At 42.7% G+C, this 72,089-nt stretch overlaps 1 protein-coding gene and 1 long non-coding RNA gene across 3 annotated transcripts; both read left to right on the top strand.

Moving 5' to 3' along the window:
- Nucleotides 1–19,487: 19,487 nt before the first annotated feature.
- On the top strand, nucleotides 19,488–45,958 carry ENTPD4 (ectonucleoside triphosphate diphosphohydrolase 4). Of its 2 annotated transcripts, none has more exons than XM_077766638.1 (12): nucleotides 19,488–19,586; nucleotides 21,042–21,239; nucleotides 21,762–21,967; nucleotides 24,657–24,807; nucleotides 25,324–25,427; nucleotides 33,809–33,868; nucleotides 34,150–34,280; nucleotides 35,922–36,088; nucleotides 39,502–39,826; nucleotides 41,796–41,881; nucleotides 42,686–42,847; nucleotides 43,966–45,958. In XM_077766638.1, exons 1-12 carry the CDS (start codon nucleotides 19,579–19,581, stop codon nucleotides 44,183–44,185), a joined length of 1,818 nt encoding a protein of 605 aa, XP_077622764.1. In that variant the 5' UTR covers nucleotides 19,488–19,578; the 3' UTR covers nucleotides 44,186–45,958. The 2 variants fall into 2 exon arrangements, with proteins under 2 accessions (XP_077622764.1, XP_077622763.1); XM_077766637.1 differs by having other exon boundaries at nucleotides 34,150–34,304.
- Nucleotides 45,959–53,323: 7,365 nt separating this feature from the next.
- LOC144233603 (uncharacterized) lies at nucleotides 53,324–55,060 on the top strand. The gene is made up of 2 exons (XR_013335712.1): nucleotides 53,324–53,847; nucleotides 54,827–55,060. It is a non-coding gene; the product is annotated as an uncharacterized LOC144233603 (long non-coding RNA).
- Nucleotides 55,061–72,089: the final 17,029 nt, after the last annotated feature.

Below are 72,089 nucleotides of genomic sequence, written 5' to 3'. Positions count from 1 at the left end.
TAAGGAAATCTTTAATAAATTGCTATTCTGTGCTATTGTGGAACCATTAAAGAGTGCAATTAGTCATGCTATGGAAACAGGGGAATGTTCTCATGACCTTAAATGGAAGCAGCATAGTATAAAATAGTAGTCATCTAATAATTACGTATTGACCACATGCTATATATCAGGGATTCCACCAAGAACTGAACAATTAAGTGGAGGCTAAGGAGATAATATTTGTGGCCCTTATCAACTGAGATATGCCATGATTGCAAAGATGTGACATGATCAATACATGGGGAAGGAAATGTGCCAGAAAATGAAGCAAGTGTTATGTTAGGGCATGACAAATATTCTACTTAACCTTCTCAAATTATCTTTCAGTTATAATCATTATATTAAAGGACAGGACAGGAGGAAACATAAACTTCTGGACCTATGTCCCAATGCAAAGCAGGAGTGACAATGGGCAACTTGCTGAGGAAGTTGGGTCTGGAAACACCTTTAAAAATACAAGAAACAAGAAGCTGGCAGGTCAGAAGACCATGTTTCTTTCTATTGGGGACGCAACACACAGGGAGGCTGCATTTGAGCCTGTCCTGTGTACTTGGGAAACTTACGCCACACCAGGCACGGCCCTGAGGGACAGAAGCACCTATCTCTACCTGTCTTCCCGGCAGTGAGAGGTTAGCTATGAAAGCAGATGTCTACCTAGCAAGCACATACACTGGGCCTACCTCAGTTTCCCAGGGCAAACAAGGAAAGTCAGGGCTTTTTCATTTTTCATTTCTTTTTTAAAAAATGTTTTTAATGTTTATTTTTGAGAGGGAAACAGGGTGTGAGTGGGGGAGGGACAGAAAGAAAGGAGGAGACAGCAGGCTCCAGGATCCAAACTCTTGGCATGGAGCCCCATGCAGGGCTCGAACCCATGAACTACAAGATCATGACCTGAGCCGAAGTAAGATGCCTAACCAACTGAGCCACCCAGGTGCCTCAAGGCTTGTTAATTTCCAAACTGCCTTCTAGGGGCGCCTGGGTGGCCCAGTCAGTGAAGTGTCCGACTCCTGATTTGGGTTAAAGCCATGATCTCACGGTTCATGAGATCAAGCCCCTCATCAGGCTCTTTACTGATGGCTCAGAGCCTGCTTGGGATTCTCTCTCCCTTTCCCTCTGTCCCTACCCCCGCTCTCACTCTCTTTGTCCACCCCACCCCCCAATAAATAAATACAAATAAATAAACAAAATGTCTTTTAAGGCTGCGTCTGTGGGAGCTCTGCCAGGCTCTAGGGCAAGTGAGATGGGACCCTAAGTAGGCACAGCCCTGACCATTAGCTTATAATCCGAAGACACTGTTGACAGTGCAGATAAGAAGATCATTTAGGTGACCAAACAACTACAGAGCTCGTGACAAAAGTGAAAGAACGTTGTCAGCAATGAACATTAATTGCACAACCTGGATGTGTAGGGTAGGGTGTGGTTAGGAAAGGCATTTATAGAGACCTCATCTTCTGATTTACCTTCTCCTGCCAAGCCCCAAGTTGCTTTTAAGTAAAATTCACGGCAGATTTTTATCAACTCATCCTACACGCCAGGCACTGTGCTTGGCACTTCCCTTGGATTGTTTCATGAATTCCTCATAGCAACCCAAATAGGCGGTAATATGATCTCCATGTTACCTTTGAGAAAATAGGGGCTTAAACAAGTAACTTGCCCAAGGTTGCATAACTAATAAATGGTCCGGGGCTTGGACCCATGCTTCACCACGGTAACTGGGGCTCTGTGTCTGTTTAATTCGATGTGTTCTTCCAAATCTAGTAAATAAGACAGCCTCCTCTGCCCTCCCCAGTGTCCTACCTCCAACCAGTCACCCAACCTCCTGTGCTTCGTGTCTCTCTGGGCTGCAATTGCTGCCCAGCTGAACTCCCTGACTCCCGTTTCCTCCTGTCAGGCTCTTGTTTGAGACACTCTTATGTTCTAGTCCTTCTCTGCTTCATGTTAGCCTGTCCAGCCATCTGCTGGTCCTTTATACTGTACCTTGGGGTGTAGCATGCAAACTTGAACCTGCATCAAAATCACCTGAAGAGAGCTTATTATACAACAGCCATTCATGGGCCACATCCTCAGAGTTTCTGAGGCAGTAGGTATAGGGTGGGGCAGTGAATCTGCATTTCTACCAGGATTACAGAGGCTAATGCCCTCACTTCCATTGTCTCACTTTGAGACCCCCTATTCTGGGAAGCCCACATTCTGTCCTCTGTTGCTGATCTCCTTAAACAAAGGTTTCCCAGTGGCCTCTATAAGGAACCCTGGCTTTCCTTGGAAGGCACTTCACCCAGGGTATTTTTCTCCAGATCTGTAACCACAAGATGAGGAGGCAGGGTTCCCATTGACACTTCCGACACCCTCATCTCACAATTTCTTGATTTCTTCCAACTCTGGGAATCACTTGCACGCCAGCTGCTCGTGGCAAGCATGGCTCTGTCATAAACAGGAAAAGATTTCCAGCCACCCATCTAGGTAACCCCACTAGCCTTTTTGCTCCTTCTTGACTCCTTCGTTCTAAGAGACACAGAACTAGGATTAGGTCTATCGTGTATTCAAGCCTCCTGGGGGCACCTTGGTGGCTCAGTCGGTTAAGTATCCAACTTCGGCTCAGGTCATGATCACACGGTTTGTGGGCTCGAGCCCTGCATCAGGTTCTGTGCTGACAGCTCAGAGCCTGGAGCCTGTTTCAGATTCTGTGTCTCCCTTTCTCTCTGCCCCTCCCCAACTCGTGCTCTGTCTCTTTCTGTCTCAAAAATAAGTAAAACAAAAAAAATTTTGTAAAAAAGCCTCCTGACTTCAGATCGAGCGTCACCACTGCACAGTTGATTTTGTAATCATCTCTGGTTGATTCACTTATTACAGCCCTGCTGGCTCCTATTTTAACCTCTGCCAGTCCCCTCCAGCCCCTCCCTGCTCCATACCTTCCTCTCTGGGTTTATGACCCTGCCATCAAAACAGCTGACAAAATGGAGATCGGCTATGAGTGTCTTTCTTAATTGCTTCAAAGTAGCTCTGCCTCTCATTCATCTTCCCTCCTCCCCTCTGTTTCAAAAGGAGTCTTCAAAACCACAGGGAGATACCACCTCACACACATCCTGATACCACATCAAGATGGCTACTATCAAAATTAAAAAAAAAAAAAGAAACAGAAAATAACAAGTGTTGGTGAGGATGTGGAGCAAACGGGATGCTTGTGCACCTCTGGTGGGAATGCAAATTGGTGCAGCCCTTATGGAAAACAGTATGGTGGATCCTCAAAAAATTAAAAATAGAATTACTGTATGATCTGGCAACCCAGCTTCTGAGTATATATGCAAAAAAAAAAAAAAGAAACTAGTCTCAAAGTGATATCTGTACACTCATGTTCATGTTCATTGAAGCATTATTCACAACAGCTAACATGTGGAAGCAACTCAAGTATCCCATCAATGGATGAATGGATAAACTAAATGCCTATATATACACAAGGGATATTATTCAGCCTTAAGAAAGGCAGGAAATTTTGACACATGCCACAACATGGATGAACTTTGAGGACATTTTGCTAAGTGAAATAAACCAATCACAAAAGAAAAATATGGTACGACTCCACTTCTATGAAACATCTAGCGTCGTTGAATTCACAGAAACAGGAAGTAGAATGGTTGTTTCCAGGGCTGATGGGAAGTGGGCTTAGGGAGTTGTTTTTTAAGGGGTGTAGAGTTTCCGTCTTGCAAAACAAAAATGTTATGCAGATTGGTTACACAACAACACAAAGATATTTAACCCTTCTGAACTGTACACTGAAAAGTGGTATAGATGGCAACTTTTATGTTGTACATATTTTATCACAGTAATTTTGAAAAAAGAAGTCTTTCCTCTTCTTCACAGTAATTATTCCCTTTGTGTCCTCACCCCTATCTCATGCCACTTTTTCCAGGAGGCTATTCCTTCTGTTTCCTCCCTTCTAGAATGGACACAAACATTTGTAGGACTGGCAGTAAAAGTACATGCGTATATTCAGAGATGCGGAAGATCACGCACTAGTAAATAGAATGCTTTATCATCCAAACTTGAAAAATATATCTTTGTGGCAAAAAAATGAGAAAGTACATAAAAATGTGCTTTCTATTACACCCAAAGTAAACTAACAAGACCCTGGCTCTGTCCTCAGGCCACGCTCTCGCCATCCCACCAGCTATTTCTGTGCGGAAGGGCAGCCCAGGCCAGCACACACTCGGGCCACAGCAAAGGTTCCACGGCTCAACACCAGCCTGCACCCCCTGGCAGTTTGCTGCTTCCAGCAAGCTATGGGTTCCTACAGTGGTCACAGAGCTGCACAGGTTTATGGAATCACACCCATGGGCCCGGCACTTAGACAAGCTCTGAGTTTAAGGTTCTGCCATCACTGTCTTAAAATTCTTCATAATTTTTTAACAAAGAGCCTGGCATTTTCAGTTAGCAGTGAGTCTGCATATTATATAGCCAGTCCTACGTAGCCACACTCCTGGGCGAACTCCAAACCTCAGCCTTGGGATGGGGGCACAAGGGGGTGTTGGGAGGGGGGACATTTCCCAAGTCCTCAATTCCTTTCTGTCCACTCCTTCCATCAAGCCTAGAGGTAGTAGATGTTTTTGGCTGCACTTTCTTCTTCTAGACCATTTTATGAAATCTTTCTCTCTCTCTTTTTTAATTTTTTTTAGTAGTTAAGCATATTCTACTAGATAACAATTCTTTATATCAAAATTTTCCTGTTGAAATAACATATATAGTTTCTGGTACACCTGGTTGGTTGCAGTTGGTTAAGCATGTGACTCTAGATTTCAGCTCAGGTCATGATCTCACAGTTCATGGGATCAAGCCCCACATCAGGCTCTGTGTTGATAGTGAGGAGCCTATTGAGAGATTCTCAATCTCTTCTTCTGCCCCTCCCCCACTCATGTGTGTGTGCAGGCTCTGTCTCTCTCTCTCAAAATGAATAAATAAACATTTTTTTAAAAAAAGCACATATGGTTTCTGTCTTCTGACTGAAATGGGGAGACAAACAGTAAACTAACAAAAGATGAAAATATATGGTATTTCAGGCAGTGATAGGAGCTACAGACAAAGAGGAAAGCAGAGATGGGCATAGAGTGTGTTGCCAAAGGGCTACAGCATGCAAATCACATGGAGGGCAGAGAAAGTATCACAGAGAAAGATGCCGTACTGAGAATACACAACTGACGTTTCATCCCCAGTTCCTATTGAAATGACGAGATGATGTAAAAATAGGGTTTGACCTGTGTCATTCAAGTGGAAAATTCCCCATCCAAGTACAAAAACTGAAGAATTTCCTGCTAGGCACCACAAGGCAGTTCAGAATATTGTGAAGAAAGATAAAGCTTATCTCTGGATCACCCACTGCTTTCTCTCCCTTTTCTGTCCCGTCACTTCAGAGACTTTGAAGGGTGGAAAGCAGAGAAGTGACTTACTTGCCAAGCTCTGTCTATAAGGAAAGTAATATCATTCCTTTACTCATTCATTCGCTAGTCACTTAGCAAACATGTTCGGGTCACCCGCTATGTGCCTAGCACTGTCCTAAACACTCTGGGAGGTATGAATGAGAAGACACGATACCTGACGTCAAAGGGATTGCAGTCGAGTGGGAGAGGGTACTGGAACTAAGACACGTATGCAAATAGGTATGATTCAAAGCTAAGAAGGATAATGAGCAAGCTGGATAACAAACTATGAATTCCAAAGATTCTGACAGATGGAACTTTTAGCCTGACTTGAACAAGATGAAATACCCAAGTCCATTCAAGTCAATATTATTGAGCAGTTACTCTAAAAAATACAGCGTGGACTTGAAGTGGGGATGAATTTGGAGACCAGGCAAAAGTAGAATCATTGCAGCAGGAGACGGGTGAAATCTATTTCTGCTGTGGAAGGCAGGGTAGCTAGAGCCTTGGCTCTGCAGGGCATGGGAGAAACACATCATGGACACACAAAATGTACTTGTTGAATTGAACTCATATATGCTCCAGTCTCAGAATACCCGCAGGAATAAGCTAATAGCAAAGACCAATAGCAGTTATAGCAAGTGATGGTGCTGAGTGATAAAGGAGAGAGACTTTCTTGCCTGGAGGTCAGGACAATAACACAGCTTCAAAGGAGCAAACTGAAGGATGAATAGATTTTTTCCCTAGGAAAAAAAGGAAAGAGGTAATCATTCCAGTCATGAGAAATGTGTGTAAAGTCACAGAGGCATGAAAATAAAGAACACTCTGGGAACAACCAAGCAGTTAAGCATGTTAGAACCAGGGGATATGTGGAGACGTGTTAAGACTTGGGGCTTAAAAACCTGGAGGGGCCTCAGTCATGACCTTGCCTTATGCTCAGGAGGTAGGCATGAGGCCAACCTGCCAATGACATCCAATCACTCACTGATTCCCAGAGCTGATCCACTATGAATTTCAACTGTAACCTTGAGGTGATAAGGACCAAATGAAGGATGCTGGGGAGAGTGCTATGTTAGCTGGAGTGAGGAAGGAACACAGAAGTGGCGAGACTCAAGGGGCCCGATAAATAACCCGCCTCTCCCTGCCCAAGTCTGAAGGTTTGTGAAATGGAACAAAAACCATATGGAAACCAAAATATCATCCTTTCTTGCAGATGAAGTTGATATTGAAGAATGTGGCTTATATTTGTCAGAATAGAATGATTCATGTGTCAATCACAATGGTCAGGGAACTAAATTGCTCTGCCAAACTACGCCAGAGTCATATGTTCTGACTCTAATGGACTGAGTGGGAGACAGGGATATTCTTTCACAAATTTGAGGTTTACCAAAAACAGAAGAACGGGTCCTGAGCAGCAACCAAGTCTACCCCCTACTTGTGTGTGTGTGTGCATGTGTATGTGTAATGACTCATTTCCCACATGATCCCTTTAGGGTACAGCAGATCATGCTGCTGTGAGAAAAAGTTGAAGGAAACTCTGAATTTTGATGTTGCCTTGAACAAGTCACTTGCTCTTTCTGGATCTCAAGCGCTTCCTCGCCATAGCAAAACACCATAAAATAAGGGTTCTCTTGGCCCATTCCCTGCCTTAGGAACGCTGAGCTTATAAATGAGGTCATGTCTGTCAAATGTTACGATCTCCTTGAAGAAAAACTCTGTACAAGTATATAGAATTATTAGCCAAGTTGCTCAACAACTAGTCTGTGCATGAATGCATTCCGAGGCAAATAGCACCAGGGGAGAACAATAGGACCCATCCTTTCCAAGGCCCACTTGATTCCTTTGTTTCCATGACACCCACAACAGCTCACAGTTACCTGCTCTGAACATCCACAGTGCTGGGAGGGATAGTTTAGCCAATTTGGTTAAAACATTTAAAGATCAAAGCCAGCAGGATTCCAAGCAATTGCCATGTGAGAGGATTTTTTTTCAAGAAGATAATTTAAAAGAAATCCTGTTTGGGTTTAAAGACTGATGGTTAAATACTGAGCCATTCATCAAGGTTCCCATGTGCACAGTTTGAAAGCAATCCAGAGTTCAATGAAAAAAGGAAAGGGCTCTTTTATGTTTGAGTTCATAAGGAGGAGGAGGGAGAATCAGAGGACCTTGTTTCTAGTCTTCTCTTTTGCCTCTTAGAAATTATGGATTTGAGACTGAGAAGGACCTTAGGGGCCAGCCTACCACCTCCCGTCTACCTTTTTAAAATAACGTATAGCTGGTGAGAACCAATGAGGTAAACGAAATTTCCTGAATGTGCACAGTCAATTGGCAACAAAGCAAGCAAGGACTAGGGCTCAAGTGCCTACCTCCCAGTTTGGTATTCTTCACATTCAATTATCCCATCTCCCAGGTTTAGAAGCTTGTGCAAGCCACATTGCCTCTGGGAGCCCAGCTGTCTCATCTATAAAATGTAAACAGATCCTAAACTGATAAAAGTAAGGCAGCTGGGAGACAGGACCTCTGGAGGGCCCTCCTAGTTTTTAACCAACCAGTCCACAAGTCTCTTTAAAGACCTATCAGCAAGTAATGGAGTATCCAGCCCAAACGAAATCAGGAGGTAGATCCAGTAGCTGGTGTTAGTTCAGTGGTTTCATGACGCCATGACCGACCCACGCAACTCTTCCTATTTAATCATGTTTCGTATGGCCTTCTTATCCTTATTACTGTTGCCTCATGGTTGCAAGGTGGCTTCTGCAGTCCAGATTTCACACTCTTTTTCAAACTTTCATTTAAATACCTTTAAAATACCAAACAAGTAATGAGATACTTTGTTCTCACAGCCATGTTAGCTACAGTTCTTCTATGTAGTTCCCTATCAAACTGAAGAAGGAAGGTCATTTCCTTTACAGATGATGAGAGCTTTTTGGTTTAATTCATGAATGAGTGCTCAATGCTGTCAAATATTTTTTATATATTGATTAAGATCATGCAATCCTACACATTGTCTTCTTTATACTATTTATATAGTGGATCACATCGATTGAGTTTAAAATGTTGAACCAACCTTGCATTTCTTAAAGAAATTCCACTTGGTTAAGCTGTCTTACTCTTTCTAGATATTGCTGGCTTTGATTTGCCAATGTTCTGTTAGAATTTTTGCATCTGTGTTCATAAAAGATAATGATGTGTAACTTTCTTTTTTATTTCTTGGTAGCAAGATCATTTTGACCCTCCTCCTCTATTTCTCTGACTTTATGTAAGATTGGTATAATTGCTTTCTTTCCTTCTTTCTTTCTTTCTTTCTTTCTTTCTCCCTCCCTCCCTCCTTTCTTTCTCTTCCTTCCTTCCTTCCTTTCTCTTTCTTTCTTTCTTTCTTTCTTTCTTTCTTTCTTTCTTTCTTTCTTTCTTTCCTTCTTTCTTTCTTTCCTTCTTTCTTTCTAAGCTTCAGGCCCAGAGCAGAGCCCAATGTGGGACCTGAATTCATGACCCTGAGATCAAGAACTGAGCTGAGATCAAGAGTCCAACACTCAACTGACTGAGCCACCCAGGCATCCTGATATAATTTCTCTCTTAAAAAGTTGATAAAATTTGCTTTTCTTGCCCTAATTCCTTTTTTTTTAAAGATTTATTTTTGAGAGAAAGCACAAGTGGGGAAGGGGCAGAGAGAGAGGCGGTAGAAGACCAGAAGCTGGCTCTGTGCTGAGAGCAGCAAGATCAATGTGGGGTACACTCACAAGCTGTGATATCATGATCTGAGCCAAAGTTGGATGCTCAACCAAATGAACCACCCAGGTGTCCCTTCTTACCCTAACTTCTTGAGATGAAGCCTTAGATAACAGATACCAAATATTTTTTCATTACTAAAATAAACTTTTCAAGGTGTAAATTTCTCAGAGGGTGCTACTTCAGCTGTACTCCATGAGTTTTGATGTATTTTCAGTATCATTCTATTTGAAGTGTTTTCTAATGAACTAGAACCGTGCCTGGAGTAAAGTACTCAGTATTATCGCCTACTAGCTTAGTTTTTTCTTTTGTTAATAAGTGAGAATAAATTGATGGATCACTCTGACAGTTGTGTTTCTTCTTCCTTCTGAGACTCTTTGCTGGTTCCACTGGATGACTTCTTCATATAGACCCAGAACTCATCCTTCTTCTAGTTGATTCCAATTCACCTTGCAGGCATAACCTCAGACACCACTTCTTTGAAGTGGTCTCCCCTGACAAACTAGACTGGGATGGTCATCTCATGTACTGGCTAAATGGTGTCCCCCCAAAGTTCACATCCACCCAGAATCTGTGAATGTGACCTTATTTGGAAATAGAATCTCTGCAAATGTAATTAAGAAGACATCATATTGGATTATGCTGGGCCCTAAATTCATTATGACCAGTATCCTTAAAGGCAGAGGGATATTTGGACGCATGGGAGAACACCACGTAATGTGTTCCAAGTTGTTGTTTCCAAGTTTGTACTTGACAAAAGTAATAGTGTAGATTTTTCCAGGGCTCTCATTTTAAAAAACACTTTAAAGTGGCTAGGCTGGCTAATCACTTCCTATCCTTGGACAGCAGTGTCTTCACCTGTTTAAAAAAAAAAAAAAAAAAGAGGAAAAGGGGAACAGAAGCTGTGATTCTCAATGTCTCTTCCAGTTCTGTGACTTCAAGATAGTTTTTTGTCAAGCTAGAGAGAATGGCCTTGAGCTAAATACAAGGTCATGGGGTCAATCTCAGGAAATGGTGTTCACCCTACTATTTCTCCTCAGAACCATTGTGTATGGAGTGTGGGGGGGGGTGTTCCATCTCTCAAGAACAGGCTCTACTACCTAACTTTTGGCAAGGATGAAATCCTGGACCTTGAGAGAACCACTGGATGAATGTGAGCCTTAGTTTTCCCACCTGTAAAACAAGGATAGCTATTTACTTCACTTAGCGGAATACTCTCTAGCTCCACCCACGTTGTTGCAAGTGGCAAGATTTCATTCTTCTTTTGTAGCTGAGTAATATTCCATTGTATATATACCACATCTTCCTTATCCATTTATCAGTCAATGGACACTTGGGCCATTTCTGGAGTTTGGCTATTATAGATAACGCTGCTATAAACACTGGGGTACATGTATCCCTTTGAATTAGAATTTTTGTATTCTTTGTGTAAATAGCTGGTATTGCGATTGCTGGATCAGGGTGGTTCTATTTTTAACTTCTTGAGGAACATCCACAGTGTTTCCGGAGTGGCTGCACTGTTTACATTCCCACCAACAATACACGAGGGTTCCTTTTTCTCCACATCCCACCGACACCTGTTGTTTCTTGTGTTGTTGATTTTAGCCATTCTGACAGGTGTGAGGTGGCATCTCATTGTGGTTTTGATTTGTATTTCCCTGATGGTGAATGATGTTGAGCATCTTTTCATATGTCTGTTGACCACCTGGATGTCTTCTTTGGAAAACATGTCTATTCATGTCTTATGCCCATTTTTGAACTGGATTATTCATTTTTGGAGTATCAAGCTTTATAAGTTCTTTATAGACTTTGGATACTAACCCTTTATCAGCTATGTATTTTCAAGTAGCTTCTCCCATTCCATAGGTTGTCTTTTAGTTTTATTATTTCCTTAGCTGCAGAAACTTTTTCTTTTGATAAAGTCCCAATAGATTACTTTTGCTTTTATTTTCCTTGCCACAGGAGACATATCTAGTGAGAAGTTGCCATGGCTGATGTCAAAGATGTTATGTCCTGTCTTCTCTCCTGGGATTTTAATAGTTGAATCACTAAACGGTACACCAGAAGCTAGTATTACACTGTATCTTAACTAACTAGAATTTATATAAAAAACTTAAACACAAAAACCAGTATAACTACTGATAAAGTGGTAAACATATCAAGAGTTGAGCAAGAATGGCTAGTTTTTGTTAGATTTTTCAAATGTTACTACTTTCCATGATCTTCGGCGGCACCAAGGAAAGATAACCTGGTATCACAAGCACGTTGCAGCTTACTGACTACCAGACTGGCTCCGACCGACCAGCGGTAGCCAAGCCACACTACCGTTACTTCTGTGACATCACTGTCACTTTCTGTATTCTCTGAGTGGAGCTGCCCGCTGGTCTTCACCCTGAGAACCGCTCTGCACTCCACGCNGCGCCGCCGCCGCCACCCGGGCCGCGCGGCCACATCCGGGCGCCCCAGCTGTCAGCCCCCGTGACCCCGGGCGGCAGGTGCTGTCCCCCAGCCCCTGGTAAGAGAAGCCTGGCAGTCGGGCTGTCGCGCCGGCTCCGGTGACCACGCTGGATTTTCCTTCCCTCTCTGACACGTAGTGTGGGCGGATCTGGCCCCCAGTGGCGAGGGACCTGGCCAGGGAGAGGGGATGCTGCACCGACTGGTTCTTGCTGGTCGCCTTTCCCAATATTGGTACTTTTCAGCCTCGGTTTTGCTTTGCTCTGCTTTTACTTTTATGCTTTAGATTGCTCCTTGGAAAAATGGAACGAATTGGGCAATAAAGTGATAGTGAGAGCAGTGTTTCTCAAAGTTGAGTAATGCGTGACCACCTTTTAAAGGGACAGTTCTCATTCTCTACACTATGTCCCGGAACTCACAGGGGAACCCAGACCCCAGTTAGGGAACACTGGTGCTTTCAGAGAACATTAATCACTGTTAGCAAAGAGAAGAGATGCTTTGGAGTTCGGGAACTTCCGTGCTAGAAGATGAACTAGAAGTTATTGGAGAATTCTAAATTAGAGACTCAAATCCCTAGTTTAATTTCACACTGCAGCATTTACTGTGCTCTGCTTTGTGTAATGGACTTTTTCCAACCTTGGAGAGGCCTTAAAAGAATCCTATTTTTTGTGTTATCTTGTATTTGATGTTATTTTTGTCTTCATACACGTTTTTTTCAGTTTGACACACTAGCAGAATTATAGAATGGAATCCTAATTTGTACTAGTGGTTTAATTCTCTGTTTATGTTAACATTGGTTAATCACTTGTGTTTGTTACATATTGAATCTATGTTTACATTCTTCCATATCTAATGGCAATGCCTGATCTCAACCCTTTTGCCAATAGTCTACAGAGAAGAAACAAGAATAAAGGTTGATTTAAGGCTGTATATTTTGTACATATTTATTCAGCCTGTTTATTTAAAATAGCTACACTTGGGACGCCTGGCTAGCTCATTTGGTAGAGTATGTGACTCTTGATCTTGGGGTTGTGAGTTCAAGCCTCATGTTGAGTGTGAAGCCAATAAAGCTAAAAAAATCAATAAAAATAAAACCTCCTACTCTTGAATAAAAAGAAGATATCAGAGTGTGGGAAACATGAGACAGTAAAACAGGTTAAATCTTGGCAAAGAAAAGTATTGACCTGAGCTTTGAAAGCAGTGTAGCCCTGACAGCAAGACATACTAGAAGTGATCTTTGTAAAGACCAGCGGCAAGAATGAGAAGAGTGCATGTGGAAAACAAGAGACCCCACCTTCCTAGAGCAGAGAGATGTTCTCTGGGGCTGAAGAGAGAACAAGTGGATAAAGTAAAATGGGACCAGTTGATGGATGTTAAGGTTTCAGATGCCACCCAGGCAATTTGGTGTTGACCCGTAGGCTCCAGAACTTTCTTGAGCTGATCATAGTTTGAATGTAGCATTTTACACAGAGGTGTTTCTGAAGTGTGGTGTTCATAGCAGAGCAGAAGGTAGGGGACCTGCCTAGAATCCATCTTGGGGGTAGTAATGTCTGCTGTGGTTCTTTTAGATATGTGGACTAAATGTGACATTTGAAAAAGAATTGACAGGACCCAATAAATGGTATAATAGGTAGAAGAGAAGTAGGATTCAAAGTTAAGAACCAGGTAACTCCAGTCATGGTGATCCCCCTTGTAGGCCTGGAGAATTTGGAAGGTGGTATTCGTTTCTGCCAAGAGATCATGACCCCAGACTTGGACTAAATGAGTTGCAGTAGCAGGGTGGCAGTAAGCTCGGGATGCGGACTTGAAACTTGAGGAAAATCAGAGTCGGAGATTTCAGAAACTGCAGAGGTGACGCAGGAAGAGTGTGACTACAAAAAACGTCATTTAAAATAGGGACCGGGGGCACCTGGGAGGCTCAGTTGGTTAAGCATCTGACTCTTGGTTTCGACTCGTCAGCGAGGAGCCTGCTTGGGATTCTCTCTCCGCCCCTCCCCATCCCCCACCTCTCTCTTTCTCTCTCTCTCTCTCTGTCTCTCAAAATAAACAAATAAACATTTTTAAAAAAATAAAATAGTTTGGGGTACCTCGGTGGCTCTCTCGGTTAATCATCCAACTTTGGCTCAGGCCATGATCTCGTGGTTTGTGGGTTCGAGCCCCGCATCGGGCTCTCCCCTGATGGCTCAGAGCCTGAAGCCTGCTTCGGATTCTGTGTCTCCCTCTCTCTGTCTGTTCCTCCCCAGATTGTGCTCTCTCCCTCTGTGTCAAAAATGAATAAACATTTTAAGAGATAAATAAATAAGTAAAATAAAATAGGGACCAGAATTTTGCAGAGAATTTTGTATGAAGTAGGAAGAGGTTTGATTAGGACTTGTTATTGAAAAATAAAATTAAAAAAAAAATCGAAGGAAATGTAGATCATAAGTGCAACTACATGCATTCTTCTTAAAGAAAGAATTGAGATATTTTGATGTCTTCTTCCCCACGACTGCGTCAGGCACAGCATCCTGTGCTTCGCTTCAGCTTCTCACTCTCTCAGGACCGTAGATTCCTCCAAGTCCTGCCCACGTGTTTTTGGGCCCCCTTGATTGTTCAGGGTCCACTTGTAATCAATCCTGTGATATTTGTATGTTCTTTCCACCATGTCATCTTACCTTTTCTTACTCGGAGGCCTAGCTCTTCGGAGTTTCATTTGTCTGTGATTTTGTTTGCCTGTGATTTGAGAATTTGCTAAGGTCTGTTTCGTAGCATGCTGCATTTTTCACCAGGGGAGCCATGTCACTTTGTAACTGATTAATACTGTTTTCGCTGTTTTCCTTAGGACTAACAGTGAGAAACTGACAGACATTGGACCATGACCCCATGGGCTTCTCCCCACTAAAGAATGTTCAACTCAGGAGGGCCCTACTTAACTGAAATCATGAATTAATGCATCTCTCTGGTGGTAGGTCTAACACAAGTTAGGTCTTTTAAAAACGTGGCAGTTTTACATAATATTAGAGTTTGCCCTCCTAAACTCAGGTGCCAAGATTTTTAGCCACCAATACAATTGGAGTTTACATTTCGAGATCAAGTTACCATATTGTTGACTGCTGGATAATATTTGGCCATACTTTTGTCCTAAATAAAAGTAATTACTTCAGCAGTTTATAAACTGTCCTATTTTCCTCTGTCTTTAAGCACAAATTTTGTCAGAAAAATATCCATTTATCCTTTTTGTCAAAATCCTCACATATCTCAAAAAAAAGTTCTAAGACAAACATCAGATTAAATAACATATACTAAGCTTGCTATGATCATTCTAATTTTTTTTAATGTCTGTTTTTTGAGAGAGAGAGAGAGTGCAAGTAGGGGAGGAGCAGAGAGACAGGGAGACACAGAATCTGAAGTAGGCTCCAGCTCTGAGGTGTCAGCACAGAGCCCAATGCGGGGCTCGAACTGAAGCAGTGAGATCATGACCTGAGCGGAAGTTGGATGCTTAACCAACTGAGCCACCCAGGCACCCCAAGTTGGCTATGATCATTCTACACAGTGCACCTTCTCCTTTGAAACGTGTTCTTTTCTCGTCTCCCATCGAAAGCATACCTCTCTCCTCCAAGAATCTTTTCAGGTTCCCTAGCCTCCATTGTGCTCTTCTCTGAACTATTTATAGCAAGAGTCTGGATAATTTAACATTGCCTTCTGTTACTCTCTTGATTATTTTGTGAGTATTAGAATTTTCTCTGTAACCAGTCTACAGACTCCTTGTAGTCTGGAGCCAGGTCTGTTACTACTCCTCTGTTCCCTTCTTATGCCCTCCCAGTTCTCATCATTGAACCATTAAAGGTCTTTCTTCCCCCTAGGACCTTGACTTTAAGCTATTAACTAGAACATTCTTTCCTCTTGTTCTTAGTTCAGCTATCCCATAATAATCGATTTTAAAAAAATGTTCAGATTGGAATTCCTGTATCATGGTTTTTAAGATAAACAGAAGAGGATTTGATGCTGAAAACTGGAGAGATCAGTCAAAGGTAGCTTGATGAAAATAGTTCTGTTTTCTTTTCTGATGATAAAATTAATATATGCCCTTTAAGAAATAAAGGCAAGCCTAGGGAAGAAAATAGATGATCCATTATCTCACTAGTTAGCAGTAACCAACCACTGTCAACATTTTGGTTTCTGTCCTATTCTCCCTCTTCTCCCGTATGTGTGATGTGATTTTTCACTTAATATATTGTGGGTATCTTTCCATGTCAGTAAATACAGATTGGCATCATCACTTTTAATAGTCACATCACGTGCTACTGTGTAATGGACCATGTGTAATCTACCCCACCCCCTCCATGCACATTAGTAACAGTGCTTTGCTGTTGTACCCAATACTGTCACGAACGTTACACATATTTTAGTGGATTTACCTTGTGATTTCCCAAGGTCGAATTTCTGTAAGTGTCAGACTTTAATCTCCACCAGTCTGATAGTGGTGCAATCTTGTTCTTATTTATGTTTCTCTAAATACTAAAGAAGTTACGTTATATCAGCCATTTGTATTTCTTATTTGGTTAATTTCCAATTATCCTTGCTCATTTTTCTAATTCAATATTTCTCTTATTAGAAGAACGTTTTATATATAAGCGATATTACCTTTTTCATGTATGTGACAAGTAATTTTCCCAAGCTTTGTGTATTTGGGAAGGGATTTTTTAAAGCACTCCTAAGTCTTAAACCCATATGGTGTATTTTCTTAGATTTATGGTATAAGACATTGATGTCAATTGTAGAAAAAGCCTTACATATTCTGAGATTGGGTACACTGTCATCGTAACATTTTTATGCATATTTTTAACTTTAAATTTTTCTTGGGGTGTGTGGGTGCCTCAGTTGGTTAAGCATCCAACTCTTGGTTTCAGCTCAGGTCAAGTTCTCATGGTTCATGAGTTTGAGCCCCATGTTGGGCTCTGTGCTGGCAGCGGGGATCCTGCTTGGGATCCTCTCCCTCCCTCTCTCTGTGCCCCTCCCCTGCTCCCTTATTCACTCTCTGAAAATAAAGAAATAAACTTTAAATGTTCGAACCATTGGAATTCTCATAAAAGTTGTGATATAGTAACCTTTTTGTCAAGTAGGCATTATTACTACTTTTTACTCTCTATCTGGGGGCATGCGCACATGTTATCCCCTCTACCATATCCCCTCTACCGCGTTACACATTCTTTCAGGGCTGGGTCCATATCAGATTCATCTGTATGTCTCCCATCCCAGCCATCTGTGAAGCAGACAGTGCTTTGCTCATCTCTTGTGTGACAGGCACTGGTCCCTGGGGAAACAGAAGGCCAAGAGGCTGCCCCTGCCAATGGGAGGCTTGCCGTGTAGTGAGAAAGTGAGCCCCATGTGTAACACTGTAGCTCGCTAGTCCAATGAACAGAGGGTCCAGAGATAGTAGGACTAGGGAAGCTTCCACAGAGGACTCATGCCTGACTCATGTCGCAAGCAATCCTTTGGAACACCAATGGATGGACCTGTTGAGAGAGGCATTCTAAAAAAGAAATGGGTATTTCAGTGACCTGCCGCTTGTGCTGAGTGTGGCTAAAGCATTGGGTATGTATCTGTCTAGCCTGTCGGGATAAAACTAGGAAGACAGGGACGAGATCTGTGCCGTCTAACGCAGAAGCTCCATGTGGCTGTTGAGCACATGAAATGTGGCTAGTGCACCTGAGAAACTGCATTTTTCATTTTAATTACTTTAAACAGCCACACGTGGCAATGGCCACCATATTGAACAGCACAGGACTAGATCGTGAGAGCCCTCCTTTACCATCCTAGGGAGTTAGGACTTCTTCCTAAGTGGGAAGAAAAGTTGGGGAATGGGGAGGTGTCGAGATTCCTGGTTGCTTTGGAAAGATCACTCTAATGTGTCACTTCACAGCCTCTTTGGCCTCCAGAACTCTAAAACTTGACTTCTTGCCAGACACTTACCTGGGGTCTGTGATGTTGGGAATGCAGCAGTCAAGCAAGCAGACAGAAATCTGGACACCCGAGCAAGAGAAATGCGGCCACACACGCAGTATGTTGCAGGTTGAGGATAAGAGCATGGCTTCTCCTTCTGGCATCTCAGAAGTTAGCCTGTCTGCCTCATGTGTAAAATGGTATGCAAACAGTAGCTACCGGTTGGTCATTAAGACGAATACATTATTTGTAAATAAGCAGAGCACGGCACATAATAAGTTCTGTATAACTAATAAATAAGTAAATGCTAAGAAGAAAAACCAAAACAGCCAGCACACCGGTATGGCTGGAATGGAGTGAAGACAGCAGACGATGAAGTCAGAGTGATGACAGGTGACGAGGTCCCGTGGATCATGGAGGTCAACAGGAAAGCCTTGGGTACTTACTAAATCCAATAGGAGCCACTGGAAGATTCCGAGTAAGAGTAATGGGATCACAGACGGAGTGGCTGTCAACATCAGGTGAAGAATCATGCCTGTAGGTCTTGGATGAAGAAGTAGCCACAGGGTTTTCACTGCAGGTCGGACGCTAACTCGTTAGGCTGCTGTTCTGATGGACCAGGCCAGAAGTGAGAAAAGGGACAGATTTTAGATAAACTGAGGTTGAAAAAAATGGAAGAAGAATCTGTAAGAAACTGGATGTGGAAGGTGAAGGGGTAAAGGGGTCTGGCATGACTCCCTTATTTCTGGTTTGAGCAACTTGGTGGAATCCAGATGGAGACTACAAGACGGAGCATTGGGGGAGAAGGGTGTGAGGATTTCATTTATAAAGCGTTCAGTTTCAGAACTGTTTTTCATGGGCCTGGGCAGTGTAGAGATAGAGGAATCCATAGGTGCTTAAGGATATTTGTATCTGTAGCTCAGAAGAGAATCCTGGGGCGGAGAAGGAAACCTTGAGTGACCTGCTAATTGAAGCCATAAATGAGGTTGACCAGGAGTAGGGGTCAGAGTTGGGGGAGAACAAAGTCAAGCCAGAAAAAAGCCCAGGGCTTGGGGCAGACAGGATTTCAGGAAGGAGACTTGGGAAGATCCCCAGAAGGAATTGTTCAAGAGCTAGAAAGTAGAAGAGAAGAGAGGGCTGCCTTGAGAGGCCTGGAAGAGGTAAAGCCACAAAACCGAGAAAAATGTAGGTCTTTGGATCCATTCGGTCAGAAGGAGTAGGCCTGGGCTCGCCCTGATTTTCTCTGCGATTTGAGGCCCAGGAGTGGGAGGCCATAGCCGTGAAAGCGCTGGAGCTGACCTGGAACATAGTACCTTGCAGGGTACCTTGTGCATAAGAGAGATCCAGCAGACATTTATCAGGTGAATGGCGTTTCAGATTCCTGTTCAGTTCATCATTTTGCCTGTCGCCTACCGCCAAACCCCACCTCTGATCTTCCTTAATTCGGTACCTGTTTGGTGACCGGGTATTTTGGGTCACTGAGTGACATTTTAGTAGAGAGCAACAAACTGGTGCTAGACTATTCCCATCTCCTTAAAAAAAGTGTTTTTTTTAATTTAAATTCTAGTTAGTTAACATACAGTGTGGTCTTGGCTTCAGGAGTAGAACCCAGTGATTCATCTCTCTGTCAGAGAAAGACAAGTTGCATATGATTTCACCCATATGTGGAANGGGTGAGGGGGGAGGGGGGGGAGATGGGCCATATTACCATCTCTTTAGGCTTATATCTCTGACAGCATGAAATTGACTTAGAAGTGTGTTGCTCTTGATAAGCGATTCTAATGGCTTATTCTAATGAAGTGCAAGGATCATTTCAGTGTAAGCATCACGTATCAGATTACACGTGGTTGGATTTAAACATGTACTTGATTAAAAAAAAAAAAAAATAGATGTCTTCTTGGATTGCGCCATCTTTGTGATTTTTCTCATTTTCCGGAACAGGAATGCTCTAACTCCCGGAGGACCTCATCATTTCCGTAATGGTGTGTGAGGACTGACTCCTAGAACAGTACTTGCTCTCTGACCCATCAGCATGGGGAGGTAAGTGATAGTGTCTAATCACTCATGCTGTAAAATTTTAGTGCCACAGAAACAGATCTTGATTTGGAATCTAAATTCCAAGTGAAGTGTTCAAAGTAGGCTACACTTCTGTTTAACACCCTTGTTCTTCCCGGCCTCATTGGCTGCTTGTCACAGGCAGAAAGTAGTCTTGCCAGATGGATTCTCCAGGGGTTAATGTAGCTTACTGTAGATGGCATGCATGGTGGAACCTGTGAGGCGTGCAGTAAGCACAGGGTAACTGAAGCCTTGCAGGTGTGGGCAGGGGATGACAGACTCCATGAAATGGCCCAGGGACCCACAGGGAGACTAGAAACTATAAGTGGAAAACTCCATTGGGTTAGCAGGATACCCTTCCTTCTGTGAGATTTTTAAAAAAAAATTTTTTTTTAACATTCATTCATTTTTGAGAGAGAGAGAATGCGAGGAGAGGAGAGGTAGAGAGAGAGGGAGACACAGATCAGAAGCAGCCTCCAGGCTCTGAGCTGTCAGCACAGAGCCTGGCATGGAGCTCGAACCCATGAACTGTGAGATCATGACCTGAGCTGAAGTTGGATGCTTAACCAACTGAGCCACTCAGGCGCCCCTCTGTGAGATTTTTTAGTTCAGAAAGCACTCTTTAAAGGGTAGAGTGTAGAAATAAACCACAAAACAATAGCATTCTAAAGGTAGCAAGTTTTTTTAAGTCAAATAATAATCTCTCATTCTTGACTTAAACTGAGAAGAGAAATGGGGGTTTTTTATTTTGTTTTGTTTTGCAAAAATGTCTCAAATATTTCTAAAACATAGGACATAGCAGAATTCATTTATTTACCTTGTTATGAGCATGTCGTTAAAGATGCTGTTTTTGTCCCATTTTCTCAATCATCAGGAAGAAAGTTGCCTTGGGATTCAGTGTTAAGAAAAGTTACTCCTCCTGAGCTATTTGTAGGTTTCTAATCTAGTGGGCAAGGTTTTGGCCACTACAATACTTAGCCACTTTTGCAGGCCTGTCTTATTACGTGTATTTATCGGTACCAGATTGTTTTTTGGTTTCATCATCCTTAAACCTGAGTTCATTATAGATTTATAGATCTGTAGTATTGAACATTTTCTTGTAAATTGTGTCTAATTCTTTTTGGGAACAAAGCAGGATAGAAATAATAACCTATATAATATTGTCAACGGGGAAAAACACCATCAGGGTGTAATTCTCATTTGTGTAGTTTTATAATAGTGAGTTAAATAGCAAAATAGGAATACGGAAGATGCTGGCATACAGATACCTACCACCAAGGAAATACAGTTCCTCAAGCCAGATGTCTTCTTCCTTTGAGATCAGCGTAGGTGAGGAGAGGCCACCTTGGAGCAGATTGCTTTCAAGTCTTTTTTTTTTTTTTTTTTTTTTTTATTTTTTTCTTTNAGTTTTTTTTTTTTTTTTTTTTTTTTTAATTTTAGGATCGGCATCTCCTGTCTTTTTCCTGCTTCCTGGCATTTTAGCATCTCTCCGGTGGGGTGTCCTCGAATTCTGAATACCAACCTACGCCAGATTATTGTTATTAGTGTTCTGGCTGCTGCTGTTTCCCTTTTATACTTCTCTGTGGTCATAATCCGAAATAAGTACGGGCGGCTATCCAGAGACAAGAAGTTTCAAAGGTAAGAGGAAAAAAAAAAAAACATTTCTTTTCCAGATGGGACGCCACGCCTCCATTTTACAGCTTCACGACTTTTGGGCTTAGGGTGGAATTTAAGGAGCATGTGGCTGCAGGAAACAGAATCCGTACCGAAAACATCAGGGCATGAAAAACTAAACTGTTTGAAATGGTTTAATCATTAACTACCAAATCCATATCATAAGAGGGTTTAAGCATAAGCTACTCCTGTGATACCTTTTAAGCTGATTTTTCAGTTAATGTCCATGGTTTGGGAGTAGTTTTGCTTCTCAGTACTTGTTTGAACTTCTTACAAGGGATAAAGACTGTGCCTCTGATTTAGATTGTCTTCATCACTATCACTTGTTTTGTTTTGAGTCTTTAGTCATTTGGCTGTTGTAAAAATGCCATTGTGGATCAGCTCAGAATCTGCTGCCTTGACGGTTATTTATTGCATTTGCTTGGTTAGAGTTTAGGACGATCGCCTCTGTCTCAATAAAAACGTATGTTCATTTTTCTAAACAAGATACTTGGCTCGAGTTACTGACATTGAAGCGACAGACACCAATAACCCCAATGTGAACTATGGCATCGTGGTGGACTGCGGGAGCAGCGGGTCTCGGATATTTGTCTATTGCTGGCCGAGGCATAACGGCAATCCTCATGATCTGCTGGACATCCGCCAAATGAGGGATAAAAACCGAAAGCCAGTGGTTATGAAAATAAAACCCGGTATGTAAAAGATACATAGCTGACTGGTAACCTGGTTCTGTCCTTTATTCTCTGTGAGGTTTTTCATGTCCTTCCCTTCATTTCTCCAGAAGTCATCACCCTCATTCAGAACTCCCCCCAGGACCTGTTTTACTCTCTTTCCCCTTTTCTGTCCATCCTGCACGAGATGACTAACTCCTTAATAAAATACCCCAAACCGCATCTCTTTGTCTCCTACAGCGTTTACCATAGTGCCTACTCATGTGTGGCCTGAGGTGTTTGCTAATTGACATTAATTGTGGAGGGATGTGTTTTTCCTCTTTGGTAGTCATTGGTCTCTATCCCTAATGACTGGGTGATTTCAGATAACATGGATACTTGAACCCTAATACATTGGTATATGTTTCTTTTTCCCCTCATTTTGAAAAAGTGCCCCAATATATTTCTAACTGGATTATTTAAACAAGAGTGACTGTAGAACTGATGAGCTGGTGTTATGTCCAGTTTTTAATGATACCACAGTTTCTAAGTCAGGGTGTTATGTAAAAATTGGGATTTGCGTTTTCCATTAAACACTTTAAATTAGCGGTTCTCAACCTTTTTCTGTATACCATTTCCATGGGTAGTGCTGTTCTAACAGAAGGTTTAGGAATGGAAGGTGTCCAGGAGTGCCTTGAAATAGGCATTTTACATCTTAATAGTTATTAATCACTGATTTAAAACAATGGACCACAGGGGTACCTGGGTGGGCCAGTCAGTTGGGTTCCAACTTTGGCTCAGGTCATGATCTCTCGGTCCATGACTTTGGGCCCTGCATCAGGCTCTGTGCTGACAGCTCAGAGCCTGGAGCCTGCTTCAGATTCTATGTGTGTCTCTTTCTCAAAGATAAATAATAAAACATTTACAATATAATAATAAAATAAAACAGTGGACCACAGATCTTAATAGAGATTCAGCACTTTTATTTCATTTTACTAGCGTGTTACATAGTAAGATATAAAAGCCAAACAATCCAAGGAATTTATCTTGTAAAATATTAGAGAATGTTGATTAAAAAAAATAATTATCGTAGCTTATTATCTCCTGTTTCAGATATGTAAATGAAAAGAAGGCTCACGTGTGATAAAATACCTGTCCTCTCACATAGTTCCTAATCACATAGACTGTTGGCCCTCTGAGTTCATCCCAGTCTTCATTGAATAATTTAGGCCCCACTTCCTTCTTCGGGCAATCTTTGAGTTGATTGTTCTTTGATGTTTGGGCAGCTGGGCACCAGCATGTTGCTCAGAAAATTCAGAATCTCTACCTCATGTTTCAGGTTAAGGAGAGGGAATTGAATCTTGTCTAAGCATTATTTTGATATCAGTACATTTCCATGAAGAAAGATCTTTTTTTTTTCGATAAGTCTTAGTGAATGACTTTTAATTTTTAGTTTTCTGTTCCGTCCCTTAAATTTTTATGCATTCCCAATCTAGAACATTTTCATTGTTAAAGTAATATTGATCCAAAAAAAAAAATTCACCAGAAGATTGAAATATAAAACTGTATAAAGTACATTGCATTTCATCCAGCTTCACATACCACGTCCTGTCAGTGATTAAACTGCTCACTGGAATAAGATAAAATCTTTCATGCCTTGGAGTGTCCTTTGGGACGTCATCAGAATCTCCTCAAAATTAGGTTTAACATGGTTCTCTCTGATGCTACAGAAAATGTTTGAGGTAGAAATTCAAGTACCTTTTTATAGCAGTTCTCCATCCTAAAGCAGGGACTCTCATGCATAGCATTTCAACAAAGCTCTAGAAATTTCCTTAATTAATAGATTCTAGATAGTTTGGAGCTTGGTGCCTGTTGGAACAGTATGTGGAGTAAAAAAAAAAAAAAAAAATCTGGCTTTTGGTCTGTTTTCTGCTGAGTGTTCTGACAAATCACTACATCTTTCTGGATCCACAGTTTCCTAATCTGTGAAATGAGAAATTGGGGAACTTCTCAGATTTGAAGCCAGAAAGACACCGTTTGCTTAGGGAATGGTCGAGGGATCACCAGGACTGGAGGGTAGGATGTGTTGTGTCAGGCTGCCAGGAGGGATGAGGAGAGAAGAAATAATGTGAGAGGAACCAGGAAGATCAGTGAGGCCCAAAATGCATATTAGGGGAGGGAGAGGGATTTTATCTGGGATCCTGGCTCGGGCCGCTGGGGCCAATGATGGTGGTCCCTGGGGTAGGTAACTACAAGGTGGAAGTTGAGTTCAGATCTGTCTTATGTGTATACGTTGAGTTTGAGGCCTGTGCTGTGGACAGTCACCACATACTGATCTGGAGGCTGGGAATGAGATCTGGTGACTGCTGGTGAGACTTGGAGATCCGAGACACATAGACGGTGTGGCAGCCATGGGACTGAGCGTACTTGCCTGAACAAAGTGGGAACGTGTTCTCGAGGGCAGACGTGAGCTCGCGTGCAGTTGATCCCAGGGTCTGACGCGTACTAGTTGCTCAGTTGGGTCTCAGTTTTTCAGAGACTGAGAAGAGAGCATAGGACTGAACATTCAGTACCACCATCATTGAAGAAAGAGAGTTTGTTGCTAGAAGGATAGGGAAAAACCAGGAGAGGGTGGCGCGTAGCTTGAGTTTCTCTCAAATTAGCCACATTGAAGAAACATAACTTGCTAGTTAACCATCTCCTTGTTAATGGAAGTGTCCTTTTTCTGTAGGCATTTCAGAATTTGCTACCTCTCCGGAGAAAGTCAGTGATTACATTTCTCCGCTCTTGAACTTTGCTGCAGAGCATGTACCAAGGGCAAAACACAAAGAGACGCCTCTCTACATTCTCTGCACAGCTGGAATGAGAATCCTTCCTGAAAGGTGATCCTCCATGTGAGGCCAGGGCTGGGGAGGTGGTGGTGGTGCTGGTGGTGGTGGTTTATTTTTCTCCCCTTCCCTCCTTCTGTCCCTTTTCTTTCTCCTCCTCCCCTTCCGTTATCATCACCAAAAGGAAGACATTAAAAATTCCTTCTTCACATTTGGAATAGTACCAGAACTATTCCCTTAGCTGGAACTCACCAAAAATCATTTATTTATTTGTTTATTACTCTAAACTGTAAACTATAAAGTTGTCATTAAAAAACTGGATTTTCCGTGTTGTAAGTGTAAGGGTTGCAGTTGTAGTTTTATGTCTAGGAATCACAGAATTCACACAACTCGTGAAATTCCTTCCTAAAATAAACAGTGTTTTCAATGAGTCGCTCTGGTTTTAAAATGTACTGTTTTCATATAAGACGTACCAGAGCCAGAGTTTTTGTTGTCTTTTGTTTTGTTTCATTTTTTAAAACAAAAACTTGGGATGTATTTTGAGATGTAAATCTGGGGCTTCTCTTACAGCCAGCAGAAAGCCATCTTGGAAGACCTTCTGACTGACATCCCCGTTCACTTTGACTTTCTGTTTTCTGACTCTCATGCAGAAGTAATTTCAGGGAAACAAGAAGGTTGGTATTTTGGTCTTCAACTTGAAATTTGGGAAGTTCTTATTTTAAGTCTTCCCCATTTTTCCCCAGCGCACACTTTATTAAAATACTTTGAATGTCTTAAAATTTAGGAAGTCATAGCCTGGAAATAGTATTTTTAAGTGGCCAAATTAATGTCTTATACGACCAGTCTTTATTATCCAAACATTAAGCCATTAGAAAAATAACTTAGTTTGTCTTCACTACATTTAGGAAACATATTCTGGACTCGTTTTGATAGAAAAGGTTTGTGTTCCTTGCCTAAGTTGTACAGCTTCATGGAGTTATGATAATTCCTGAGTTATTGGAGCCTTCTATTGATTTACTTGCTACAAAGGGAAATTATTCTTGACTTTGATATCCTGAGAAAACATTAGTTCTGTTTTCAAAGAAATGCTTCAACTTGAGAATGAAATGACAAGTCAATGAAATTATTTGGGGAACAGCTTGCTAGAAATGGAAACCAAAAGCATTTACTTCAAAATCGTCTATCATTTCAGCAAATACCTCCTCTGTGAAAGGCACTGTAGAAAATACACACTGGGTGAAATTCAGATACTGCCACTAAGCTGTTTACAGACCAGTGAGGCACACAGTTGGCCGCTCTATAAGGTAGAGTCTTAGGCGCCATGAGGAGAGTAAGGAAGAAGTATCATGGGAGTTTGAAAGAGGGAGACATTTTGTTTTTTTTGTAGCCAGGTACCTCAGGGAGCAAGTGACATTTGAACTGTGCCCCCGTGTATGGTTAAAAGCATGCCAGAGCATGGTAAGGGTGGGGCTTTGAGGGAGGGATAGGAAGCACATTCCAGGCTGAGGAAATTATTCGAGTCAACACAGGTTAGAAAGGCTGCATGATGGATGGGGAAACAAAAGTGTTTTCGTTTGAGTGGGTTACGGCCCTTTGCAAAGGTGGTAGTCATTCGAAGAGTTGGAACTGGTCTCGGTGGCGCCAGCCCCATGGCGGCATGAGTTGTTGCTTTTCTCTCTCCCTTTTGATTTATAACTAATCAGACATCCATATCCCAGAAAGCACACCCAAGCGATCTGTCCCTCTGAAAGTGGGTGGCTTGCACCTCAGAGGAGGCTGTGGAGCCAGATAAGTGGCAACAGGGGCAGCAGTGGACCAACACAAATTTTCTAGCAGAGGAGATGGAGGGTGAAGGGGTGTGTGTGGGGTGAGGGGGAAGGGGTTACCTGACAGCACATGGTGGGACCTGTTGCTCTCTCTGAGCAGAGATCCCAGTGACTTAAGAGGAGGGAAAGGGAAAGGAGGAAGGCACGGAGAACTGAAGGAATGTGCTTCCTGCTGTCTGCCCCAGGATTCTGGCCAGAGGATCACCCATGGATCTCTGGAACACCCCCCCCCAACCTTTTGAGGATCCCCTAGCAGGCTGTGGGCACATTCAAAGCCCCAAGTACTAAGCACACACCTTTACCAACTCTGCAGTCATCCTTTTTAAAATTACCAACCTGTTGAACTGTTAGACTCCAAGTAAAAAAAGCCTTATGTATATAAGAAAGGTGTTCACTACTTGAAATTCAACAGAAAGAGCCATTTTTTGTCAAATGTTGAAAAATGATGTTAATGCGGTATCACAAAAAGAACATGGCCGTTTTCTAGTAATGGAACCCAAAGATACAGAATATTCAAATCTAACTGGTACAGAATTCAAAATAGCTGTTATAAAGAAATTCATTTGAGCTACAAGAAAAAAGCCAAGCAGTAGAGTGATCTCAGGAATAAAATTAATCAACTGAGGGGAACTTTACCAAAGAGATTAAAATTCTAAAGAACTGAACAGAATGTGGAGCTGAAGAATTCAATACATGAGATGAAAAATGCACTAAAAACCACTGGAAATAGAGTGGATGGAGGAGAGAATAAGCAACTTGTGGGCGGGGATATAGAACTGTTTCCTGTTGAAGAGGAGCGAGAACTAAGATTTTTAAAAAGTAAAGTGACCCTGTAAGAACTATCAGACTCCCATTAGGAAAACCAACATAGTTTTAAAGGGTACCCCAGAAGGAGAAGAGAGGGAGAAAGGAGCAGAGAGCGTATTTAAAGAGGTGTAATAGAAAACGTCCCAAGCCCAGAGAAAGAACTGGATACATAAGTCTAAGAAGCTAATAGACCAGCTTCTTTATCTCAGTGCAGAAAAGACCCTCTCCAAGACGTGTTGCATTAAAACTGTCAAAAGTCAGTGATAAATTATTTTTAAGGAAGCCAGGGGGTAAAAGACAGTAAGCTACAAAGGAAATCTCATCAAGTTATCAGCAGATTTCTCACCAGAAACTCTGTAGGCCAGGTGAGCATGGAATGACACTTTTAAAGTATTGAAAAATACACATAGCCAGCCAAGAATACTGTTTCTGGCAAAGTTATCCTTCAGATATAAGGCGAAATAAAGGCTCTTCCAGAGAAACAGAAGCTAAAGGAGTTCACCCCCTCCAGACCACCTTCCAAGACACCGAAAAGAGCTTTTCAAGCTGAAATGAAACGATGAATGTGCACAAAAGTCTAATTAAGGTGGTAAATAGAAAAAGAAAACTAACTTTTTTAGAATAGCATATAAAACAAGTATAAAGTTTAAAGGGAAAAGAGCATTAAAAATAACTATAGCTACTACAACTTGGTCACAACATCACAGCATAAAAAGATAATTTGTGACATCAAAACTATAAAAGGGGAAGAGTAAAGCATGGAAACTTTATAGGTGAATGAAGAGAAATTGCTATCAGTAGAAAAAGACTGTTCTGTCTGTGGGATGCTTTATGTACACCTCATGGTAACCACAGAGCAAACATCAAAGCAGAGAGACACAAAATCATGAGCAAATCCTGGAAACCATGGAAAACCACAAACTTAAAGATAAACATAAACATAAGTGGGGGAGGGAGTCGGGGGGAAGAAAATAACCAGAAGGCAAGGGATGCCTCAGTTAAGGGTCCAGCTCTGGATTTTGGCTCAGGTCATGATCTCACAGTTTGTGAGTTTGAGCCCTGCATTGAGCTCCACACTGACAGCGCAGGGCCCGCTTGAAAGTCTCTCTTTCTCCTTCTACCCCTCCACTGCTTTCTCTCTTTCTCAAAATAAATAAACTTAAAAAATAAATAAATAACCAGGGGTGCCTGAATGGCTCAGTTAGTTAAGCATCCCACTTTGGCTCAGGTCATGATCAAACTCAGGCTTGTGAGTTCAAGATTCTGTATCTCCTCTTTTTCTGCCCCTCTCCCATTTATGCTCTGTCCATCTCTATCTCTCACTCTGTCTCAAAAATAAACATTAAAAAATTTTTTAAATAAAAAATGACCAGAAGGCAAAACATAAAATGGCAGTAGTAAAACCTTATATATCAACAGTCACCCTAAATGTAAACAGATTGAATTCACCAATCAAAAGTCACAGAATAGCTGGATTAAAAAAACAACAAGACCCAACTTTATGCCACCTACAGGAGACCTGCTTTAGCTCTGAAGACACACAGAGGCTCAAAGTGAAAGGATAGAAGACAATATTCCAAGCAGATGGAAACCAAAAGAAGGCAGGCATAGCCATACTCATATCAGACAAAATCTACTTGAACCCTGAAGGGTAACAAGAGACAAAGAAGGTCATTTTGTAATGATAAGTGGGCCAGTACATTAAGAAGATGTAACATTAGCGTATATGCTCCCCACAGGGGACTGCAGAATCCTGCTGTCTGCAGTGGATGAATCATCCAGACATAATCAATAAGGAAAACATAGGAACTGAACCACATGTTAGCACAAATGGACGTAATGGACGTAATAGACATTTACAGAACATTCCATCCTAAAGCAGCAAAATACACATCTTTTCAAGTGCACGTGGAATATTCTCCAGGATAGCTCCTGTGTCAGGGACACAGAGGAAATCTTAACAAGTTTAAGAAGACTGAAATCATGCTATGTCTTTTTAACCACAATGGTATGAAACTAGAAATCAACAAGAGGAAGGTGAGAAAATCTACAAATATGTGGAAAATTTTTTAAACGTTTTATTTTTTGAGAGAGAGCATGAGCAGGGAAGGGGCAGAGAGAGAGAGACAGAATCTGAAGGAGGCTCCAGGCTCTGAGCTGTCAGCACAGAGCCTGATGTGGGGCTCGAACCCACAACAGTGAGGTCATGACCTGAGCTGAAGTCAGACACTCAACCGACTGAGCCACCCAGGTGCCCCTAAATATGCGGAAATTAAATAGCATACTTCTAAACCAGGGGATCAAAGAAAAATCCAAAAGGAAATTAAAAAGTATCTCAAAACAAATGGAAAGAGAACATTGAAAATATTGTGGGATGTAGCAAAAGCAGTTCTGAGGAAAGTTTGTAGCAATAAAAGCATATTATAAAAAATTAGATTTCAAACAAACAATATAACGTTATATCTCAAGGAACTAGAAAAGGAACAAATGAAGCCCAAAGTTAGCAGAAGGAAGGAAATAATAAAGATCAGAATGGAAATAAATGAAATAGAGAACAGAAAATCCTTAGAAAGGATCAATGAAACTAAGAGCTGGTTCTACAAAAAGATAAAATTAATAAACCCTTAGCTAGACTAAAAAAAAAAAAGTTAAAACTGAAAGAGAAGACATTACACCTGACACCACAGGAATACATAGGACCATGAGACTTCAGCTGACCTTTGAACAATTTGGGATTGAACTGCATAAGTCCACTTATATGTGGATTTTTTTCAGTAAATACAGTACAATACTATAAATGTATTTTTCTTACGATCTTCTTAGCAACACTTAATATGCTTCTGATCAACACTAAGCTGTTAGTAGTCAAGTTTTTAGGGAATCAAAAGTTAACATCGGGGGGGGAGGGGGGCAGTGCCCCTGACACGCACATTGTTCAAGGCTCAACTGTACTGTGAACAATTCTATACCAATAAATTATGTAACTTAGAAGAAAGGGATGCATTTCTAAAACCTACAACCTGCCAAGACTGAATAGGAAGAAATAGAAAATCTGAGTAGACCAATAACGAGTAAAGAGATTGAATCCATAATCAAACTGCCAACACAGAAAATTCCAAGACCAAATGGCTTCACTGGAGAATTCTACCAAACATGTAAAGAATTGATACCAATTCCCCTCAAAATTTTCTAAAATATTAAGGAGGAGGGAAAACTTCTAAACTCATTTTGTGAGGCCAGCATTATGTTAATACCAAAACCAAATAAAGATACCACAAGAAAACTATAGACCAGTATCCCTGATGAATATAAATGTAAAAATTCTCAACAAAATACTAGCAAACAATTCAAAAACACATTAAAAGGATTATACACCATAACCAAGTAAAATTTATCACTGAGATGCAAGGATGATTCAACACACGCACATCAATAAATTATAATATATCACATCAATAAAGTGAAAAATAAAAATCCTGGCATCATCTCAAAACATCACAGAAAAATATTTGACAAAATGTAGTATCCTTTCATGATAAAAATCCTGAACAGATTAGGTATAGAAGAAATGCATCTCAACATAGCAAAAGCCATTTATGACAGACTCACAGCTAACCTTAGACTCTGTGGAAAGAAATTGAAAGCACTTCCTTTAAGATCAAGAACAAGACCAGGACGCCTACTCTTAGCACTCCTATTCAGTGTAGTACTGGATATCTTACTAGAGCAATTAGGCAAGATAAAGAAGGAAAATACATCCAGATCAGAAAGGAAAAAGTAAAATTGTCACTATCTGCTGATGATATGATCTAATATATATAAAATCCTGAAGAGTCTGCCAGAAGCTGTCAATCATTGAATTAACCAACAATTTCAATAAAGTGGTAAGATACGAAACCAACATACAGAAATCAATTGCATTCCTTTACACTAATGAATTTTTCTTTTCTGAAAAAGAAAACTGTCCTGTTCCCAGTGGCAGCAAAGACAATAAAATAGAAATAAATTTAGCCAAGGAGGTGGAAGATCTTTACCACAGAAACTACAAGACTTGGCTGGAAGAAATGGAAGAAGGCAGATTGAAAGACAACCCACGTTCATGGGTCGCAAGAATTAATTTTGTTATAATTGCCATACTACTCAACCCATCTATAGATTTAATACAGTCCCCATCAAAATCCCAAAAGCATTTTTCACAGCAATAGATGAAGCAATCCTGAAATGTGTGTGGTATCTCAAAAGACCCCTAATAGCCAGGGCTATCCTGAGAAAAAAGAACAAAGCTGGAAGTATCATGCTTCCAATTTCAGGCTATTGTACAAAGCAACGTTATAAAAAAAAAAAAAATAGTTTGTTACTGGCACAAAAAGAGACACATTGACCAATGGAATGAATAGAGAGCCCAGAATTAAATCCAAGCATATACAGCCAACACCCAGTAGTGAAAAGGATGGTCTCTTCAACAAGTGGTGCTGGGAAAACTGGATAAACACGTGCTGAACAAAGAAATTGGACCGCTGTCTCACACCACTCACAAAGATGAATTCAAAAAGAACCAAAGAGAAACCTAAGACTTGATACCATAAACTCCTAGAAGAAAATGTAGGCAAGAAACTCATCAATATTGGCCATGGCAATGATTTCTTGGACATGACGCCAAAAGCATCAACAACAGAAGCAAAAGCCAACAAATGAGACTATATCAACTCAGAAGCTTCTGCACAGTAAAATGAAATGACAACCTACAGAATGGGAAATAATTTTGCAAATAGTGGATAAGAGTTTAATATCCAAAATATATAAAGATCTCATACAACTTGATGACAAAAAAAAATAAGGAAAAATTTGATTAAGAAACTAATAGACATTTTCCAGAAAGGACGTTAAAATGGCCAAATGGCACATGAAAAGATGCTCAGCGTCACTAGTCATCAGGGAAACGCAAAGCAAAACCACAATGAAATTTCATCTCATACCTGTTAGAATGTCTGTCATCAGGAAGACAAGATAGCAGGTGCTGGCAAGAATGTGGTGGAAAGGTAACCTGTATACATTGTAGGTAGGGATGTAAATTGGTCCAAGCACCATGGAAAACAATATGGAGGTTCCTCAAAAAATTAGAAATAGGTGGTACAATCCAGTCAGTCCATTTCTGGGAATAAACCCAAAGAAAACAAAAACAGGATTTCAGCAAGATGTCTGCACTCCCGGGTTTACCACAGCATTCATTACAGGAGCCAAGATAGAGAAACAACCCAACTGCCTATCAACAGATGAATGGTTTAAAAAGATGTAGTACATATACATAATGGATTATTATGCAGCCATGAGAAAGGAAATCCTGCCATTTGTGACAAGGTGGGTGGAGCTTGAGCACAGTATACTTACTAAGTGAGATACGTCCACTTGTGGAATCTGAAAAAGTCAAACCTGGGGCACCTGGGTAGCTCAGTCAGTTAAGCGTCCAGCCCAGGTCATGATCTCACAGTTCATGGGTTTAAGCCCTGTGTTGGGTTCCACATTGACAGTGTGGAGCCTGCTTACAATGTTCTCTCTCTCTCTCTCTCTCTCTCTCTCAAAATAAATAGACTTTCTTAAAAAAGGCTTTAAAATAAAGCCCATAAAAAATAGTAAAGTAGTGGTTACCAGGAAAGGAGGAATGATAAGATTGGTGGTATTTAAGGGTGCAAACTTATAACAAGTAATAAATAAGCCATAGATTTCTAAGGCACAGTGCAAGGAGTATAGACAGTAATGCTATACACATATTGTGATGTGAAAGTATTACAAGGGCATTTATAGGACAGCATATAGATGTATCAAAGTAACACACTGTATACCTCAGACTTAACAAATGTTGCATGTCATATCTATTCAGTAAAAACAAAAAGTTGGACAGGTCTTAGATTGTCAGACCAGTAGCGGAGAACAGAATGGGTTGGAGTGGAAGAGGAGGGCAGGAAGGTTGACGAGGTCTCTGTGATGGCTTAAATCCAGGTAGAATTGAAATTGGGTAATGACTGGGTAGGGAATGTTGCAAAGAGAATCAGGCTCAGCAACTGAGTGGAAATGAGGGAGGAAGGAAGTAGAAGAGTCAAAGTTGCTTTGTTTTTAGAACCTTGTGATTGATGGGTTTAACTTGATAAAGTAAAAACTCCATTATTTCAAAATAGTTTCAAATGAAAACTAGCGCCGAGGGAATTTTTACCTGTGTAATTGATAAGAAACTGTAAATTTTAAAGTTGAGAGGTCTCGGAAAAAAATACTAGGAAAACATATGCATTATTTCAGATGATGTTTTCACAGGTCATCAGGGAGTAAAGGAAATGAGTTGTTTGCACAGAACGCATTGGTAAGAGTTGTACAAAAATACCTTAAGACTTTCTTCTTCTTCTTCTCTTTACCCTGTGAAATGTCTGTAGGTGTGTATGCTTGGATCGGCATTAATTTTGTCCTTGGACGATTCGAACATATTGAAGATGGTAAGTATCATGTTTCCAAATAATGTGTCTGACTAGAAATGATGGCTGTTCTGTCTAATCCAAGGATAGAAAAGGAGTGAGGTTTTGTGACACAGCTGAGTGTATTGGAGCAGAGAGGGGGGCTGCCATTTCACACCATTAACTTGACTTCAGGTGGGAGGAGTGGGCTGCGTTTGCCTAGGTAGGCTCGAAAGTCCCATGAAGACAAGAAACCCTCCACACACAAGGTCCCAGTTCCCTGGATTTGTTCTGTTCCAACGGCTGTTTCTTGTTCTTTGCAGACGAGGAGGCAGTTGTGGAGGTTAACATTCCTGGTAGCGAAAGTAGGGAAGCCATTCTCCGTAAAAGGACAGCCGGTATTCTCGACATGGGAGGCGTGTCAACCCAGATAGCATACGAAGTTCCCAAAACTGTAAGCTTTGCCTCCTCACAGCAGGTTATTATCTGTCAAATTTTCTTCCATTTGCTTTGGTTTTCCTTTAACATGTCTCCATCCATTTTGTTTTTTCTGAGTCTGAACACATCCTTACTATGCTTGCTGAGGTCCCACCTTCCCAACCCAGGAGAAAGGAGTCAGGAGGAAGCCAGGCAAACCTCCGTTTGTGTTTGTTCATTGAAGTCGGCTGGTTTGTTTTCTGAACTTCAGAGTTTTCGTTTGGTATAAATGTCAGTCACATGCTTGAATTTTTTGTATTTTCTCTTCAGTCACTTCTTTTCTCAACAAATATTATAAAACAATGTTAATAGCATCATATTTCTTAAGTTATATTGAGGAATGTACTTTTTTTTTTTTAAGACTCAGCTTTTGACTTTTCTGGAAAGGATTGAGGTTTGTATGCACTGCTTGCACATTTCTGAACTGTAGGTCTCCCCTGTTTTTCTCAGTGGCCTTCAGGGCTCTCTGTCACAGCCTGTAGTTTCCCAGTAGGCTGGGCAGCCTTGCGCAGTGAGAACCAGAAAGGTTTCCACATGTGTTCCTGAACTGCTACGGGTCTCTATGATTCTGTTTCCACTCAGCTGTAAATTACCACCAAAGCCTGGTTTCCTGCACTTTCCCCTCACATATAGTGTAGTGGTTAAGAAGACTGGAGTCTAGGCTCCTTCATCACGCTGGTTTCACTAGTTGTGTAACCTTATGCACATCGCTTAAGTTCTTTGAACTCGGTTCTTCATCTGTAAATGTGAATGCAGTTATCTCTCACACAGGGTTATTATAAAGTTGAAATGCTGTAGTGCAGATAATATATCTAATGTACCACCAGGCACCTAGTGTTCACTCACTAAATGTTACTGGTATGTTTATTAAGCTCTTAAGAAAAATGCTTTGTAAATTCAAGTATTATAATTTGTGTTTCCTACTTCTCATCCAGGCACGCCTCTAGAAACTGTTACACTCTCTTAAAAGTCATGTTTTCCCCCTCAAGATAAAGCAAAAACAGACAACCAACCAACATAGCAAGTTTGGAAAAAATACTAAAAAATCAGGGTGCATTTTCATGGATGCATCACCCCAAAAAAACCATGGTTCTCATTTTGTATTTCTTTTCATTCATTTCATTCATGGTTGTTATAATATTACTGTTTATAAAATTTTGCATCCCTTGTTTAATAGGGTATAAGCATGTTCCTGCATAAAGTATTGATTACCATAATTAACCCCCTTTGAAGTTATAGATTTAGATGACACTCAGTTTTATTCTCTCACAGAATCGCTGAGGTCATATTTGTGTATAGAGACTTTTCAGTGGTTAGAATTATTTCTAAAGCATAGGCTTCCATAAGCAGGCTTTCTAGATTGGGGGATATGAACTCTAGCGCACACTTCCAGTTACAGAATGTAACAGTATCACAGATGTGCAGCATATCTGGAATTTCTTAAGTCAGAATTGTCATATTGAATTTGGATGGTTGCTTAGAAGGGTCCTCGGGAAAGGCAGAAGCAGAAACTTTTGCTACTTTTAGATGAGAATCTTTATAGATCCTTCTTTTTCACAGGAGGTGATTGTTTTGGTATTGCTTAAAATATTAAAGTGTTTTATCCTTGCATCTGCAGGAAGAAGTCGCTAAGAACTTGTTAGCCGAATTTAACTTGGGGTGCGATGTTCACCAAACCGAGCATGTGTACCGGGTCTACGTGGCCACGTTTCTTGGGTTTGGTGGCAATGCTGCTCGACAGAGATATGAAGACCGAATATTTGCCAACACCGTTCAAAAGAACAGGTAAAGCGCCTTCCACTTCTCAGCGTTTACTTTCATATCTCGGTCTCTACTTGTAGAAAACCACTCCGGGCAAAGCAGGGAGACCTCAAGCAGCAGAAGTGTGTCAGCACCTTCACCTTCAACTCCCCTGCCAGCTGAGAAATGAAAGGGCACCGAGGTCCTGCCTTCAGCCTCAAATCCACAGCCCTCTGGGTTAGAAGTTTCACTGTTAACACAGTAGAAGCTTTGAGCCCTGGGTGGTGTATTTTGCATTGCAGAGTCCTTGGGAAACTCAGCACCTGGGCTGCTGCAGATGTCCTGGGGGCCAGCGGTATGTGACAATAAAATTGTCACCAATGACAGAAGGGAATTAAGTGATGTTCTGGTGGTGGTCTGGAAAAACAGCCTGTGCAGTTACTCAATGATTTAAACCATAGGGCAGGAAATTATTCAAGAGAAAGAAGTGATCCAGAAGTCTTAAATTAGTGGTTTTAAACAGTTTTAACAGTGTAATTTTTTAAAATGAGTTTATGAAGAATTCTGATATAGAAGATATACAGAACAAGAGCAATGCTCTATCAGTATAAGTTTACTTTATAAGCATAAGTATATTGCAGTTATTTATTTGAAATTAGTTCATAAGAGCAGAGCTGTTTGGATGACTAAAAATATCTGAAACCTGGGGTTGTATAAAATATTCTATTAATTGCTATGCTTTGTTTTCTTTGTTTAGATGAGCAATTTTGAGGGGAAAAAAATCCTAATTCATAAAGATAAATGGTGGTATATAGTTCCTTCATCAGTTTAATCTTAGTAAGCCTGGAGAGGCCTGAACTTTAAGAATGGCCAAGTCAGAGCCATTCAGTACCATACTTTCCAGAAATTCACGTATGTGAATAGGAAGAGCAATAAAAACTTATTTTTCTGCCCCAGACCTTAACTGAGTGGTGTTAGTTAAGAGATAGGTAGTCCTGGGGCACGTGGGTGGCTCAGTTGGTTAAGCATCTGACTTCAGCTTAGGACATGGTCTCGCAGTTTGTGAGTTTTGAGAGTCCCCTGCGTTGGTCTGTGCTGACAGCTCAGAGCATGGAGCCTGCTTCAGATTCTGTGTCTCTCCCCCTTTCTCTGCCCCTCTCATGCTCATGCTCTGTCTCTCTCTGTCTCTCAATAATAAAAACATTAAAAAAAATTTTTTTTAAGGAGAGAGAGTAAAAAAAAAAAGATGGGCAGTCCCAAGGCACATGGGGGCTCAGTCAGTTAAGCGCCTGACTCTTGGTTTCGGCTCAGGTCACGATCTCATGGCTTTGTGGGTTCCTGCCCCACATTAGGCTCTGTGCTGACAGTGCAGAGCCTACTTGGGATTCTCTCTCTCCCTCTCCACCCCCTCCCCCACTCACACTATCTCTGTCTCAAAAATAAATAAATAAACTTAAAAAAGAGAGAGAGATGGGTAGTCCCATACTTTCTTTTTAAACATGGTGTATTACACAGTACATTTTGGTATAATTATTTTCTATAATAGTCCTAAAATAGAAATATTTAATAAGTGATTTTGAATTTTAATGTTTATTTATTTTTGAGAGAGAGAGCATGAGCCAGAGAAGGCCAGAAACAGGGCAATAGAGGATCCAAAGCAGGCTCTGCAGTGAACGCAGAGCCTGATGCAGGGCTTAAGCTCACAAACCGTGAGATCATGACCTGAGCTGAAATCAAGAGTTGGCCACTTAGCCAACTAAGCCACCCAGGTACCCCATGAATTAGAACTTTGGAGAAACACCTTCTGCAATGTTAATTTTCACTAATTGATGTTAATGTGAGGAAACTTGTATAATGGACAATTCAGTGGTACTTTTTAATTTAGATATAGGGCAACTAAAAACAGTAGTGTTGAAGTACATTTCACTATTCTTGGACTCTGATAATTACTAGAAATGTTAGTCATCACTTTTTACACATGAATTGAGCCTTGAAATGCATCTATATTTCTTTGCCATTAGTAGCAATTGAGTTTTAAAAATTAGATATTTTTATTTAGTGGCAAAGACCTTAATATTTTACATTCAAGTCCATTTTGAGTTGACCTGAGTTTAGGAGTAACGGACCTGTCAGTTGAGTGGCAGTCTCCTAGTACGGAAACACCTTTTTGGCCCATGTGATGTCACAGTATCAAACTCTAATGTGGGTCCAGTTGTTGTAAACTGTTTCGTGTTCCTCACTGCGTAGTGGTGACTAGCGGGAAGTACACGTAATGGGGTGACAGATCTTAGCACGGGGAAATTTCACTGCGAAGTCAATAAGCGCAGTTCATTTCAGTAGACAGTTAAGATTTCCGTGGGACTTCTCAGAGCCTGTAGTGTGATAGAAACTCTTTTATCTACAGCAATTGGGACCAACAGTTGATTGATTTTTAAAAATCCATTAAAACATGGGCACCTGGGTGGCTCAGTCAGTTGAGCATTCGACTTTGGCTCAGGTCATTATCTTGCAGTTGGTGAGTTAGAACCCCGTGTGCTGACAGCTCGGAGCCTGGAGCCTGCTTCAGATTCTGGGTCTACCTCTCTCTCAGCCCATCCCCTGCTCGCACTCTGTCTCTCTCTGTCTGTCTGTCTCTCTTTCTTTCAAAAATGAACAAACCTTAAAAAAAATAGTTAAAACAGAGGATCAGAATTGAATCAAACCACAGGCATCTTGTTTTAATTCACATGTTCATTTTCCAGTCTTTTGCTGTGGACTCAGGTCTCTTCTTAGGCTACACCTGTCATCTCTCTGCGTGCACTGCACCTACTCATCTTGGTGTCGTTTTGGCTTCTTTAAAGATTACCAAGGGCTTAACAGACATTTGTAAAAGAATTTGATTTTTAAAGTTTGGCTTTTCAGAGTTTCTCAAATTTTTTTAAACCATGCTAATACTGAACTTGACAGCAGTTTTCGAGTAACTTGCCTTTATCGTGTGTTTCTAAGACATCTAACCTGGCTTGCACGGGGCCAGTTACTTCTGTCCTCATCTCTGTATGGTTACACTCGCAAGCAGTAGTGGCGGAACAGGGTTGGAAATAACGCAGTTGGTAGGCTGCAGTGAACTTGAGACTGCGAGGAGCTCCGGAACCACAGGCACCCGGGCCGAGAGTACCAGGCCGTGTGCCAGGGTCAGAAAGCACTGGTAATCCGACCAGGTAGCTGTTTTGCTGGACCCTGTTCCAGCGTCTGCGCACGTATCTGCTGTATCTGCGCGTGTGTTTGGATGGTGATTCTCCAAGAGGGGCTAGGTACCTGTTTCCCTGACCTCACTATCCCGGAACCCTTTTGCGTTCCCCCAGGGCACCCTGCAGGGCTCATGTTCCACAGAGCACATCTTGAGAGACGCGGGCTTGTGGCTGCTTCTCGAAAACCCGGCTTTCTGTCAGTCTCAAATCAAGTTTCTCTTGGTCCTGTAGGCTCCTGGGGAAGCAGACGGGTCTGGCTCCTGACACTCCATTCCTGGACCCCTGCTTACCCCTGGACATTAGAGATGAAATCCAGCAAAGTGGGCAGACCATGTACCTCCGGGGAACAGGAGACTTTGACCTCTGCCGAGAGACCATCCAGCCTTTCATGAATAAAACAAACGAGACGCAGACCTCCCTCAACGGGGTCTACCAGCCCCCCATTCACTTCCAGAACAGTGAATTCTATGGCTTTTCGGAGTTCTACTACTGCACTGAGGACGTGTTACGAATGGGGGGGGACTACAACGCTGCTACTTTCACTAAAGCTGCAAAGGTAACCTGCAAAGAAACCCTCTTCCCCTGCATGCTTTTGAGAGATGGTGTAGACGCTGGCAGCCTGGGTCCCCCCTTGACCCTGGCAGGCCCAGCTCAAGAACGGGGGAAGGTGGGGGGTAGAAGGATGTAGTGCCACCTGTCGGGGATCCTGTTCCTTGGCTGAGCGAGAGAGGTAGTCCCGGCAGGAGTCACAGATCCGCGGTGAGCCGGCGTCTGCCCACCACTCCGGGCACTGCTCCGATGGCCAGTGGCTCCCAGGTGACAGACTTGTAGATCTCCATGTAGTACCGCCACTGGTGTCTTGCCCTACTCCTGCAGCCCTCCTGTCCCTCCGCTGAGGACCCCTGTCCTCTTCTTGGCCCCGGCCTGACGGGTTCCTAGGCTCTGTCAGGGATTCCCCGCCTTCATACCCTCTGAACGTTGGTGATCCTGGACTTCCACCCTTGGCCCGTGGGCCCTCCAGCTCTCTCCCATGCCCATGGTTCACTGCTGCTGCCCTCCAAGAAGAGGCCCCAGCCTCCGAGCCCGGTGCCCCCTAGTTTTCATGACCCAAAGCAAACCCACTGCTTTCTCCCCATTTCCTTTGATGTTGTCTTGGTTAATGGCATCCCTGGCCACCCAGTCCACCAAAACTCAGGAGTTCTAGACTTCTCCCTGCCACTCATTCCTCCCTCGCTGCGCACCCCCCATAATCAGTCATCAGGCACATTATTTTATCCGACATCATTTCTCAGAGCCCTCCCTGCTCTCTGTCCTGCTCTCACTGCCCTGGTGGGGCCTGCATCTGTCACCTGTGCTACCGCAGGAGCCTCCAGCTGGCTTCTTGCATCCGGTCTCCCTCTGTCATTCATTGCTCACGCCACTCCCAGAGACACACCTGTCCAAACCACAAGCCCCCTCCCCTATTTACAGTCTTCAGCAGTTTCCTTTTGTATGAGGATAAATCACAAATGCTTTAGCATGTCCCCCCCCAACCCTGGAGCCACCTCTTCCCATCTTGCATGACCTACTCTAATCATAGCTACTCGTTTCCCTGACATCCAAGCTACTTTGCATCTTGTCTTCATTCACGGTGTTTTCTCTGCCCTAACTGCCTGTCCTTACCTTTCACCCCACACTGAGTGTTGTTCTGTGTTCCCTGTTGCAAGTTTCACCATCTCTCAGAGCCTCAGTTTCTTCATCCTTGAAATTGAGGCTGGAATTATAGCCATGCCAAGCAGTGGCTTTAAGTATTACACTCAGAAAAGGCACTTAGTGCTCCTTAAATCTTAGCTATTAATATTATTACAGGGGCACCTGGGTGGCTTAGTCAGTTAAGTGTCCAACTCTGGGTTTTGGCTCAAGTCATGATCTCACGGTTTGTGAGTTCGAGTTCCAAGTCGGGCTCCTCACTGACGGTGCAGAGTCTGCTTGGGATTCTCCCTCCCTCTGCTCCTCCCCCAGCCACATGTGCGTGTACTCTCTCTCCCTCAAACAAATAAACTTTTAAAAAATATATTGTTACAAGTAACTTCAGGGAAAGATGGCCCCTCTTTGCCTTCTCCTAAAGACACAGCCTTCTGTAATCAGCTTGGTGTTCCCCGAGCCTTGCACTGTGTAACTTCAGACACAGGTGTCCACTCAGAACCAGCTGAAGTACCACTTCACGCTTCCAGAAGTTTCTGCCAGTCACAGGCAGTCACAGAGGAGGAAACCAAGCAGTTTTGAAGAGGTTGGCTATGGGCAGGCAAACTCTCTGTAACAGTAACTTTGGCAGACTTTTAAGACTGAACAAGCATGGTCTTCGCCAATCAGTAAGCATTTGCTTGGGTGCCGTGCCTTCGGTCTTCACGCTACACATAGAGGTTGAGCTTGTGTTGCCTAATTGGAAGGAGATGTTTGTTACGAATATGAATTTGGTAAACCCTTTTCAAGATGAAGAAGCTGTTAATTTACCAGTGGTTTATTTGGGGCAACATTTCTTCCAGGATTATTGTGCAACGAAGTGGTCGGTCCTGCGGGAGCGCTTTGACCGAGGACTGTACGCCTCACATGCCGACCTCCACAGGCTGAAGTAAGCAGTGGGTGGCTGTGCCTCGCGGTTCCAAGAAACAACTACTTGTGTCCAAATACGTCCTACAGTTTTTTGTTCAGTTTTGCCGTTCCTTCTACCTGGTGTTCCCCTGTCTGTCCCTTGCTTGTTGAAGTCCTGCCCTGACCTCAGAGTCAGGACGTTGCTGTCCCTCTCTCGTCTTCCTCTGCCCATTCAAGGAGACTCCACCCCTCTCGGTCTCCAGAGCACACGTTACTTCTCCCTAGTGGCATTCATCAAATTCTGCCTTACTTCATAGTTCGTTGGTGCTTTTTAAAAATCCTGCCATTATAAGTCATTTAAGTACATTAGCTGCCTTATTCTCTGTGATTATATCTTACTACTAACTTAACCCAACACTTTGCAAAAAGTAAGCCTCTGATAAGTCTTTTTAGAATCACACACTATCAGAGCTGAAAAGGAACCTCTGCCTTCTCATTTTATAATAAATAAACTGAGGTCCAAAGAAGTGGACACTTGTTCAGCATTTTAGCAGCGAGTAAGTGATGGCCCGCCTGAGGAAATGGTGTGTCATGCCCACGTATTAAATCCTACTGAGACCGAGTTTCATGAGCTCATTGATTTTGACAGGTGAACTGTTTAGGGTTGTGGGACAAGTGGCACAAACCAAGTAAATCAATGGGGAATGCATGTGGGTGGTCTGGCTGCTCAGTGCTGGGCTCGGGAAGCCTCTGCACCCACATTGGTCACAGGGAAGGCCGTCTCAGTGTCCGGTTAGGTTGACAGCAAATGAAGCCCACTTACGTTTGTGCTTGGTGCTCGTAGGTATCAGTGCTTCAAGTCCGCCTGGATGTTTGAGGTGTTTCACAGGGGCTTTTCGTTTCCTGTCAACTATAAAAATTTAAAGACAGCCTTGCAAGTTTACGACAAGGAGGTTCAGTGGACCCTTGGAGCAATCCTTTACAGGACCCGCTTTCTACCCTTAAGGTACAGCTCTGAATTTGGTGACAAGAATCAAACAAAAGCATGGCAGCTGTGGTTTGTGGGTGTTTGAGGCAAACGCTGGCTGTGGGCAGGACTTGGGAGTCCGTGACACTTGACTTTGGTCTTCCCCACCAGTGCATCCTTCCCACCCCGCCTGTCCCATCAGAGGCAGCATGAAAAGTGTCTGATTATTCCCAAGTGTCTTTCCCTAACTCCTGCACAGAAGGGTTGATTCTGGGGTTCTTCACTTCAATGGCTTGGGACCCTCCTTCTGAAAATATTGTTTTTAATGTATAAAATCTATAACAGAGGCTACAGAGGAAACCACTGTATTGAAGTATAGACATCAAATATATTTATCAAATTGATCAAATATTCACAGAAAACCTATTGGCAGTACAGTAATAGGTGCTGTTTTTTGTTAACACCTGAAATGACAAATCTGGCAACAGAACTAGTGCTTCCTGTAATTTCAGTACAGTGATGTCAGTGTCGATATTTGGAGGCATACGCCAGCCCCCGCCACATGATCGAAACGACCTGTGAGCTGCACCATGGGCAGAGTCACATGCAGTGCCGACACGCCCGTAGTCTGGTGTCTGCACTCACGGCCGTTTTTCCCCGTTCATGTTCCCAGACCTGGCTGTCAGCTGGCCCCATGTAAGGGCCCTGGTGTGCTAGGAGTTCGCTTTAAGGGGATCTTTGTCCCCTTCACTTAATTGAGCATGTCCCAGCCATCCACTTAGCTGGGCTAGCCGCAAAAGAAGCGGGCATCGTGGGTATTACTGCTCACCAACAGGTGGTGTGATTCCACACTGGCGTCCAGGTTGTAGCGAAACCCTTGCCTTTCTTTTAAATTCCTCTGACTTCTGGCCCAAGTTGAAGTGATGATAGCTGAAGGCACGTTTACGTGTCATCCTGTTAAGAGTTACAGCCACCCTGTGTTGGGCCACGGTGGCCTACATTACGCAGGTAAGGAAACTGAGCCCCAGAGACCAGGATGGCAGTTTTTGTCTCAGAGCCGAGCCCTGAATCCAGTTCCCCCGACCCATACCCTGTGCGCCAGTACATCACGTTCCTTGCCTGACTCGTCCTGTTTGTTTTTGTTTCCCGGTGGCCAGAGACATCCAGCAGGAGACCTTCCGGGCCAGTCACGCGCACTGGAGGGGCTTCTCCTTTGTCTACAATCACTACCTGTTCTCGGGCTGCTTCCTGGTGGTCCTGCTCTCCATCCTGCTCTACCTGCTGCGGCTCCGGCGCATCCACAGGCGGCCACCGCGCAGCGCTTCGACCGCCACCCTCTGGCTGGAGGAGGGCCTGCCGTCCCAGATGGCTGCCTGAACTTAGGAACAAATTCGAGAGCCCAGGAAGACTTTCTGAAGGAAAAGCCATTTTTGCCTCAGGGTTTCTCTTTATTCTCACTCGGCTTCATTTTTCCTTTCCCTTTTTGTTCCTTGAAACAAAAACAAAATCCATTGTTCGTGAGCTCTGCTGTCCAGAAAGTGTTGCCTTCAGCCGTGCTGTATACAGCTTTCAGTGGAGGGAAAAGGACTTCGTTTCTGCTGCATCGGATATGAACTAAGGTTTTTGGCTTTTCTTTAAGGGATGTTAAATTTTAAACAGATGCACTTTGCCTGGCAGAGTGTTGGAGGGAATGGCAAAACCGCTTCCCATCAGTGGAGGTGGCACTGAAGCGTGTCGCGTTCTCAGAACCAGAACCCGCCTGGCGGAAATCCTAGTCCTCTTTTCGTCCATCTCAAAAGCTCTGACTTAAAGAGGGTGGTGTGTAGTTTTTACTTACTGTTTAGGTCTGTCACTGTATGTTTTCTTTGTAGGTTTAAAAACTCAAAGCCATTTATACCCGAGAGAGAAATGCAGGCACCAGGAGGTAACTGTTTTTAAAACTGATAGTCCTGGAAGATGTGAAATAGTGACTAGAGCAATGTACATGTGTGTATGAGAGAGAGTGATGTGTGTGAGAGAAAGTGAGAGAGAATGTGTATGAGGGAGAAAGTGACAATGTGTGTTAAAGAATGTGTGTGTGAGAAAGTGAGAATGTGTATGTGAGAGAAATTATGAGAGAGAATGCGTATGTGTGAGAACAAGAGAACATGTGAGAGAATGTGTGTGAGAGAGTATGTGTGTAGAAGGAGTGCATGTGAATGTGTGTGTGTGTGTGTGTGTTGTAGGAGAAGGAATGCGTGTGAAAGAGAGGGAATGTGTGTGTGTGAAAGAGAAATGCTAAGGGAAGAGGATGAGAGAATGCATGCCCTTTTTTAAAAAACACTCTTCAGAATTTACCATTGCATTTCTTCTTAATGTAGAACACTCCCCATTGCCATTCATTCATTGTCTTTCCTGACCGCAGGTCATGACTTTCTCCGTCCCACCTTTCAGCAGCCTTAGAATATTATGTCTTTGAGTGAGTTGGAAAATCCCTCAAGTTTCATGGGTTTCGATGTCATTAGAACTGGAGCTTGTGCCTCCTGACAGTCACGTCAGCATTTCTCAGTGGCTTAATTGTGCTCCAGTTTCTTCCAACGTCAAGTTGGTGTCCCCTCCTTAATTAAAAATGGCCTCTGTGGTTTTACTTTGGAGACCCCCATCCTTACACGTTCTCTCTATTATGGCCATGACTGAGGCCGTGTGGTTAATCCCACTGTAAATCCAGACTAAGAGAAGGGTCTGACTTTAACCAGAAATAAACTCACACTTGGAGAAAACAAGTTTGACATTTTAAACAAAAACCTAAAGAGGACACCTGGATTGGCGTATGTGAGATCAGTTGTTTTACACCTATTCATTTTGTTTAGAAGCCTTGGGAATTCTCATACCTAGTTACTGTAGGTGAAGTTGTTTTTATGAGTGTGTGTGTGTGTGCATGCAGGCTGTTTCTTAACCCCAGAGCGCTGAAATTCATTTGGTTGATAGCAAATGTCTATGTGGAGAACCGTCAGCTGCTTTTTCAGACATTGTTGGTTAGAGAGCGGATTCGGATCCTGAAGCCCTTATTTAACTTAGATGTTTATCTTGTTTATTATTTAAAACATGGCATACTGTATCTTGATGACTTGAAAAGATTACAAATGTATAAAAGAAATGCAAATTCTCTTACTCTGCTCTTCCTAGTGAATATTCTAACAGTGAAAAAGTGATGGGTAGCAGATTTGTCTCACAGACCCACGGAAGGTTGGAGGAGCCGTGTGCTCGTACAGCCTCTGGCGTGTGTGTGCTCTGGTCTCAGAGAGGACGGAGGTAAATTTCCCTGTGAAAGGTCCAGCTTCTGAAACGCCCATCTCCAGCTGTTTAAGTGCTTGGTCCCTGGTAAACACGGGTCCTTATCAAGACCCAGCCACCGAAGGACAGTGTTTTAGACACCCCAGGAGTAGAGTGAGCTGGTGTCCTTGAATCCTCTGACGCGGTTCTGTAGACTGTGGGTGGCATCAGCAGCGAAGAGGAAGTATGTTTATGCATTAGCTTTTCTCCTGCCAACCATTGGGAGTAGCAAGTGACCTGGAGAATGAAACTTCAGATGCCTGCACTATGTGATTTTGCCTTTAAAATCAAGGCAAGGATTAGCCAGCATAGGCCCAGATTTAAATGGGCCTTAGTTAAGACTTCCTAGCACAGATAGCCACTTTAAGTAGAGGGTGCCAGTTTGGTCCAGCTCTACTGTTGGGGGGGTGGTGGGGGCGCCAGAATCAAGACAACCAGTTCTGCTCTATGTCTGGTCTAAGGATTCCTCTACAAGGACCTACCTCAGGCTTCTAAAGAAATCCCAAGTCAAGGTTCCAAGGACCGAACAACCTTACACTTTATGTAGTTAAGTGCCCATGTTCCCCTGCCAAAGAACTCCCTGGGGTTGGCGGGGGCGTGGGGGGAGGGTGGAGGCAAACTATTGGCCACAGGGGAAATCTAGAAGGCACTCGAGCTGAGAATTGTTTTTCAATTTTTAAAAGGTTGTTAAAGGAAAAAAAGGGGGAGTACGTGTGAGAATATGTGACAGAGTATATGTGACCTGTGGAGCCTAAAATACTAAATGTCCCTTTACAGACAGATGTCCCTTAAAGACATTCACTGACCCCTGCGCCAACTCCCCATTCAGGGAAGCATACGCACCGCACCTTCTTAGTTCAGGGGGCTGGTTACCGCGTGCGGGCACAAAGAGATGAGCAAGAGAAGTGGCTGGCTTACAATCTGGAAACATTTGTGTGCTAGAATCCCACTGTTCGCCTTTCCCTCAAGATTATTTTCAAGAGCAGCTTTCCAGTAAGCCAGCAAGCCCGGTGGTCCCCCACGGATGCTGGTCAGGAGGCCAGACCACGCCTCATGGCATCCTCCAGAGGATCTCACGTGGGTCTTTCTGATGCAGGGGCCAAGGTGGTGCGGGGTGAGGAGCTTAAATCAGGAGATGAGTTCACATCAATTAAAGGGCCGGCCGAGAAGGCAGGGAATACTTGGACCGGACTGAACTCACCAGCAACTTTGTGGAAGAAAACGCCCTGTGCTGAGCCTTGCTGTGAGCACTGCTGCTCTCCAGGCACCCCCCATTCCCCCAGGGTGCTCGCAGAGATCTGACAGTCCACTGAAGGACATCAAAGCAACAGTACACATATACCCATTTGTACCCGGGCTGTTTGCATACTTTGACCCAAAACTGCTGGCCTTGGGCAGCGCTCCCCAGCCTGGGGGGTGAGCTGGAGAAGCTGCTGTGGCTGTGCCTGGCCCCCCTGGGCAGCTGGGCACTGGCTCACACCTAGTTGGCAAGCTCTAGATGGACAGATATTTAAAGTTGAAATATCAGTCCTGTGCATAGAATAGTTTTCCTTAGAAGCATGCGTCACTTAGCAAGAAACCCAGAAAAGCAAATGTATTTTCTAAGCTTTAAAAAAAAAAATCAGCTTTAGGATTTTGTGTGGTTATATGTGCAATGCAGCAAAACTACCTACATGTAAATTATTTAGTTATTTATTTCCACTTCAGTGTTTTCTTTTTTATGATGTTGCTTTTCTGGTTGAGTAATGAATGATGTGACCAACAAAGGAAAATTCTTTGTTCTGTCACTGGGTGGTATCTTACAGTTAGGAATTAGAGAAACTAAGGGAGATCTTTAAATGTTTTTTTTTTTAAATAATGCTTTTTATTCAAGGTAAGGATAATTCCCTTTGGGGTACTGTGGAGTCCGATCATTTTCCGTATTTGGCAGCCTCGTGTTGCCACCCTTGCACCCAGATGGGTGCTGAGAGCCAATAAGCTGAAAGCTCGTCTGCTGGCCCAGACTCTCTGTGAGCTTGCTTTCTTAGGACTGAAATGGATTCTTCTCTGATTTTGGAATCTTGTCACCTGTTAGAATGCTTAGTTGAGTTTGAATCTCAATTCGGTACAATAAATTGTCTGAATCTGACTGCACACCCTGCATTTGCTGTATTTACGTGCATATAATGAAGCACACCCGGTCTGTGTTCTGGAAGGAGGGTTCTCTGTATCTGGTGGCTCACAAGCCATATATTTCACAAGGAGAAATATTTACCAAGGTGTAACATCAACCTGTGCATCAGCCGTCAAGGCCATTCAGAGACAGCTGTTGGTAAGGTTAGCATTTTAAGATGCTAACTATAGGGGCACCTGGGTGTCTCCATCGTTTAGGCATCCCAACTCTTGATCTCAGCTCAGGTCTTGATCTCAGGGTTGTGAGTTCAAGCCCTGTGCTGGGCATGAAGCCTACTTTTAAAAAAAGATAAAATATTGGGGCGCCTGGGTGGCTTAGTCGGTTAAGCGTCCGACTTTCGCTTAGGTCATGATCTCGCGGTTTGTGGGTTCGAGCCCCGCATCGGGCTCTGTGCTGACTGCCAGCTCAGAGCCTGGAGCCTGTTTCAATCTGTGACTCCCTCTCTCTCTGACCCTCCCCTGCTCACACTGTCTCTCTCTCTCTCTCTCTCCTAGAAATAAAAACATAAAAAAAAGATAAAATATTAACTATAAATATAGATCAGAAAATTAAAATTAACGAACTTTTATGTATTTTTTTCTTATAAATAGTGAAATCAAATGCTAAGTTTATATTACACGATTCTGCAATTAGACTTAAGCTTAAAGGCATGGGCTTATTTCCAGAGAAATGTGAATCTCTGTATTTATGTTACTAATAACCATGAGAAAGTACAATTCTTTCAGCTATGTGAGACTGNAACCTGAGCTATAACCCAGAAGCAGATGTTAGAGACAGGTGGAGAGGGAAGGGTCCAGCTGTTAGCAAAAAGAAGAGCCTAAGAAACATGTCCGGAGAGGAGCGAGGGAGTAGCAGAGCACGAGGAGAATGCGGCATGAGCACAGAAGCATCCTACTTGGAAGGCACAAAGAATGGGATGGTGACGCTGAATGAGAACTTGCTTAAATAATTTCTGAGGTAGTGCAATAAATACAGGTCTTTGGGGCCTAAGGGTAAATAAAATATTTAAGGCCTCTAAAGATGTCTAAATTTTACTCCACTTGATTGAAGAGAAATAAGTACCTGTGTCCAACAGCTGCCCATGTCAACAGGGCTCAAAGGCAGCGGTTTGGGATTTTGTTTGTCATCTGTTTCCATTTGTCCCACGAATCTGGAATGCACAAGAGGCTCTTTTTTTTTTTTTTTTGCGATCCTGAAATGCTAATGGTTTGCACAGAGGGGTTCTGGCGCTCACACTGGTCTGGGAGCAGAGACTGAGCGTCAGTCATCTGAGTCAGACTCTCTTCTTACTGAAAGGTCGTCAGAGGACAAAGGAGTGCCCCTTCACCCTCGAGGCCCACGTGGCAGGTTCTGTGATTTGCCGGGAGCATCAGCGTGAAACCAAACACCTTGAGGTGTCCTCCCAGCCCCGCCTTGTCAGAGAGCCTGAGGCCTCAGCCTGCCTTGCTGAGGCGTTGCCAACAAGGTGTTGGTTCCTCCCGCCCAGCCCTGAGTAGAGTGGCCTCTTTCTATCAGTATATCCATTAAGGTCGACTAGGCCCAGCCTGGCGGAGACTGGAGCCCTTTGGCCTCCTCTCTTTGCCCTTCACCCTTGATCCTCTTAGGCAGGTGTATTACCTCTGGGCTCCAGACTTCACGGCCGCTTAAACGTTTCTGTCAACAGCCTGTTGTGTAGGAGACCCGAATAAGAGACCTAAACAAGAAAGCCCAGCCTTCAGAAGGATTTCTGCCCTGAGAAAAATGCTGAAAGACCCTCACAGAACGTAATAGGGATAGTCACAAAAGACAGGCATCTTGTCTAAATACATAAACTCAACTAAATGGAGGGAAAAGGACACACCTTTTTCTCTCCTAAAAAAAAGGAGAAGGGGAAGAGCTTGTCTGTGGCCCAGGTCATCAGTGTCCTCATTCCTGGTGTGGGACTTACTCTGTCACTGTAGGATGATTTCTAGAAAGTAACCAGGTCTGTTCTCACAGGTTTATAATTGGTAGGGTTTTGTAATTAAAATACATTTTGAAAGAGAGAGCATGGACACAGGCGGGAGGGGCAGAGAGAGAGGGAGAGAGAGAGAATCCCAAATGTCAGCACAGAACCCGATTTCGGGGTTCAATCCCATGAACCATGAGATCATGACCTTAGCTGAAAACAAGAGTTGGACACTTAACCTGACTGACCCACTGAGGCGCCCCTATAATTGGCAGTTTTGCCACCACCTTTCACCGTTTCTGGCCCCGCGGTAATCAGAATTTGAAGTGGGCAATTTGGAAAGATGAATCATACTCTTCTTACCTGTGATTTCATGGCTTCAACTCCAGGAACCACACCCCACACTTTGTCCTTAAATTCCATCTTTTCCACCTGGCATAAGTTTTTTTATTTAGACCTGAGATTCAATAAAACTGAGACACTTAAATGTGTCTTTTTTTTTTAAGTTTATTTATTTTGAGAGAGAGCAAGCGTGAGCGAGGAAGGAGCAGAGAGAGAGAGAGAATACCAAGCAGGCTTCTCACTGCACAGAGCCCCATGCGGGGCTTGATCCCATGAACCAGGGGATCATGACCTGAGCTGAAATCAAGAGTCAGACACTTAACAGACTGAGCCACCCAGGTACCCCAAGAGAGTTAAATGTTTAATGGGCTTCTACTTAGCCTTGTTAAATTGTTTTATTTTGGTCATGGGACCACAAGAGGATTTTCTGGAACTTCCCGGCCATTCTCCATTCTCTTCAAATAACATTCAAATTACCTTCCACCTTGTGTGGCCCTGTGGTCTGTAGTGTGTCTCTTCCACCCTGATGACCCTACTTGAACATGGACCATAATGTGTTTACTTCATGTATTTGTAGATTTCGAACTAATCCAATGAAGAAATATTTTGTGTATATTTCAGACTAATTCAATGAAGAAATACTTTGTGGCATATAGTTCTTCCTCAATATTTGTGGCATATAGTTCTTCCTCAGTATTTGTTCTAATCAAAACCTGGTTTCTTGGTCACGTTACCACTCTTAGGTTTCTATGGTTTGTGAAGCACATCTTTTTGCAAAGCTTTTGTTCTCAGTCTGCGTTCTTCTTTCAGGATGGCCGGGCTCTGCACAGTTTCAACCACATGCAGAGTGATGGGCAGGGTGAAATGGACAGGTTCCGCTTCCTCCCTCCCACCATGAAGTTTGCTAAGAGAGTGTTGCATTTTACGGCTATGTTTAGCAAAACTTAGGAAAACCAAATTTACTTAAAGTGGCTTCCTTTCTTCTTAACTCACTTGGTCCTGAAGGAAAGGAAAAAGAAACTCCAGAATCAGGTAGAAATGAATAGAAGCAGTTAGATGGATGTTTCCCAAAGCCCAGCATAGAGGAAGGTAACTTCTGTATATTGATCTTATTCTAAGCATAACTTGAAAATATTTTTTTACTCTAAATTATCTTTAAAGGCAAGTCACCTTTTTAACCCTCCCCTCCCCCTCAGAGTACCAAATGTAAGGGAGAAAGGATAGATTTAGAAACATCAGATTTCTGTTCAGCCGTCACAGTCAAAGCTAACAGATGGCAGAGTGAAAAGGTATTTTCAGTGACTAAAATCGACAAGGGGGTTAATATATATTTACAAGATTTCTTGCAAGTCAACAAGAAAAAAAGGAAGAAGAGCAATGGGCTGTGGGTCTTAATAAAACCTATTTTTAAAATTTTTTTAAATTTATTTTTGAGAGATAGAGACAGCACGAGCGGGGGTGGGAGGGGTGGGGGCAGAGAGAGAGACACACACACAGAATCTGAAGCAGGCTCCAGGTTCTGAGCTAGCTGTCAGCACAGAGCCCGATGCAGGGCTCGAACCTATGAACCGTGAGATCATGACCTGAGCGGAAGTCGGATGCTTAACAGACTGAGCCACCCAGGCGCCCCTTAATAGAACCTTCTTAACAGAAGGGCAGGTTGGGATGGTTAACAAGGAGAGATCAACAAAGGAGCCAGAGGAAATCAAATGAAAATCAAGAGCCCCTCAAATGCCAAACTTTAAGTGTCAGCAGGGATGTGGGGACTGTGACTTAGGTATTGCTGGTAGCAGGGTAAACCACTGCAGGCGCTCTAGAAAGCGAGCTGGAGGCACCCTAACGTTGGCGGTGTATATGTCCAAGTGCCAGTGCTCCCCAGGAAAATGTCCCCCTGGCACTGGGAGGGAGCTACAAATGGATGCTTTCGGTGGTGTCGCTCAAGCTGCTCTTGTTGGAGGCAGGCAAGGTCTTGGATAAGTGAAAGCGGCAGGTGCCTACTATGGAATCCTGTGCAGCTGTTAAAAACAATGAACTAGGGGCACCTGGGTGACTCAGTTGGTTAAGCTTCCGCCTCTTGATTTCAGATCAGGTCATGCTCCAGGGTTGTGGGATTGAGCCCCCATTGAGTCAAGAGTCGGATGCTCAACACGGAGCCCCTTGGGATTCTCTCTCTCCCTCTCCACCCCCCCCCAACTCACACTCTCTTTCTCTAAAAACCTAAACAGTGAACCAGAGGTTAAGTACAGCAACATGGAGGGGATCGTAAAAATAGTGTTGAGCACTTGACAAAGAAATGAAATTTGTAGCATAATGCCATTTATGTGACTATGGCACACAGTACTGTGTCGTGAGGGTACACCTATTGTGACTGTACAACACTGACATGGATGTTGTGAGGACACAGACTGGTTATGGAAGGAGGACAAAGAATAAAACCGGTCTCGGTTTTAGCTGACCAACCACACCTGTTTGCCCAGGTGGTTCCTGGAGCCACACCTCCCAGGAAAGCCTCAGATCAGGGCCAACACGGATGGTCACTTATCCTGCTCCCACACTGTCCTTCTGTTATGCCCGAATCGCGAGTCCCCAGAGACCTCCAAGGAGCCGGCACCGATGCAAGAACAAAAGGGTCTTTATTACAAGCTCGAGCAGGGGCTCACCCGTCTCCCGGCGCAGCAGCAACAAGGTGGAGCTCCGAACAGTGGCAAGCAGGGTTTGTATGGGGGAGGGGCGGGGGTGTTACCATGCACACATTGTACGTTTTGCATCATTACATAAGCACCAATCATAATTGTACAATGCCCATAGTAACAGCATAGTAACAGTTTTGACCATTCAGTATCTGTGAGGCGTCCGTTACATTTGGCGGGACCCAATCATGACCTTTGAGAGTCTTTTAAAATGACCAATTATGAGGTGGGCTCAGAGAATCTACGTGGGGCTTCTGCAAGCCTTGATTGATTGGCAAGTTTGTACAAAGTAACTACCTGCAGTTCCCAGCCCTGATTCGTCTCCAAGACTACAGGAATGTTACACATTTCTTTTGATTGGCAGATCCGAGGGCGGTCCGAGGGGAGCTTCAGCTGAGGCTTTTCCTGGAACTGGGACTACGTGCAGCCTGAGGTTGTTTCTAATGGGGGACTTAATTTCAGGCTCCTCACTTCAACATGGCGGCCTCAAAACAACTTTATCCAGATGAGGACTCTTGTTCCGTGCAATCCAACCAGTTGGCTCTCCATTTCACTGGGAAGAACCAAAATGTTCATAATGGCCTTAAGCTACACGGTATGCTTGCCCCAACCCCCCACCTCCCTGACCACTGTAAGTTCTCTCCCAGACTCCCCTCCAGCCTCACTGGCCTCAGGACTTCCCATGACTTGCTGCCCCGTGAAGGCCCACCTGGCCACCTACTTAAAACTGATACTTCTTCCCTCCCCCGCACTTTCCAGCCTCTTTACACTGCTTGTATTTACCCCCCATGATGCCACCTTCTAGCATACTCTACATTCATTATATGCATTGTGAACCTCTCCACTAGAGCGTAATCCACAGGGAAAGAGAGTTTTTGTGCTCATATTGGTGTTATATCCCTGGTGCTTGACATAGGGTCTGATACACAATAAAGGCTCAATAAATATTTGTGGAACGAAAGAAAAAAAGATCTTCGCGGGAAGGGGGAACTGTGGGCTGAGAACTGAGGCGTATACTAACCTCCACCTTCTGCCCCTAGGGTGTGAGGCAGGCAGCAGGTCTCAGACTCCTCCTTTATGGGAGGGAAAGAATGTGCTTCCTGTATGGAATCCTAAAAGCACAATAATGGTCTACAATGTGCCCGGCAGGCTGTTTAAACGCTATTAGTTGACGTAATCCTGAAGGCAACCTCATGAGGAGGTGCATTTATTATTCTCATTTTATAGGTGGAGAAACAGACAGGGAGAGGTTACATAACTTGCCCATGGCTACCCAGCTACCCAGCTCTTGGGGGGGGGGGCTGGGATTTGAAATCTGGCATAGGCTCCTGTCTACTCTCGAGTTCCACTGGCCAGGACGGCAGCCACTTCACCACGTGAACTGTGGCTGGGCTTCACTGAGAAGGTCTGGACGTGCAAAATATACACCGGATTTCAAAGACCTTAGCACAAAAAAAATAAAGTAAAAGGCCTCAGTCTGTTTATATGGACTACATAAGACATGATAATCGTTTGGCTATATTGAGTTAAATAAAATATTAGATTAATGCCACCTATTTTTACTTTTTTATTAGGGACGCCAGAAACTTAAATTGGACCAGCAGTAGCATCAGTATCACAGAGGCCCGATAGACGTGCCAAATCTCAGGGCTGGACTCAGACTTCCGGAACCAGATTCTTCATTTGACAAGGTCTCCGGGTCATTGGTAACGCACGTTGAAGGTTGAGAAGTGCTGCTCTAGACTAGGAGTCAGCACAGTTCCTCACCAAAAGGCCATATAGTAAATACTTAGGCTTCGCAGACCACAGGACCTGTGTCCAAAACTTACTTCACTCTGCTTCTGTAGTGGGAAATGTGTCACAGACCATACGTAAGTGAACAGGTGTGGATTTGCTCCAGTAACTTTCTTTCTTTACAAAACGGCAGTGGCAGGCCAATTCTTCCCATGGGCTGTAGTTTTCCAGCCCCTACTTTAGACCCTATGCTGTGCTCAGGCTAATATTAAGAAATCACATCCCGCCTTCAAGATCCCATTCTCTGCCTTTCACTTCCCTCCAGACTCTGCTTGAGAGTTACAGCCCCTGATTCGTGCTTCCTACCAGATACTACTTACATGCCCCACAGGATCCGACTATGAACATGAATATGAGGCCCCCCTGTCCCTCCTCTCTCTATGCACCACCTGGTAACTCAGACTAGAAACCTGGAAACATTCTACACAATTTCTTACCATGCACTGTCTCCATCTAATCAGTCACCAATCAAGTATCAGACCCACCATTTTTCTTGGAGAAGTTTCCAGGTGCAACCTCAGTCATCTCATCTGGATAGTTTCCCCCTAGAGCTGATGAGGGGCCTGAGTGGCAGGTCTGGGGCATCCCCTTGACCAGAGGCAGAGTCTGCCTGCGGACCAGCTGCAGAAAGACATGTCGCCCCCTGGTGGCTGCTCTAACTCCCACGTTCTCTCTGTGAGACCCTGGACTTCCCCACTGAAGAAGCTCTGTATCCTTTGCTACATAATCACCCCAAAGTACTCATTCTATCAGTGGAAATCCAGAAATGTGTGAATTGTACAAAGTGATAGAGATAATAAATATGAAGCTTTCCAGGTTCTTGCATTGACTCCACTGTGAATAGGGATCCAAAAGAGATGTGACCAGGTAGTTCCTGAGTTCCCCGGGGAGAACGCTGGGGAGCTTCTTTTTTTCTTTTTCTTTCTTTCTTTCTTTTTTTTTTTTTTAACTTGAGAAAGAGAGAACACGAGCAGGGGAGAAAGGCTGAGGGAGAAAGAAACAGAGAGAGAGAGTATTATAAGCAGATTCCACACTCCGTGCGGAGCTGAATGCAGGAATCAATTCCATGACCCTGGGATCATAACCGCCAGCTGAAATCACCAGTCGGATGCCAACGGACTGAGGCACCCAGGCGCCCCCACACTGAGTGTTTTCACTGCTAGCTCACCGGAGCGGAAGCTGGCCTGAGAAGATCTGGAGAGCTGAGGCTGAGCATGAAAGACTCACCCCTCACTCACACAAACAAGTCCTAACCGTGGTGGTGAGGTGTGAGGTGGTGAGGCCCGCAAGAAAGTCACCTCAGATCAACACACTGGAAAAGCAGCCACCTTAGAGTCCAGCGGCTGCCCTAACAAATTACCACAAATCCAGGTGGCTTCAAACAACAGAAATTTTCTCTCATGGTTGCAGAGGCCGAAAGTGCAAAGTGCTCACAGAGCCGTGCTCCCTGCCAAGGCTCTGGAGAAGGGCCTTCTCCCTAGCTTCTGGCGGTTGCCCACAGTCCCTGGTGCCCTTGGCTGTGGCAGGCCTCACTCCAGCCCTGCTTCCATCTTCACATGGCCTTCTTCTCTGGGTCTCTTCTGTGTCTTCAGATCTCTCCTTAGAAGGACACTTATCATCGAATTTAGGGCCCACCCTAGCCCCATACAATCCCATTTCATCCATCATAACCTCCAAGACTTGATTTCTAAACAAGGTCATGTTGACAGCTCCTGGTGTTAGGACTTCATATCTTTTCAGTGGACGGAACGCAACCCACAACAGCAGGGGATCATTTATTAAGCATCTTCTAGAAAGAAATGGTTCTTGAGATGACATGGTTCATTGGACTCCTCAGAAATGTAGGGAAGCCAGTGGGAGAAATGGGCAAATTCACTACTGCAGTAGATTTTAACACACGTTTCCTAGTTATTAATAGATCAAGTAGCAAAAATCAGCTTACTACACTTGAATAACATACCAAGCAAACTTAATAACTGAACATTTATAGAGGACACACTTTTTAAGCACAGGTAGAGCATTTAAAAAATTTAAGCCTAACAGGAGCATCTGGGTGGCTCAGTCAGTTAAGCATCTGACTCTTGCTTTTGTTCATGGTTCACGAGTTCAAGCCCTGTGTCAGGCTCTATGCTGACAGCTTGGAGCTGCTTGGAATTCTCTCCCCCACCCTCTCTCTGCACTTCCCCCACTCCGTCCCTCTCACAAATTAGGCAAGTAAATTTTTAAAAATTTATAATTTAAGCCCAACAAAGTTTGCACAATTCATTTCACACTGACCATATTTTCTGACCACAATATCATTACATCAGATTAATAACAAAAGATAATTTTTTAAGCTCTTACTATTTGAAAAATTAAAACACAGGGCACCTGGGTGGCTTGATCTGTTGGTCTGACTCTTGATTTCGGCCCAGATCATGATCTCACAGTTCATGGGTTTGAACCCCAAGTTGGGCTCTGAGCTGAGAGCACAGAGCCTGCTTGGGATTCTCTCTCTCCCTCTCTCTCTGCCTCTCCTCTGCATGTGTGCTCTCTCTCACTCACTCACTCAAAATAAAGTTTAAGAAAAAGAAAAAACACATTTCTAAGCAACTTGTATGCTAAAGAAGAAACCATATTGAGAATTAGAGAATAATTAGAACTGACCATTGATTAAATACTACATCTGAAAACTTCCTGGGTGCAGCTAATGTGCTTGAGAAGAATATTTATAGCTTTAAAGTGTACATATTAGAAAAGCATAAATGGTAAAATGTAATAAACTAAGTAGAAAAAAGAATAACAATGAAAAAATAAATAAAGCATAGAAACAGACAATCAGCAAAGTCAAAAGTTTTTGCTTGGAAAACACTGATACCATGAATGAAACTTTAGCAAAATTGTTCATGAAAGAAAAGAAAGGACAAATAATTTTACAAATAAAAGATACGACTATGAATAAAGCAGATATTGCAAAGGGAAGAGAAAATTATGAGTATGCCACTGAGTTTAAAAACTTGGATAAAAATGAATAAAATTCCATACAATTACAACTTTTCCAAAGTTTATTCAAGAAGAAATAAGGAACTTGAATAGTCCTACATTCAGAAAAGAATGGGTTAGTTATCTAAAATCTTCTCATTGGGTTAGGTAGCTTTATAGGAAAATTCTACCAATATTTGAAGAACAGATAATTCCCATCTTATGCAAACTCTTTCAGATAATGTGAACTAGAGGGAATACTCCCCAACTCTTTCCATGAGGCTAGTTGAATGCTAAAACTAGAAAGAAAAAAAAGACAGTAGGAAAAGGAAAAACTAAGAAATGTATTTCTGTAGTTGAACACCTTAATGAAAGACAAAGACCATATGATCATGTCGGTAGATACAGGAAATGTATGTGACAATATTCAACATACATATGATAATAAAACTCTACAAACAAGGAACAGAAGGGAGCTCCCTGACCCCGATAAAGGTTATGTACCACAGCCTGCAACCAGCCTATTTGTCATGGTGAAAAGTTACACATTCTCTGTACAGTCAGAAACAAAACTAGAATTCCCACTACAAGCACCTCTATTCAGCCTCTTACTGAATGACCAAGCCTGTGCGTGAGGCCAAAGAAAACAAACAAAATTATAAGAACTAGAAAGGAAGAGATAAAAGCATCATTTTTCACAAATAATATGTTTGCCTACATGGATTCTAATAAAAGTATCTTCACTTGTTAGAATTAATAAGAAAGCCAGTAAGGTTTTAATATCAAAAGACCAATTGCATTTCTATACATTGGCAACAGAATTAGAAAACTAACTTGAAAAATGCCCCTTATAATAGCAACAAAAATATGAACTGCTTAGAATAAATCTAACCAAAGATGAGAAAGACCTTTAATGGAGAAAATTATACAATTTTAATGAGAAACTGCAAGGAAGATCAAAAATGGAAAAATATGCCATATTCTTTGGCAAAGATGTTTAAGATATCAATTATAAGAAATCAATTCTCCCTAAACTGATCTATGGGTTCAATGTAATTCCAGCCAAAATTCTAAAAGGGTTCTAAAAAGCTGATTCTAAAATGTATATGCAGGAACAAATGGTCAAGAATAGCCAAAACAGGGGCGCCTGGGTGGCTCAGTCGGTTGAGAGTCTGACACTTGATTTCTGCTCAGGGTCATGGGATCAGGCCCCGGTCTGAGCGTTGAGTCTGCTTAAGATTCTCTCTCTCTTCATCTACCCCTCCCCTGCTCATGCTCACTCGCTCACTCTCTCTCTGAAATAAAAATAATAAAGAAAAAAGAATAGTCAAAACACTCTTTAAAAAAACAAAAGTAAGACTTTCATTTTAATGTTACTACATGTTATATTCTGCTATCCTTTAGGAAATTGTAGTGGTGGTACTGTGCTCCATCCAAGGCTCATTTGTGCTTTCTCATCCCATGGCTGTGACCACTTGGCAGGTGGGGATATCTGCTAGTTCAGTGTCACTTTAAGGAGATCACTGACCCTGAAGCACAGCTGGTTAACATACCTAAATTTGAACACATCCAGCAGGATGCACAAATTAAGACAATTAATTGGGTTAAGTGATTGGGTTTTTTCCTCATCAGATTGCCAAACATTCAAAACTGGGTACCCTCCAGTTCTGGGAGGGAATGGCAAAACGGGCAGGTACACTCATGTGTACTGCTTCCTTGTGGGAATAGGAATTGCTGCAATCTTTAGCACAAGTAATTTGATGGCATCGATTAAAATTTAAAATAATCCTAGATCACCCCACAACTAGAAATCTATGCTATAGAAATAAAAACATGTGTGTTTATTGCAGGATATATAGCTGACGTTCATGAGCTTTCATAATGTAGCCAGGCATGGTTCTACACTCCTCCTTATGTGCATAAACTCATTTAATTCCTATAACAATCCCACAAAGCAAGAGTTATTACTACCCCCGTATTCCACATAAGGAAATGAAACTTAAGTCTAGCAGCTTGGTAAAGCACATAGCTAGAGTGAAGCTGGGATTCCAACCTAGGCAATCCGTCGCCATGGCAAACATTACTAAATACAGAATTGCTTATAATCACAAAAATGGAATCATCTGAATGCTCATCCACAGTGGAATGAATGGTTGAATAAATTATGAAACCTACATGCTACAAAATACACAGTTATTAAAAGAAGTGAGTTAGGTCTAAATAATACACTTAACAGAAATTGTTTGCATGTCTATAAAATGCAATAGTGAAGCAGCAGAAAGAGACTTGATCCCACTTACAATTGCACCAAACCCGTAAAATACCCAGGAATAAACCTAACTAAAGAGGGGTACCAAAAACCTATACACTGAAAGCCATAGGAAGTTTATGAAAGAAATTGAAGAAGACACACAAAAATGGAAAGACACTCCCTGCTTATGGATTGGAAGAACAAATACTGTTAAAATGTCGTTACAACCCAAAGCAATCTACACATTCAGTGAAATCCCTATCAAAATAACACCAGTATTCTTCACAGAGCTAGAACAAACAATTCTTTTAAAAAATTTTTTAATGTTTTATTAATTTTTGAGAGAGAGAGAGAGCACAAGCTGGGGAGGGGCAGAGAGAGACAGGGAGACACAGAATCCAAAGCAGGCTCCAAGCTCTGAGCTGTCAGCCCAGAGCCTGATGTGGGGCCGAAACCCACAGACAATGAGATCATGACCTGAGCTGAAGTCGGACATTTAACTGACTGATCCACCCAGGTGCCCCCTACAATTCTAAAATATGTATAGAACCCAAAAAGACCCCGAATAGCCAAAGTGATGTTGAAAAAGAAAACCAAATTCTGAACTTCAGAATGTAATCACCAACACAGTATGGTACTGGCACAAAATAGACACATAGACAAATGGAACAGAATAGAGAACCCAGAAATGGACCCACAAATGTATGGCCAACTAGTCTTTGACAAAAGAAAGAATATCCAATGGAAAAAAGACAGTCTCTTCAGCAAATAGTATTGGGAAAACTGGACAGTGACATGCAGAAGAATGAAGTGGGAGTACTTTCTTACACCATACACAAGAATAATCTCAAAATGGATAAAAGACCTAAACATAAGACAGGAAGCTATCAAAATCCTAGAGGATAAAACAGGCAACAACCTCTTTGACCTCAGCTGCAGCAACTTATTACTTGACATGTCACTGGAAGCAAGGGACACAAAAGCAAAAATGAACTATTGGGACATCATCAAGATAAAACCTTCTGCACAGTGAAGGAAACAATCAACAAAACTAAAAGGCAACCGACAGAATGGGAGAAGATATTCGCAAATGACATATCAGATAAAGGGATAGTATCCAAAAATCTGTAAAGAACTTATCCAACTCAACACCCAAAGACACAAATAATCCAGTGAAGATTTATTGGGCTAAAAACACGAAGAGACATTTTTCCAAAGAAGACATCTAGATAACTAACAGACACATGAAAAAATGCTCAACATCATTCATCATCAGGGAAATACAAATCAAAACCACAATGAGATACCACCTCACACCTGTCAGAATGTCTAAAATTAACAACTCAGGCAACAACAGATATTGGTGAGGATGCAGGGAAAGAGGTGTCTTTTGCACTGCTGGTGGGAATGCAAACTGGTGCAGCCACTCTGGAAAACAGTGTGGAGGTTCCTCAAAAAATTAAAAATAAAACTACCCTATGACCCAGCAATTGCACTACTAGGTATTTATCCAAAGGATACAGGAGTGCTGATTAGAAGGGACACATGCACCCCAATATTTATAGCAGTGCTATTGACAATAGCCCAAGTATGGAAAGAGCCCAAATATCCATCCACTGATGAATAGATCAAGAAGATGTGGTATAGATATACGATGGAGTACAGCTCAGAAATCAAAGAGAATGAAATCTTGCCATTTGCAACAACGTGGATGGAACTAGGAACTAAAGTGTATTATGCTGAGTGAAATAAGTCAGTCAGAGAAAGACAAATATCATATGATTTCACTCATCTGTGGAATTTAAGAAACAAAATAGCTGAACATAGGGGAAGGGAAACAAAATAATATCAAAACGGAAAGGGAGACAAACCATAAGAGACTCTTTCATACAGAGAACAAACCGAGGGTTGCTGAAGGGAGGTGGCTGATGGGTTTTAAGGAGGGCGTGCGTGATGTGTGATGGGCATTAAGGAGGGCACTTGTTGGAATGAGCACTGGGTGTTATATATAAATAATGAATCACTAAATTCTATTCCTGAAATCATTATTACACTATATGTTAACTAACTTGGATTTAAATTTTAAAAAAAGATGTAGTATATATATATATATACATATACATATACATATATATATACAATGTACATATATATATACAATGTACATATATATATACAATGGAATATTATTCAGCAATAAAAATGAAATGAAATGTGGCCATTTGCAAAAACATGGAGCTAGAGAGTATAATGCTAAGTGAAGTAAATCAATCATAGAAAGACAAATCTCATATAATTTCATTCACATGTGGAATTTAAAAGACAAAACAAATGAGCTAAGGAAGAAAGAGAGAGAAAGAGAGAGAGAGATAAACCAAGAAACAAACTCTTAACTATAGAGAACAAACTGATGGTACCAGAGGGGAGGTGTGTAGGGGGATGAGTTAAATATGTGATAGGGATTAAGGAGTACACTTGTCATGACGAGGACTGGATGATGTACTGAACTGATGAAATCATGATACTGTACACCTGAAACTAATATATAACATTGTATAGTAACTATGCTATAATTTAAAAGTACATAAATACCTAAATAAAATTTTCAAAATCATTATAACTTTTGATTTTAAATAAATAAAACATTTAGACCTTGGAAAGCTGCCCCTGATACATTTTTATGTAGATGAGCAAGTTTCTGGTAATTCACATATTATTAAACCATTTTAAAAACTCTTTATATGATCCATTTTTATATATTTGTGTAGTAGATCAAATAATGAAGTCATTAATATTAATATTTTAGGGCTGTATTTGTTAGAAACATCGTCTAGTTTGTAGCTTGTATTCTCACTTTCTGAAAGCTGTATTTTGATGGACAGAAGTTGAACACAATAAAATGTATCCATTTTTTTGTTTGTTTTTGCTTTTGGTTTTCAGTTTAAGAAATTCTTCCTCACCCCAGGGTTAGAAGAGTAATCCCCTTTACTATCTTCTAAAAGTTTTCAATTTTTGACTTTGACATTCATGTTATTAATAATCTGGGATTGATTTTGTGTATGGTGATAACTTAGAATCTGATTCCATTTCTTCCATATAGATAATTAAATTTTCATCTTTGTTTATTCAATAGTCCCTTTCCCCTCAGTAATTTCCCTGACACTTGTCACAAATAAAAAATCTGTACTTAAGTGGGATTGTTTGCAGTCACTCTGTTTTGTTTCATTGTCAGTATGTCTACACCTATGCCAACATCACATTTCCTTAATTAATATATTTTATACATTATAATACATCTTTAAATCTGGGAAGTCAATTTTTCCCACTTTATTCTTTTTCTTCAGAGGTATCTTCACTATTCTTGATCTGTTGCTTTTCCATGTCATATTGTAAAAGTCCCAGAAGAATTTTTACCCACATTGAAATAAACTTATAGAGTAACTTGGGGAAAATCAGCATCTTTATGAGATTTTCTTCCTAATCCATGAACATGGGACGTCTCAAAAATGACAAAAAGTTGGGGCGCCTGGGTGGCTCAGTCGGTTAAGCGTCCGACTTCAGCTCAGGCCATGATCTCATGGTTCGTGGGTTCGAGTCCCACGTCAGGCTCTGTGTTGATGGCCAGCTCAGAGCCTGGAGCCTGTTTTGGATTCTATGTCTCCCCCTCTCTCTGACCCTCCCCTACTCACGCTGTCTCTCTCAGAAATAAATAAAAGATTTTTAAAAAATGACAAAAAGTTGAGGTAAAGCATGAGCCAACAGCCACAAAGGAAAAATGAATAGGCACAGGAGAAAACCCCATCTGCAAATAAGCATCTGGCAATCAGGGAAATGCAAATCAAGATCACAATGAGATACCATCCTACACTCATTCAAATGGCAAAATTTAAGATGCCTGGCAGATTTTGGTGAAGAAGTGGATCATTTCTAACTTGTTGAAAGGAGGGAAATTTGTGAACATCCTGATATTATCATATAAACTTGATATTTATACAATCTAGAACTCAGAAATGCAGTCTAGTTCTCTATACCCCCTACAGATAGGCACAGAATGTTTCTAACAGCACTGTTTTTTCATTGTATTAAACTAGAAACAATCCAGACCCATTGAAAGACTAGAAAAATAAGTTGTGGCATAGTCACATAATTGAATATTATGCTACATTGGAAATGACTGTATTTCAACTTACATCCAACAGGATGAATTTCAGTAACATAATATTGAATGGAAAAAGAAAGTTCCAGAACATTGCATACAATAGTATTGAGAAACATAAAACTAACCAAAACTATATATACATATATATAGTATACATATATATGTATACATATACATAGACATATATATATACATATATATCTATATCATAAGCAAATTATAAACTGACAAATAGAGTTCAGAATAGACGTCAGAATAGTGGTTGCCTCTGTGGAGGTATAGAGCATAACAATATGAGGGGTGTGTAGGTAAATCTAATTTATTAATAATGTGCCAGATCTTTGACTGGATGTTGTACTCGTGAGTGTTCCTTTTATTAATAAATAATGACATAGCATGGAGGAGGGCACTTGTTGGGATGAGCACTGGGTGTTATATGGAAACCAACTTGACAATAAACTATATTTAAAAAATAAATAAATAATGACATAAAATAAACCCAGCCATGCACAATGACCCAAGGATGAGAGTATGTCATGAACCAGGGCTTACGAAGAGTGTGGTTCTGGGCACCTGGGGTCCAAATTAAAACACACACATGGAAGGATACAAAAATTTTACACTGTTCACTTCAGAGGATTTGGAGAGAACCATAAAGTTCAAATTTTTATGATGAGCTTGATGTGCCAATAAAATGCAGCACAGGGGTCCATTAGGGCTCCTCCTGTCCCTTTAGGGGAAACAAAGCTACAGTGGTATCTCTCACATCTGTTCTTTCTGGAGTGCCTTCCTATGGTCTTTCTTACAGTCTCTGATCCCTTCCACACCACATTCAGATGCCAAGCCATGACCTTCAAAGTTCTTGAGGAGGAAAAAAAAAAAAGACAAAAAACAAAAAACAAAAACAAAACAACACAACAGAAAAGTTCTTGTCTAGAAATCTAGTGTCTCCTAACATTTTCATGGAGCAGTTCCTCTTCTGAAGATGATGAGATAGCCCCAGGGAGAGAGCCTACAGCTCTGTGCCATTACACAGAACTACCCTCTCACACTGCACACCCTCCAAAGCCCGCACTTGAAGCATGACCCTCCCTGCCTCAGGCAGCCCTTGGGAACCGTGACCCCATCTCCCTGCCCCACTGCTTCTCTGATGGAAAAGAGGCCACCAGGCAGCTTGGAATTTCCAAAATACACCTCCGTCCACCTGCAATTTTGGTGAATAAGAATTTCTCCATCTCATTTCATTTTGTTTATAAAATGGAAATAATGAGACCTGTTCTATGCATCTCACAGGCTTATAATGAGGATCTAGTGAATCTCATGAAAAAGAACAGCTCTGATAGGATGCGTTAATTGGCTGTATGTCCCCAAGAAGAAGCAAGAGTACCTCTGAGGTTCACTCCTTTCCAACCAAGATTTGAGTGAGTTTGTGTCTTGAGTGGCACTCCATTGACAGCTGCCAAAAAATAATAATACAGTGTATTCCTGAGGAAAACTGGGAAGTTACGACATGGGCCAGGGAAGTGTGCTTGCCTAGAAAAAACCTAAGAAGTCTTTCAGTCTGTACCTTAGGAGGATCCCTGGCACAGAGGCAGCCTACAACGATGAAAAAAAAAAAAAACCCAGTAAACAAAAACAATAATAAAATGCCCAGCAAACTCTAGAGAAAGGTGAAAATCTGGTCCCCAGAGTTTCCTGAGTTCTAGACATTATTGGATCAAAATGTCCAGCTTTCAACAAAAAGTCAGAAGGCATATAAAGAGACATGAAAGTATGGCCCATTCAAAGGAAAAATATACATCAACAGAAACTTCTTCCCTGAAAAAGACCTGATGGCATACCTACTAGACATAGACTTTAAAACAGCTGCCTTGAAGATGCTCAGAGAACTAAAGGAAGATGTAGAGAAAGGCAAGAAAACAATGTTTGAAGAAAATGGAACTATTAAAAAAGGGAAAACCTAAAAACAAAAACAAAACAGAAGAAAATTCTGGAGCCAAAAATTACAATAACTGAAATAAAAAAAAATCACCATCTTCCCTAGACTCACAAAGAATTTTTTTGCCATTGGAGAAATGAAGCCAACACAGCAGGGGCCAGGGCTGATAAAGAGAAAAGAGATCTCTGAAAACAGACCATGGTGTATTCTGTGTGAACTTCACCCCCCACATATCAGCCCCAAGTTCTAGCTCTCTAATCTTGTGGCATGGCCAGCCCCCATCCTGAAACCACCCAGGGGCTCACCGTGACCCACCTAGCATACTCAGGTGTGGTCTGGGACCTACCATAAATAACACACACACTCCCATCACTGGGGAAATCCCAAAGGTTTAGAGGTTTACTCTCCAGAACCAAAGACAAGGACCACACAAATTCTTTCCTGTACAACACAGAGCGCACACTCTGAAGAAATCCATGGCTACTGCAATGCGGCCAAGCTATGAATGGCATGCTTACCCTGTCTGTTCCTCAGCTTTCCCTCAGCCAACTGGACATAACTTTTCTGACTTTGTAGAGAAGAAGTGAATATGTCTGTAACGTTATCATAAAAACCTAGAGAGGTGTGAACTTCTCATTTTCTGAGAGATGTCAGGAGATGACTGTGATTGAGAGAGTTCTAGCATAAGGTGCCAAGCAGGACAGCATGACCAGCTTGGCATCTTCTCCTCCAGCTCCTCTGTCCTCAGAGAAACCCATCCATTCATTCCACAAATATTCCACTGGAAACAGCAGTGAAAAAAAGAAAGCAAATTAAAAAAAGAAAAAAAAAAAGCAAGCTCTGACACTATAGAGCTTCCATGCCAGTGGAGAAGAAAATAAATGAATAATGTATATGGTATCCTAGAAGGTTTAAAGGCTACCTGGAAAAATATAAAGCTACGACGGTAAAAAGAAAATGCCAAAGGGAAGGGAAGTTAAAATCTTACAGTCAAGAATGTTCTCTCAGAGAACACGGCACTAGAACAAAATCTTGCAGAAGTCAAGGGAAGAGGCCCAAGGAGACCCTGGGAAAGAGAGTTCCAGCATGTCGGCACCTGTGCAAAGGCCGTGGGGCAGGAACAGACCTGGAGCATTTGGGGAACAGCAGACAGGGCTGTGGAACTGGAGCAGAGACATCAAAGGGGAGATGAAGTCAGCAAGGCATGCCTTTGGGGGGGCGGAGCTTATAGGAGTTCATGGGTTAATTGTAAGGCTTTCAGGCTCAGAGTGATGGAAAGTTATCACAAGGTGATGTCAGAGCAGAGGTGGAATTCGATTGATACTTTACTTGGTCTGTGGGCTTGAAATCAACTGCTGAGGCAAAGATAGAAGCCAAGTGACCAGTTGGGCTATGTCAGTCATCTAAAGGAGAGATGATGAGTACAGGAGGTGAGGACTGGCTGGATTCTGGAGATCCAGTGAAGGGTTTGGAGTGAATATAGGAGCTTAAAAGTGAAAGAGTCAGCAGGAAAGATAGCCTTACCCTTTCTGATGTGGGCAGATTTGGGGGAAAGGATCAGGAGTGGAGTGTGGGACATGGCAAAACTGAGGTGTCACTTAGATACCCAGGGAGACATATAGCATAGAGTTGGACACAGGAATCTGAATTGAGAGAGGAGCAGGCTAGAGGTGCACACTCAGGAATTGGGAGCATCTAGAAGTAGTTGAGGACAGGGGCCTGAACTGGATAACCCACCCACCGTTGAGCCCTGGAGCCTCTAACAATAAGAGACCAGGGAGAGACAAGCAGGAAAGTCATTACCATTAAAAAAAAAAAAAAAAAAAAGGAGAATGTTTACTTTCAGGGCTGGGAGGCAGTTTTGGGAAGGAACATGTGTGTTGTGGGGATGTTTCTGGGAATCCAGTAATATTCTAGTTCTTGAGCTGGACAGTAATTATATGGATGTTTCATTATGCTCATTTTTGTATTTTATACATTTTTGTGCATGTAGGTTATATTTCATCATTTTAAAAGTTTTGAGATGATAAATAGACAGATAGATAATGGGCTAAAAGTAAAATGAGAAGAATGAAATTGAATGGCCAGAAATTATTTATGCTGAGCCACAGACAGCGGGGGTTGTTTGTTTGCTTGTATGTTTTCGTGTTTGTTTGTTTTACTTCAGGTCAAGAGCTCGAGGGATCCTTTAAGGAAAAATGGTTCTAAATCCTCAAGTAGAAGCTGTTGGAGACACAGGCTGCATTGGCTTGAGCCTCCCTGCAATGGTCTCCTAGCAACCAAGGAGGCTGGTAGCTGGGGATGGGCCTCTGACTACACTGATGTTTCTTGGGTTGCTCCACTCTTTAAAATCACCCCCGGTTAATTATGGAGCTACTGTCCAGAGCACATGCACATTTAATCTCTTTCACCTTCTCAATAGCTCTGTGAGGTAGGTGGGGAAGATAGAATTATATCTCAGTCTACAAGAAAGAACACCAAGATTCAAAGAAAATAGAACCCTGCTATTTTTATAGCTAGAAGGGGCCTGCATTGTCTAATCCAAACCCTTGTTTCCTGAAGAGAGCAACTGAAACTGGAATCCAAGTTGCCTGACATTCCTGGAACGCTCCAGAACGCCGGTTCGTCAATCTGGAGGAAGTGGAAGCGGAAGCGGAAGCGGTGCTCGCTGCTCCTGGCAAACTGCCAGCTCCAGCTCAGAAAATGAGACTAAAAAGGAAAGTAAGATCTCAGTTTTATTAAAAAAAAAAAAAAATAGTTTGGCCTCATGGACTCCTTGCAAAGGTCGTGGCAGCCGCCGGTGGTCCCTGCACCACACTTTGAGAAGCACTGCTGGCCTAGAGCACGAGGGCCCAGTCGGGACGCGCGGTGACCCGGAGGAGAGTTAGCGCCGTCACGGAGGGAAGGGGCTGTTGGAGAGACCATCGTTCACACATTTGGGGCACCTTAGTGTATGCCGCCCGCATCCGAGGTAGACAGGGCGCGCCTGTGTGCAGAAGAGCAGTCGCGAAGGGGAAAGGTCAGAGAAGCAAAAGCCCAGGGGGCACACCGTTGCCAGGGGTTGGCTGTGGCCGGGGAGGCCTGGGAAGGAAGCGCCATCCGTGTGTTTGTCTGAGTCAGCGCGGGCTGCCGCAACAAAATGTCACACCCGGGCAGCCTAAACAGCAGACCTTTATCTCTCACAGCTCTGGGAGCCAGAAGCCCAAGATCAAAGGGCCGGCGGTTCTAGTTCCTGGCGAGAACCTGCTTCTGGCCCGCCTGCCCGCCCGCAGACAGTGGGCTCTTTGCTGTGTCCTCACCTGGTGGGAGGAGAGAGAGGCAGAGCTCTGATCTACCTCCCTCTCTTCAGGAAGCCACATGAGCCCCACCCTATGGCTTCATCTAACCCCATCACTTCCCTGAATACCCTCGCACTGGTAGGTCTTCAGCCTGTGAATGTCGGGGGCCACAGTTCAGTTGCAGCAGTGTTCTTGCCATTTTGGTAACAAGCCCTGTTGGGGTCTGGGAGCTTTTTCCTGGAACCGTGCCTTCCTCTGAACCTCCCATCCTCCCATCCAGATATTTCCAATCTAAGACAGCCGTCCCTGGGGACTGGTCCTGGGTCTTCTCCCCCAGGAGCAAGCGGCCGATGGGCCAAGCAGGATTCGTGCCTCCTCTCCCTCCTCTAGAGTGCCGAACTGGGTCTGGGCATGCAGGAGCCTCCGAAATGCCAGTGGCCAGAGTGGAGCAGAGTCAGGCTGTGTCCTCAGCCAACCCTGAGTGACCTGGCCAGGCAGCTCACATGCTTTCTGGGAGGCGGCAAGGCTTTGCTGGGCTGTGGCCCGGAGCGCGGCCCCACCAGATGCCAGCCCATCGCTCTGGAGAAAAGCCCCCATTTTTGTCTGGCCCTGCCCCTCCCTGTTTTAGCTGCATCTTTGAGACAAGGTGGTCAGAGCTGGCAGAAGCCAGGTGTCTGGGAATGAGATTTGGAACTGGTTCCCCCTCACCCTGCTCTAAATGACTCTGCGAGGTAAGCGTCTCCCTCTTCCTGCATCTGGAGACTTGCCCGGCGGAGCGGTCAAGAGGGAAGTGAAGAGAGCAGCAAAATTATAACGTGGGCGAAGCTTGTCTCCAGAACCTGTCACCCCATGCTCTGTGCCTTTGCCAAATTTCCAGGGGCCGCTCTATGCCCAGCCACATCCCACCTGTTCCCAGATGTCCCAGGGGCGCCCCCTGAGCAAGGGTGAAGCTGCTTTTTCCCAGGAGTGTCTTTCTCCGGCCACTCCCAGCTGGCCTGGCCTGGAAGGCACTGCTCCTTTTCACCCCCACCCATGCACCCTCCCCAGACACCACACAGCCCCCTGGAGTCTCCAGTCCCTCTGATCTTTATTCACTGCATGGTGCCTGCCACTTTGTACCGGATCTTATACTGTCTTGTCTTATTACTTAATGTCTATGTCACTTTCTCTCCTAAATCACAGTGTAAGCCTCTTGAGGACTGCCATCAAGTTGTATTTACTCCTAGTACCCAACCGCTTCCAAATCCTGTCGGCTACACACACACACACACACACACACACACACACACACACGGAGACAGGAAGGTATGATGATACCCCAGGTACTTGGTGAAAACTCCCAACCACAGACTGAGGGAAATTCTTTGCAAAAACACATATAGGATAAAGGACTGTATCTGAAATATACAAAGAACTCAAAACTCAACAACGAGAAAACAAACAACCCAATTAAAAAAGGGAGAAAATACCTGAAAAGACACCTCACCAAAAAAAGATAAGCAGATGGCAAATAAACGTGTGAAACGATGCCCCACATCGTATGTCATCAGGGAAAGGCAAATGCAAAGAACAGTGATACATCACTACGGACCTATTGGAATGGCCAGAGTCCAGTGCTGGGGAGGATGGGGAGTCACAGGAACTCCCATTCATTGCTGGTGGGAACGCAAAATGGGACCACCACTTTGAAAGATGGTTTTAAACATACTCTTCCCCTCCACACACACAATTTCTCTGCCTTTTTAAAACAAGTTTTTAATGTTTATTTTTGAGAGAGGAAGAGAGAGGGAGCCAGCAAGCACGGGCACATGAGTGGGGGATGGGCAGGGAGAGAGGGAGACACAGAGTCGACCACCATTTTACATTCTTTTTCTATTATTTTGACGGCTCTGAAAGTAATCCTTACACGTGGACTCACACAGTATTTGTCCTTTTGTCTCTGGCTTGTTTCGGTTAGCATAACGTCCCCAGGTTCATCTACATTTTAGCATGTGTCGGGATTTCTTTCCTTTTTAGGGCTGTACAATATAAAATTGTGTGACCGCACCATGTAAATAAAACATAGTTGTACCATATGATGCAGCAGTCTCACTCCTGGTTGTTTACCCAAATGCGATGAAAACTTAGGACCACACAGAAACCTGCCCATGGATGTTTACAGCAGCTTTATTCATAATTGCCTACATTTGGAAGCAACCAAGATGTCCTTCAGTAGGTAATGGACAGACTGGTACATCCAGACAATGGAATACTCAGCACTTAAAAGAAAGGACCTATCAGACACAGGGGAAACTTAAATGCCTACTACCATGTGAAAGAGGCCAATCTGAAAAGTTCACATACTGTATGATTCCAATTATATGACATTCTGAAGAGGGCAAAACTATGGAGACCATAAAAGGATCAGGGGTTGCCAGGAATTGAGGGAAGGGAAAGATGAACAGGCAAAGCACAG

This window comes from Crocuta crocuta, unplaced genomic scaffold (assembly GCF_008692635.1).
Source record: "Crocuta crocuta isolate KB4526 unplaced genomic scaffold, BGI_CrCroc_1.0 scaffold225, whole genome shotgun sequence".
In the NCBI taxonomy this organism is placed as follows: domain Eukaryota; kingdom Metazoa; phylum Chordata; class Mammalia; order Carnivora; family Hyaenidae; genus Crocuta; species Crocuta crocuta.
The sequence above is the reverse complement of the archived record's forward strand: the minus strand, read 5'-3'. Positions and strand labels throughout refer to the sequence as shown.

Coding starts and splice junctions, on each gene's coding strand:
- ENTPD4 (XM_077766637.1), top strand. Junction 36,089..39,501: donor AACACCGTTCAAAAGAACAG/GTAAAGCGCCTT, acceptor TTGGTCCTGTAG/GCTCCTGGGGAAGCAGACGG. Junction 42,848..43,965: donor ACCCGCTTTCTACCCTTAAG/GTACAGCTCTGA, acceptor CCCGGTGGCCAG/AGACATCCAGCAGGAGACCT.